Source organism: Thamnophis elegans, chromosome 3 (assembly GCF_009769535.1).
Source record: "Thamnophis elegans isolate rThaEle1 chromosome 3, rThaEle1.pri, whole genome shotgun sequence".
Lineage (NCBI taxonomy): Eukaryota > Metazoa > Chordata > Lepidosauria > Squamata > Colubridae > Thamnophis > Thamnophis elegans.
In genome coordinates, this window is record NC_045543.1 from 42,890,702 (window position 1) to 42,962,790 (window position 72,089).

The 72,089-nt window shown below is 39.3% G+C and overlaps 1 protein-coding gene across 1 annotated transcript; it reads left to right on the top strand.

The window, feature by feature from the left end:
- The first annotated feature begins 709 nt into the window (after nt 1-709).
- On the top strand, nt 710-41,696 carry KEL (Kell metallo-endopeptidase (Kell blood group)). The gene is made up of 18 exons (XM_032214560.1): nt 710-1,071; nt 9,359-9,491; nt 12,348-12,551; nt 15,002-15,126; nt 24,008-24,154; nt 25,119-25,184; nt 27,881-28,069; nt 29,129-29,274; nt 29,977-30,100; nt 31,507-31,617; nt 32,032-32,130; nt 32,667-32,744; nt 33,658-33,761; nt 34,564-34,674; nt 35,293-35,360; nt 37,074-37,240; nt 39,850-39,945; nt 40,648-41,696. The coding sequence occupies exons 1-18, from the start codon at nt 1,054-1,056 to the stop codon at nt 40,822-40,824; spliced, it is 2,163 nt and encodes a 720-aa protein (XP_032070451.1). The 5' UTR covers nt 710-1,053; the 3' UTR covers nt 40,825-41,696.
- The last annotated feature ends 30,393 nt before the right edge of the window (nt 41,697-72,089 follow it).

Consider the following 72,089-nt stretch of genomic DNA (forward strand, 5'->3'; position numbering starts at 1 on the left):
CTTCCTAAATACAGAATTATTGGGCACAGTCATTGAGGGCAGAAAATCTGACATAAGCAGGCTGAATTTGCCAGTTACACTGTAGCCATATGTAAAAGGAGTCTGATAGCATGTTCTCCTTTGCCATGTTCTCCAGAGAGATACATTTAGGAGCAGAGAATTAAGCATTCACTTTCTCTGCCACAAAACTTCTATCCAAGGATGTTTTCCTGTGAGAAGGAGCTTGCCAGACTAATGTTATAATGAAGTTTAAATTTGGTCGGCTGCATATTTCAAAAGAGGTTTATGAACATTCTATTCAAATGAAGAAAATATTGTGCTAATGTCTGTCACTGAAACATATTTATAATATCACTTCTTTTAGGAACTGGGGAAAAAAAGAAGAAGAATCAGTGGAAGTCAAAGCTTGTATTATTTGTACCTTCGTATTAATAGAAGCCTGAGGGACTAGCACGGCAAGTTGAAACAGGCAGTGTGAAGAAAATATCTCTGATCAAAGGAGGCATGCAAAATTATGGCAAAATGGGTAAAAGGCAGTAGCAGGACAATTGTGAGGGCAAACTATGGATTGAATGTCAAGTGTGGTTAAAGCAGTTGGATTCTAGTATTGGGTGTGTCTCCATGTGCATGTGAGGAAGAGATAATATCCGTGGCGGAGGGGGGGGAGGGATACAGCAACAAAGTGACAGTCAAAGGCTGCAGTCTCAAAACCATTGCAGGCAATGAAGTTACTGTGCAGTCACTGGGGGGGAAAGATACATGTTACATTCCAAGGAGTCGAAAGTGTGTTTGAACTGCACATTCCAGGAGGAAACCATGATACAAAGAAGAAGTGGGTGGGAAAGTTATCCGCTTCTTTTTCCTTCAGGGATGTTATTTTGACCAGTTTCCCTGCCACTCCTCCATCTCCTCCTCTGTCATGCTTCCAGCCAGAGTAGGAACAGAAAACTTGGTCTCTGCTCTGAAATGATATACTTTGCTAACCTCTAAGGAGAAGGTGGAGTAAAGGACCCAGAGAAAGAGAGAAGTTTTGCAAAGAATTCAAGTGAAATCATGAGGACATCTCCGCAGGTAGGATGGAGCCCACTTTTCTCTCTCTTTGCTCATCTCATTTTAGGCATTTATCTTCTCAGGCATTAGTTGCTTTAATTTGAGAACAAAAAGATGTGTTGCTAATTCGCTCCTGATATCCTGGTACCGCCACACAAATGTTTACCAGCTAAAATGGAACTTGTATTTCTGCTTTTGTGTCTCTAAGATAGAGAAATTATCAGTTCAGAAAGCAGAGAGTTTTTTCTTTTCTTTTTTTTTAGCTTGGATTCAAGATCATTTACAGCCAGACTCAGAATTAGGGAGACAAAATTACACATCAAAAACTTTCAGTGTATAGCAGCAATGTATCTATTTTTAGAAATTAAACATAGGGCATTTATACAATGGCTTCCTCTGCAGCAAAATTTGTATATATTTATTGATGAAAACAAATATTGGATACTGCTTCCATGTGGTGATACCCATTTCCCCATGCTCCACCAAGCAACAATTATGTCTTTCTAGGGAATTAAATTTTTAATTCTCTACTTAGTCCATTGCAGATGTGTAGTCATTTCCTAAATATTGAACAACAACATTCCAACAAGTGTTATCTACAGCTGCTTTTGAAATGTAATAATATATAAAGTAGTAAGTCATCTTTGGGGGTCTGGCTGCACTGATCTTGGCTTGTCAGATATTTTCATTTACAAGAATTGACCTCCACCTCACTCCCACCCCTCCTTGAATATGCTGTGCTGGATTTGTTTAAGCTAAACATACTTTAAAGTAAGATCAATTGCAAATGGTAGAGATTGTTCCTTAAGAAATATACAAATACATACAAACTCAATAAGATTTTTTTTGTGATTTTTACGTAGATAAGTCACACTTTGTATTAATAGCTCGATTTAATTTAATAACATGTTGCAATCAAAACTTTTTTGATGATAAAATACCTATATCCCACATACGTTGCAGTGAGACCCCTGTGTCCGTCTTAACCCATGGAAAAGCCTATTCTACCTAGTTCTCAGTTTTGAAGCCAAACTGGGAAAAATAGTTGTCTTCCTTCTGTCAGAAAAGCATAAACAATTTTTAAATCTTTTAAATCAGAACAGATTGGAATTTGAAGGAGCTAGAGCATAATAAAATGCTAAATACCATAGGATTCACAATAGGGAATCCACATTATAAGCCATACACTTCAGTATCTGTTTTCTTTTTAGCTAAAACAGAAGAAAAATTTAACATAGACCACATCACTATTAAGTATTATGCTTGCCAAATTTCCCAGAGCATTGTACTGTGACAGGCTTAGTTCCTGGTGATTATTTGGACAAATGCCTGTCAACTTGATTTGTGTTTAGTATTGATTCATAGGTCTTCTAAAAATATTCTTGGAGGTTCTTTATATGCCTCAATATTATGAGAATGTAATAGCACTGAGAATGAAACTAGATCATGTGATGGGAAATACATATGGCAAATCTCAGAACAACATTAATGGGTGTTTGGGCAAAGGAAAAGAGAAGTAACAAGGAATTAGAACTAGTACTTGCGACTAAAAAGCCGTGAAGAAGAGTACATGAGATTAATTTATTCCTAAAAGAAACCAAAAACATCTCAAACCCTCACAGCTTCAATTTTAAACTGCCTACCATGGACCTCACCCCATTCCTAAGAGGTCCGTAAAGGGAACATGCATAAGAGCACCAGCGTGCCTACCGTCCCTGTCCTACCGCCCCCCTTTATTTGTATTCATTCATGTTCATAATTATACCTATCTTGTACATGTTTGACAAACTAATAAATAAATAAAAAAACTTATCTTTAAAACTATCATATAAACAAATCTGACACAAAATATATTCTTCCCATCCCCCAACTTCTACTGGTGAGAGATGGGAGATAGTAAAGCAAATAAATAATTAAAATAACATTTATTTTTCAAATTCTCTGCTAGCGTCATTTCTGAGGCACAATCTTTGATATAACCAATGATAATCTGATTGTAAAGGACATTCCAGTTACAGAGAAAATCTGACATCATTGTATCCAGCATTCTCTCTACCCTTTTCCTACCAAGGTAATTTATTTGAGCAAGAACAACATTTGGCATGGGCAGAGTTCCTAACCTTCAGATCAAAAGTAGAATTTTATGGAGAATTTTGTATCAGGAAAAATTAACCTTGTCATTTTACAGAATACCAAAAATAGCACCAAGCTGCCTGATAACATGCAAAGTTCAGTTTCACGTAACGATACAGACTTCACAAAATGAGAAAACAGCTGATATTTACTTGTATGACATCCTTTTTTTCAATAAATTAAATGTTAGAAATGTTGCACAATATTTAATAAAGTGAAGAATATTTCTCTACTATGGATTTGCTTTGATGTATTGTTATTAACACCTAAGGCTACATATATACTAACGTTACTTTGACTTGGAAATTAGATATAATTATATTTTGTCTACACCTTAAAGATTTTTGTTAATTCTGCCATGTTTTCTTTAATGAGGCTGTTTTGTTTTGGCCTAGCTCCAAATAAGAAAATGTAAGATAGCTCCTTACTACTTTTGTCACTGTTTTAAAACTGTGTATGATAAAACAGGTTTTTTTCCCCTTAGAATATGCCCCAAATTTCCCAGTCCAATTCTAACAGTTAGAAGTACCAGATGTTTTCAGCCCCAACTCCTATGGAGATCACTAGATTTAACCAAGTACTATCGTATGCTGTTTGCATCTACTGATTTAACCTTGGTTACACCAAGAACCCTAGAAAATGGTTTTTCCAAATCTTTTCCCTGAATCTTTTATTCCAGGGATTTGGCACTCCTTGCTTTGTAGGCCTGCATACAGAAATAGCAAGAGTTGAGGATGACCTGGAAGTGATTATATGGCTGAAGGTGCTAGGTGGGTCTTGGGCTTTCTCTCTGCATAAAATAATTGTTTTCCTCCTTCCTCAGCTGCCACTCTCTCTACGATTATCTCACACATTTATATCTGCAGAAACACGATGTAACACAATGCTACATGCTGAATTCAGATTTCAGCTCTATAAAATTATAGAATTATGTAAAAATAATCATGATAGTTGGTTGACGAGCTGACAAATGTTCAGGAGATGGTTTGGTAAACAGACTGTTCCAAGTTTCTGCATTATTTATGAAAAGGTTCAGTTCTTTGCCACTTCATAGAAAAATTGTTAGAAAGAAAAGGACTAAGACTGCATTTTCTGCCCTAAAATATTCAGGCTGTTAATTTAGTTCCGTATGAAAAATATTGTTTTTATAAATAACTCAAGGCAATAAACATACATAATATTTCTTTCTGTTTAACCCACAACAATCCTGTGAGCTAAATTGAATTGAGAAGAGGGTGGTTGCCCAATGGTGGGATTCAATTTTTTTTTACTACTGGTTCTATGGGTGTGGCTTGGTGGACATGGCATGGCTTGGTGGGCATGGCAGGGGAAGGTTACTGCAAAGTCCCCATTTCCTCCCGATCAGCTGGGACTTGGGAGGCAGAGAATATGTGGGGGCTGGGCCAGTCAGAGGTGATATTTACCGATTCTTCAAACTACTTTAAATATCCGCTATTGGTTCTCCAGAACTGGTCAGAACCTGCTGAATACCATCTCTGTGACTATCCCAAAGACACCCAGAAGGCTTTCATGGCTAGGGAAGGACTACAACTCATGGTGTTCAGGTTTCTAAGCCAGCATCTTAAGCGCTACATCTAACTTGGCTCTCTTGCAGAAAATCATGCTGAAAATCGGGTATTCTATCCCTTTCAGTTCAAAATATTAATGAAAGTACTGTGAGTTTCTAATTTGGAAGAGTTGCCGTGGATTTGAGACAATTGCCAGAATGACAAAATGATTTAATTATTGCTTTCATTCTTTTAAAAAAGACAGGCATTATGTGTGGTAGGACAGACTGAAAAAGTGTCAAGCTTATAAGATTCAAATACTTCATTCTGACCTCTGTATTATACTAGTAGTGATTCATAGAGATGATTGTCAGGTATATTTGTTGTTGGCAAATTTGGGCCAGCATATCCTTTGCTGCACTTTCATCATTCTGTACATATTGGTTTTCCTTTACTTATGTTGTAAGCTGCTGCTTCTCAACCTCAGCAACTTCAGGACCTGTGGACTTCCACTCCCAGAATTCCCCAGCCAGCATGATGACTGGGGAACACCCACACATCTTGAAGTTGCTGATTTTGAAAAACACTGATGCATTTGCAGCAGCTTTTGCAAGTGCCTGTCTGCCATTTATTTTCTTTTCATGGCTAATCAAGACTTGGAAAAGTAAAGTCTCCACTAAGCTCAGCTCCCAGTGATTTCATGGAGACATCCATTTTGTTTTCTTGTTAGAACTATGGGAGTACTGTATGCATATGTCTTTATAGATATATACTGTAGTTTAGTTAATCAGACTATGCCAATAATACCCTTTCTAAAGGAGAGTGCAATATTTGGTAACTTCATAGACGTGTCTAGGTGATTTTTGTTTGGTTTGCCTTCTGGGATGATGATGATGATGATGACAATTTGGACTTCTCTGTAAGGCCTGTCCCAGCTTGGGCATTTAGGAATGAAAGACCGTCGACTCCATTTTCAGTGAAAGGTATATGTTTACTAAAGCCAAGTGGTTACAGTGTAAGTAAACCTAGATCTGAGAATTCCCATGTAAATTCTGTGATTTTCCCTTTCCCCAGGCTCCCCCACCCTTTATGAGTGTGAGTGTCCAATAAGGTTCAAATTTACCTTGTGAGTGTCAAATTAGCGGTTTTGGTAATAGTTCTAAAGTTTAGTGTCTCTTTGGTAGGTGTTCACATTCCGTTCCCATGCCTGTGTCCAATGTTCCCTCTAATTTTTTTTCAGTGTGAGTGGGAAAGTATAGTGTTTGAGCTGCACAGTTTCATGCCTGAGCACCTAAGAGAGCAACAGTTTGAACTGCTGTCACGTCTGCTGGACATTTGCGCAACATTCCAAGCGTCAAGCGCCGATTACGAGCGAGGTTTCAGCCTGATGAATGCCAGGCATGAAAATGTGCTACTCAAACACTATACTTTTCCGCTCACCCTGAAAAAAAAAAAAAGGCTCTCTGCTCAGCTTTTAGATTGTTAGACTGGCTAGAGAGAGACATAGCACCAACAGCCTGGGTCCTGGCATTTTGCAGGCAACCTGTCCTCTCACATTCTTTGGAATGCAACCCATCACATTTGAATTAGATTTTGCCAATTATCCTATTAAAAGATAATCCTATTATTCTAAAATACGACTAACTCAATATTAAAAACTGTAAATATTTAATGCTGATAAATAATAGCAGTAATTGTTATTTAGTATGAGTAAAATCAGTATTGATATATCAATATAATATCTATCAAAATTGACAATAAACACTAAAATAACAATACAAATATATAATGTGAAATATAAATGTAATAAATATAATATATAAATGCAACATAAATGTAATAAAATGATTTATCATGAAACTCTCCCCCTTTAAAGTAGTAAGATCAATTAAATAGTCTAGCAAGTTTGGACTATATGCTATATGTTATGTTACTTAACAATATATATACCTCAGAATCAGATACAACATCCACATCATTTCCAACTGAATTGATAAAACCATATGCCATGCCAAAACTATTTTAAATAAAGATATGAAATTAATCAAGTATTGCATTTATTTTTCAAAATGAAAGTACTATTTTTTTATTTAAGTTTGTACCCCATCTTTTCATCTCCAAGGCATTCAAAGCAGCTAAAAGATTTTTTTAAAAAAAATTGAAATCTACTTAAAAACTGGTGTTAACATCACCATAATCTAATTCAAAAAGCCTGGCTAAAAAGAGAATTATCCTTTTCTAAAATCAAAAAAGAAAGAACTGCTTGTATTCCGTAGTATTTAATCAATGCATAGCTTTAAAATGTAATCCAAATTATATATCTAGACAACATTATAAATCATTTAAATATCAGAAGATTCGAGCATTGTTTTTTCTGATCTCTTGGCAGAAAGGATGTGTACTGGCATTTTATGGAATTTAAAATGATTAAGTCCATGACACAAATTGCACAATAGGAAATCCAAGCCAGAATGCATTTAACTCATTGTATCACCAGGGACCAGAATTTAGCAGGCCCAGGAAAAAAAAAGTAGGTAAGGCCACTTTATAGCTAAATTTGATACCATTAAAAATTAAATAGGATTAAAATCTGTGGTTTATAATTTACCCAGTTGTGCAATGTCGCCTACCCCACTCCTTTCACCGGCAGTAGCCCGCTGCACCAAGGGGGCATGTAAGAGGGAGGGGAAAAACAGGAGGAGATACGAGTCGGGGGAGCAGGTCGAAAGCCGCCGCACAGAGGGGGTGGCGGTGGAAAGGCAGCCAACCAGCCTGCCACCGCCGGCCACTGCCAGCCCCGCCGCTCTTCCCGCTCCCTTCCCAGCCCCACAGTCCAGCAGTCGCAGCAGAAGCAGCCCCGGGTCTCCGCTGACGCTCCCCGCATTTTCTGGACGGGGTCTCGCAGGAAGGAATCCCCTCTCCAAGGGATCCCCCGAACATGGACTTGAAGAGCCGTGCTCTTCAAAACAAGTCTGGGGAGGTCCTTTGCAGGTGGCCAGTTGTAGCCGCCTGCAAAGGACTTCCCCATGTTTGCTTTACAGAAATCTCTGCGCGGCAGATAGAAACTGCTGCGCGGGGTTTTCTTGCGACGTGCGCGGCCGCGCAGCCGCACACCTTAGAGGGAACAGTGCCTGTGTCCTTGGATCATTCAGCTGTAGACTCTGGTTGGCCCTTCTCATTCCTTTCATCCCCCCCCCCTCACTGTATCCCTCCCCCTCCCCATACATTTCGACAGTGGTTCTCAACCTGGGGGTCAAACGGCCCTTTCACAGGGATCGCCTAAGACCATAGGAAAACACATATTTTCGATGGTCTTAGGAACTGAAACACCAATTTTATGGTTGGGGGTTACCACAACATGACGAACTGTATTAAAGGGTCATGGCATTGGGAAGGTTGAGAACCACTGCATTACGGCAAGCTGTCATCAAAGCAAATCCGTGCTAGCTGCTTCCCTGTCTAGCTTAAAGCCTTGGTATTCCCTGGAGGTCAGTTACTTAAGGATCAACCAAGTCTGTTTCTGCTTAATTTCTGAGCCCAGTCATAATTGTCCAGGTGTTAATATTTTCTATGGGTTGTATCTTAGAGATCAACTAATTGATTATGACATGTTTTTGTAATCTCCACTTTAATAAATGTAGGTTGTCACTTTTGTGGCAACAAATTTGACAGGGTTGCTTCTCTAAAAATGATCAATGAATGAAGACTCTCAGTAGTAGGTGCAAATTGATTTAAGGTGATGTTATGAAAGTTTAATTATGAAAATTGTTGTGCAAGTTCTATCTGGAGTATTTGATATGACAGGTGTGCATGTACTACCTGAAGCTGCTGACTATATCATGTGATGCCCAAGGTTGTATTAATTTTTAAGTGCACAAGTAAGAGCTTGTAGGGTACCCTGTCATCCAATTTTTAGAGACCAGGAAGAATATGAAAGAGTTAAAAAAAAGAAAGGAAAGGGATTTTAAAATCCTCAAATGTATTTCCCATGTATATCCATATCCACTTTAGTTCTGTTGACTTACTATTTTACATCATACCTAAACTGTTTCATTCTGGCAATTTGTTCACTTCCATTTCTGTTTCCACACATACTCCTATTTACCCAAAACATTTCATTTTATATTAAATAACCCCAGCTTTGAGTACCTTGGAATATATCCCATTTGTTGATAAATTTTGTATGTTTATTAGGAACATAAAAGGCCTCATTTAATTAAAAAGTGACATTCTAAGTCCTGAGTATTGATAATCATATAAGATTCACACAAATAATAAAGTGATTCTGCTTAGAAAATCTGAAGTATTCATGGAAAATACTAATTGTATGTTTCAGTGAAATATTAGTCATTTTTGTTAAGCTTGATATTCAAATATCAATGCAATATGAGTGTCTTTAAACAATTCGTTAATATGCTACAATAGAAAATAGTATCAATGAAGGAATTTTGTATAACTGCACTTATTATATTTTAGATTGAGTGTAGAGAATTCATGCTAAACTACCACTCTTAGTCTCCTCCATGAATTCATTATCTGTATTTTGATACTTCTTCCCTGAGTTTCACCTGACTTCAAACTTTTCCTGATTTTGGTTTCTGGATAAGAATTATTGCAGTCCTGTCTACCCAAGGAAATAACTGGTTGCTGTGTTTCTTTGATTCCAGAGTGATGAAAGCCCAAGAGGGACTGTGCAAAGATGTCGTCAAAGAAAATCCCTGTTCCTTTATGTTCTACTCTTCAGTGCTGTCGTCGGTCTTGTTTTAGTCATTGTCTTCTCCATCATTACACGTAATCTAGGTATTAGAGCTTTCCTTTTTTTAATGACTTATTCTGTGTTTGTGCATTTGAAGCAGTGGTGGGTTTCAAATATTTTTAGAATATTGTAGGTGTGGCCTGCTTGTGGGAGTGGCTTGCTGGCCATGCAACCGGGTGGGAGTGGCTTGCGAGCCCTGTGACAGAGTGGGATGGCTTGGCAGTCATGTGACTGGTGGGCAAGGCCAACTTGTAAAATGTGGTGAAACTTACTTAACAACACTCTTGCTTAGCAACCAAAATGTTGGCTCAGAAACTCTGGCATTTGAAGCACGCAAGTCTTAAAGCTGTCAAGTTATAAGACCTTTGCACCCGTAACCCTTTAGAAAAAAACCCCTCAGGGATGTTCAAACTTGACAGCTTTAAGACTTTAAGGTTTAGATAGGAGTCTTAGAGGTGGGCGGGGCGATTGGTGAGCCAGCCAATCAGTGAGCGGCGGGTGGAGCAAGCGTGGTGTGGACGGTCGGGGGGAGGGAGCTGAAACCGGTTCTAAACAGCACAGAAGATTTGTTGAACCTTGTCTATAGAAGAGGTTAGAACTGGCAGGAATCCACCCCTGATTTGAAGGCTCTCCCTTATCACTTAGTTCTCTCCAGGTTAAGCATAAAAATAAGTGACAAAACAATTTTGTCAGATTGATGGAACCAAGAATGCTTAATTAAATCTGAAGTTGCTTCAAAAAGTTGCTTTAGGATGGTTATAATGATTAAAAAGTATGGAAATTATAATCCCACACAATTCTGTTCAGAAGTTTGTTGGGATTCTAGAAGGGATCTGCTTTTAAAAGGGGATCAGTTGTTCCTGTGATGTATAGACGCTGTGTGGGTGTATCTTACCAAGCATATTTGGATGAAATGTTAGCAAAAAACTGAAATAAGCTCTCCTTTGGACTATATTCAGAGCAGTATGACAACATTAGAAGAAAAATGAGGGAATCACGTTTCAGAGCTTCAATGTTTACTTACCAGAATAATAATTTGCATTGATAAAGATCTTTACCAACTAAGATCACCACAGAGTTATGAGAAAAGTTGCACATATTTTCGAGAAGTGTCATTATTGTGTTATGGAAATCTCATCAACTTCCATACTCCCAGAAAACTCTTAGAAGACCTTTACATCTTAATGTTTAAACTGCTTCTTGAAAATCCCTAGATCCCCTCATTTATCATAGTTTCTCACTGAAGATAGCAGTAATATCAAATACATTTGTAGAAAGCACTTAATACACTATTAGTCATATTTTCCTGTCCCACATATTTTAAATATTCATGAAATATTCAGTCAAATATTCAGTTTGGTTACCACCTTTTAGAAGTTACCATTTCTCTGATGCTTCATTGACCAAACAACATTACTGAAACTTAAATATATATGGCAAAAAGACAAAAGAAAGACCTTGAGGAGGGAGTAGACAGATGATAACAAATTCTACCATAGATTGTGCTTAGTAATTTATATTGCCATTCATGATATAAAGTAAGATATATAGGTAGGTGATCTGTGGCCTAATTTATGTCATGTGACTTTCAAGGAATTATGGGAAGCACATGCCACGGTTACTTACATTTTTCTGAGCAATGTGGAACTTATTTTGAAAGAATGAAAAGATTCAAAGGAAAAATTACCGTGTTTTCCCCAAAATAAGACAGGGTCTTATTTTCTTTTGCCCCACAAAATATGGCCTTGGGCTTATTATAGGGGGAGGGCTTATTATTTTCTGAGGCAGGTGAGAGGGAGGCGTGCTTTTTACCTTTCCAATTTCCAATTTAGCCACTGGTAAAAAACCTCAAGAGTTCAACTCAACTTTTTTTTACAAGGGGCTTCAATGAACGAAAGGGTGAGGAATGCAGCGGAGCTGTCAATCTCTGGTAGCATTAGGACATGCGTCTCGCTTTCCCCCACCTGCCACCCCTTGCTAAAGGGATGGCGGGGAAGGGAACCAGGCAGGCTGCCTTTACCATTCGGGTGGGGTGTGTAGTGTTGGGCCATGAGGCACGCCTCTTACCTTTCCAGGTCCGTTTCATTCCTCGCCCTTTCATCCAGTGAAGCCCCTTGTATAAAAAACCTCGCAAGTTGAACTCATGAGGTTTTTTTACAAGGAGATTCACTGGATGAAAGGGCGAGGAATGCAACAGACCTAGAAAGGTAAGAGGCACGCCTTGCTTCTCCCCCCCACCTGCCACCCCTCGCTAAAGGGCGGCGCGGAAGGGAACCAGGCAGGCTGCCTTTACAATTGGGGTGGGGTGGGCGGTATTTTTTTTGCATGAGAAAGAACAGGCGGGAGGGGGTGATTGCATTGCTGGCCTGCCGCTCTTTTTGCGGCGGGCTCTTTTTGCATGGGAGGGAAGGGTGGGGGGGGGAGGAGGCACTTTGCTTCGCCTGTCACTGTTTTGGTGGTGGGCTCTTTTTGCGTGGGAGAGAAGGGTGGGAGGTGGAAACACTTTGCTTTGCCTGCCATTGTTTTTGCAGCGGGCTCTCTTTTTGCCCCACAAGCTGTACCGGTAGGTGGTACAATGGTAATGTCGGGGACCGGTTGGGGCGGGCTTATTTTTGTGGGAAGGCTTATTATGGCACATGCTCTGAAAAGCCCGATTGGGCTTATTAGCAGGGCATGTCTTATTTTCGGGGAAACATGGTAGATGGAAAACATCCATTAATCAAATTGCTCCTTATAGAAGTCCACAGTATTTTACACACTCACACACATACACACAAACACACCTCCAGAGATTGCATATGGTATGGGTTTTCCTGCAGTTATAGTATAAAACAATCTATACTTTTCAGTAAAGGCAAGATAATTTACAATTTCTCCTCCCTGTTCCTATGTTTTTCCAGAAAGCTGCAATACTGCGTCCTGCCTTGTGCTCCTGACTAGATTGCAGGAGGCTCAGAATGTCACCATTGATCCTTGTGAAGACTTCTTCAGTTATGCATGTGGCAACTGGCAGGCTAATAACACATGGGACAGTGATATACCTTCAGTGAATGTGTTTGATGTACTTTTGGAAGAAAATCATCTCATCATGAAGAAACTTTTAGGTAGCGGGACAATGCATATGATTACTTCTATGGTCAGAATCCTATGCAGATATCTAGGGTGAAGGTGGGTGGGGGTGGGGGGTGGGAAGACCAGGAACATATTCTAAATAGGACTGCTAGTAATTATACCATTAATGAACATATAGTGTGTAACAGACATAGATTCATTAAGTACTAAGATTCTTCATACCAACTCCCTGTTATCAGAAAATCTACATATACCCCCAATTGCAAGTATAACAACCTGCAACAGAACAAATTTAAAAACCAATTCAGATGGTAATTTTTTATTTGGCAAAAATATCACTAGATAACATTTCCTACTCTTTTGATATAAAGAGCATTTTGTTTCTAAATGTATCAAATTGGAGGGGTAAGGAGAGCTTTTAGCTAACCATTTCTTTATGCATTCCTTTTAAATCTGTTTATTCTTTTGAATCTATTATTTATTCTTATTCATATTCTACTGTGTACCCATAATTTTAGGGATTTCTTTTTGATTACATTATTTCATCAAGTGTTGTTGAGTTTGATGCATGAAGTATGATTCATTTATTCATCTCACTTGTAGTACAATTACCAAAATCTTTGCTGCTTGCAGTGCTATATTCTTTCTTCTGACTGTTAAAAAAATTGATTGGATTCTGTTAGAGATTCTTGGTAAAAAAAATATCACTCAAATTTTATCACTAGAGTTTGTCCTCTTGGGATTCTGGGATGGTGATTATGAAGATGATGATGATTTTAATGAATAGGTTCTGTGGCATGAACAGGTTTTAAACCTCTTGCATTCTACTGTCCTTCATTCTTAGCCATTTGTGATGACCCTAGTAACCCATAGTTACCATATAACATTTCTGCCAGTTATCTATATATAAGAAATATATATTCTCCTCTATTAGTTGCCTACTTTCTTCTTGACTTTATCAATTCTGCATATCAATCATCTCTACTGCTTCTGTTCCTCCTGCTCCTTTCTGCTAAAGAAAAATGATAGCCAAGTCACTTAAAATTAATAAAAAATTCAATACAATAAAAAACAAAACTTTCAAATGGAAAAAGACTTCCCATGAAACATAAGGAATTCCGAAGGTCAAATTCAAAAAAGTCCATTTGATACTCTTTTTGAATGCAGAGAGAACAGACCAATAAAGAAGAATATCTGTAGCTCAGGGTTGAAATCAAGGGTCCTTGATGCTCTCTGAGCTTGGTTGGTTTCTTGTAGGCGTTTCATTACCCAAACTAGGTAACATCTCATGCTGTTACCTTGTTATTTAGTTTGGATAATGAAACATCCACAAGAAAACAACCAAGCTCAGAGAGCACCAAGCACCCCTCAGAGAGAACAAGGACGATCACAACTCAAAATAGATCTCTCATGTGAGTTTTTAAATCCAGCCAAATAATATTTCTCCCAGAAGTACGCTACTTAATAAATCCCAGAGCAACTGCATTTCTCTATGGTATTATATCAACTTTCCAATTAATACAAACGTTTCATCTGTACAAACATAACATAATCAGATAACATTTTTGGAGGTCTTTTTGCTGAATTCAATATGTCACCTTTAGCCATATTCAAAAGAAAGATAATTATGTAAACACAATGTAACCAAATTAATTCGATGATCAAACATTGATTTCTGCAGCCATAATGTCTTCATGATGCTTCTTCACTTATGCATTCTTCTTTCTTCCATGGGTGGAGAAAGGGTCATCACCTCCATTCCCTGACCAATAAAAGGCAATGGGAATCTAACACATCTGAAGGAAGTGGTTGGGTAAAAATATTGCACATTATGTCCTAATGCAGTAAAGCAGACATATGAATGCAAAAGCATATGGGGATCTGTTCTCTGTTGAACTCATGGATATAACCTTAATATGATTTGATTTAATAATACGATTTAAACTAGGGGTGGGTTGCTACCGGCATTACTGCCGGTTCGGTGTGCAAAAAATTTCGCTCACATGCATGCCAAGCGTACACTCCGTGCATGTGTGCATTTGCAGCTAAAAGGGTCTGTGCATGCACAGAACATTAGAAAAGGAAAAAATAAATACATTTTTGCAATGAAGAACCAAAAAACAAGATGCTGCCATTGATAATAGAAACGGTTCGGGGGCATGGCAGGTTGAGTTACCTTTGACCGAACTGGTCTAAACTGGTAGGAACCCTGATTTAAACTTAGTATGATTTAAATTTAGGGTTATTTCTGCTAGCCTGCCAGACCAATGTATTGGCTTCACTCACATTCTTCTTTTCAAATTTCATATGCTGAAGAAGCACATATAGAAATAGAAAACACTTATTGGAATGAAAGAATTTTAGCTTTGTTTCACTATGCATTTTATAGCTTGTCATATTGAAAGGAATTTGGATTGTGTCACATTTTAAAAAAATAATCTCCCAATGATTTTTGTTGATTTTAACGCTTTCTCTTGTTCAGAGGAACGACAACTTGGGACTAGTGGCTCAGCAAAGGAGAAAGCTGTGCGGTTTTATACCTCTTGCATGAGCATGGATCAGATTGAAGCTCAAGGTGCTGAGCCTTTGAAGAAGCTCATAAATGAGGTGATCACTGTACATTAATGTGGATGTCTGATTTTGCCCAGGCATAGATGTATTCTAGTATAGGTTCTATCTTCTTCATATTAACATTGAACGTAACAGGCATTACCATTTACTTTCTGGCCCACAAACTCAAATAATTGATGGTTGGTTATGATGCTCCTATTTCTTATTGACATATATATCTATAAAATATAAAGATTCTATCCTGCTCAGCCTATATTTCTGCCCTTATCTTCAGTTGCTTCTTAAATTCTGTACCTACTTAGATTCATTTCTCATTGTCATTATTTCTCCCTTATTTGCTATTCTTAGGTTGATAGTTTCCTCGTTTTTTAAAATGTCAACTCACAGAACTTAATAGCTGGAATCCATCATTTTAAAAATGTACTCAATTTGAAAGATTTAAATTTAAAGATGTAGTGATATGTGGGAATAACCTTGAGAGACAGAGAGAAGAGCCACATCCGGAGAAATAGTTGGATATGAGGCAGATTAGCCCACAGCAGGAATGTGGGTATCTTAAAAGGAATCCTCCTAATTCCTCAGACTGAATGGCAATGGGGAAGAAATATATTTTCACACTGATAAGATTCTGTTAAGTGTAACCTTACAACGAAGTAGAATTAGTTCTTCTGGACTGCAGATGTCTTGTCTGGACTGCAAGGCTGACCAAAAGTGATAAGCCTATATTTCTACTTAAAGATAAACCCACATCTCCCTTGTCCCTGGGTTCAGAACATCAGACACCTTTTGAATTGCAAAGAAAGTAGTTGTAGGAAGAAGAGTTGAATGACAGCAGCTTCATATCTTGCCACTTTTCTGCTCAGGGAAGCTTGTTCTGTCAGCCAAAAGAAAATAAAAAGGCAGCATTGAAGCTCTTTTGCTCATATGTACACACTTGTATATTATGTATATACTTGTATATATTTGTATATTATGAAGAAGGCTTCAAATAATATTTGTGTGTGTGTGTTGAGACTTTGAACAAACCCACTTTAATCTGTTGACTCATAAAAATTGAGTATGAATAAAATAATACTTTCCATGGATGTGAAAAAAGTATCCCTCCTGAACATAGTAATCCAGTGATGATATTTTCTTGTGTGATGTGGACTTTTATGCTCATTATGTCACTTGTTATTTGTTTTCTTTTGTGGCTAGTTGTCAGATAGATTACTGTGATGATGTAGTCTTGGACATAAAGTTCTTTCCAGATCTATTTTTCTAAACCTTTCTTAAAGGTTTGTTTACTACTATTAATAGGCCAATCACAGCTCTAATACTATCGAATTTTCATAGTTCCTTAAAGCAGGGGTGGGTTTCAATTTTTTTTACTACCGGTTCTGTGGGGATGGCTTGTTTTGTGGGTGTGGCTGGGCAAATTTATGTTTCAGATTGGAGATAGGAAATAAAATATGCTGTAAAACTTTTTTTTAAAAAGGCCAAAGAAAGCAGCAACCCGAGCCTTGCCAGCTGAACGCAGGAGAGCTGGAGGGTTCGAAGAGTAGGTGGTTTTGTTCGCTGTCTGTGAGCTCCGGGGGGGGGGGGCAGCAACCGAGTGAGCAAGCCAGCAATATGCTGGCTGACGAGCACCCCGCTCATGAGTAAACTTGCTCATGAGTAAACTGCAGATTAGAAGCAGCTGACAGATCCTGGCATGCTCGCTTGGCTACTTGCCTCCCAACCTGGAGTTCGCAGACAGCAAATTAAACTGTCACCTCCTGTCTCTGTGCATCGAGGAGGTGGGGAGGCTCGATCCCACTTAGGAGGTGGTGTTTGTGAAGCCTTGGAGCTCCCTGAGCAGCCCATGCTGCTTACCTGTGTATAAGCACTAGGAGGCAGTTGTGTGGATGCACGTGACGAAGATGAGGCAGGGCGAGCGTCGGAGCAAGCCAGTTCATGGGCGTGGCCAGCCAGCCATCACTACCGGTTCGGTGACCCACGCCCAATTACCACTACCAGTTCTCCTGAACTGGTCTGAACCGGAAACAACCACCTTTGCCTTAAAGGCAATATTTTTTTCCAGAGAAGTCACCTTAACTTCCATATTCAGTTCCCATTCTTCAAATAAGGCAATCTCAGGCAGAGAAAAATGCATATATGAATCATCCCATAGGAACTTCTCCTTGGTTTTCATATTACTTTCTGGGTGCCAATATAGCTATAAGCATTGACTAGTGAACAGGGAGAACCAATAGGAGTTTACAGTGGAATTCATATGAATTAAGGATACATTTGACATCTGAGAAAGTAACAAATAGAAATAAATTATTTTTCTATTTATGGTAAAATGAAGGTGAATGGAGCTGACTTTGCTGCTGTGACTTGCAACAATCAGGAAATATGTTTGCAACTAGTGCAAGCAAATGTCACTAATGAAAGAAATACTGCAATTGTTTGTGCAGGGGACTACAACTGTTAAGAAGATAAGACAAAATGACTAGACTAAAAAGGCGCATTACAACACGAGTCAGGAGTGGAAGCAACTTTTCAAAGGAAAGGGAATCAAACAAAGAAGCAAATTGAAAGTGAGTGACAACAAGGACAAGAAAGACAGAAGGAATAATGCAGGATAGGAACTCAGAAATTGTTTTCTGATAACAACAAAGGAAATTGATTAAATATTCTAGGAAGGAAAACCAGGGTGGACTAAGGAAATGAGTGATTAAAGCGTTAAAGAGCAAATGCATGCAAGAGAATTTAGAGGAAAAAATTTAGTTTGGATTGTATGATTTTGAAAACAGAAATTAAGCAGGAGAATTACTTACCAGTTTCTGCCAATCCAGTGATTTCTTCATTGCTAATATATTATTCAAACAACCTATGCATGACACCTGTGTACATTGACAACACAAGATGGAGTACACAGAAATCAAATCAATGTTATAAGAAGGTACAAGAAGGTAGAAAACCTCAGCTGTAACAGCAAAAACATGAAACAGTTAATGTGCAAGTTACAAGTCAAAGTAAAGTAGAAGAACAAAGCCAATTTCTACTATATGAGCATATAGCCTTCATTTTCAATGAGAACATCAAGAATCACTTTGAGATCCTGAACCTCATTAATAGAGAAATGATGGAATGAAATCAAACAAAATGTTAAGTACAGATGAAAAGAAAATGTGCCAAAGACTAAAAAACAGAAGAAAACAAACTAGATGTCAGAACAAGGAAAATGGCAAAGAAGAGAAGAGAAGCTAAAGTCACGAAAGACAAATACCTCAGGAAGGATGTATTTTACAGATCTTCTAGAAGAGACAAGAAGCAATAATACAATATCTGTAATAATGTGGTATATGGAAACAATCATAGAAAAACAAGAACAGTTTTTCAAAAGATCTCTGAAGTCAGAAGTTTCCAATGTTGAAATGGTATGCAGGAGGACACCAAGTAACTGATACCTTAGAAATGATTTCCTGTTTATGAGAATCCTTAGTACTAGCAGATGAAGTTATAATGGCACTCCTGTGGTCACCAAGTTGGAAGAATATAAGAACTTATGGAATAACTATAGAAATATAACACACAACAGAAGAAGAATCAGTAAAAGTCCCAGTGAAACTACGTCATCAAATCTGGAGAACAATACATTGTGCAACAGATTGAAAGGAGTCTGTCTACATGTCAGAAACCAAAAGGAAAAAAAAGAGAGAAAAAAACAAGTTTTCCACATAATAGCAAAATAATGCTTATGATCATTCAACACAGATTTATTTCCTTACATGGAAATAATTATTTCCTTATATGGAAAAGGAGATGCCAGAAGTTCAAACTGGTTTTTAAAAAGGCCTAGAATCATGAGATTATTATTGCTGGAGCATAATGAATAGAAAAGAAAGCCAAAGATGGGGGGAAATCAGTATGTGCTTCATGTACTATAGAAAAACTTTCACCTTGCCAGCCACAAGAAGCTGTGGAATTTTCCACAACTGTGGAAGAGGGGAGGTGGGTCAACCTATTTTCCAAAGCACCATAAGGAAGAACAAGGAGCAATGTATGGAAACTAATCAAGGAGAGAATCAACCTAAAAATAAGGAGAAATCTCCTGACAGAACAATAAATCAGTGGACCAACTTTCTTCAGAAGTTGTGGGTGCTCCACCACTGGAGATTTTAAAGAAAATATTGGATCACCACTTGTCTGAAATGGTACTATAGGGTTTCCTGCTTGAGCAGGAGGCTGGACTAAAAAAACTCTTAGGTTCCTTCCAACTCTGTTATTCTGTTATTTTTGAATACAGATAGCTGAAAATGCAAATTATCTGTAAACTCTAATAATGAAAGTTAAGAAGCACAGTGAAAAAACATGAGACTATGATTAAATGTAAAGAAAATCAAACTAATATCAACATGTACTGCAAGGAGCTTTAAAACTGATTGTAAAGACATTGAAATAATGGGTAGCTTCTGTCTTTTAGAATTGAATATCAGAGTAAAGAAATAGCAATGAAGACATTTTTCAGGCTAGCATACAATATGGAGGCAGTAAAGATATTTAGATGCCATGATGTGTGTGAAATAGCTTTCCTTGTAACCCTCTGGGAAAGAAACAGGGTAGAAAGAGTATTGATGGCTTTGAACGTTGTTGCTAGAGAAGACCCTTGATAATACTAGAGACAGCTAAGAAAACAAACAAATGAATCACAGCAGAAATCAAACCAGACTTCTCACATGGAAGAAACAGAAGAGTTGCAAGCAGCAAAGTGGGAGGATTCAATTACAGTGGAAAATGAGTTCATCACTGAAAGCTTGAAGGGCCAGCTTGGGGACTGATCATCCTGGAGGAAGTTTATATATATGATTACTAAGATTCAACATTGACTTGGTAGAGCTTAATCAAACAAACAATTATTCAAGGTCTTTGGAATGCAGGTTCAGACTTTAAAACATCTACAAAGTACTTGGTAAAAGTATTTGAGATTTTAAAAATCCTGTTGTTTTGAGATTATTATGGGCAACATGCCAATTTATTTTTACTTATATAATATTTCCCTCAGTAATGTCCCAGTTGACATCGTGGCGGGATCAGACACACAGCACGTGTTTCCATGCTCCCATGCCAAGTTCCCTTCAATGGTGGGCTCTGAAAGGAGCCAAAGGCACCCTGTAGGGGTGGTGAAGCAAAGAGGGGTGCCCAGTGTGGTTGCGGAGAGTTGCAGCTCTCCTGTTTGAAATTATTTTTCCCTCTCAGCCACGGCGAGGAGAAGAGGTAGCCTAAAGATGGCTGCCAAGAAGCTGGGACAACCATGAAATAACTAAGACTGGTGCTGGATTGAAGTAGATGAACAGTGACTGGAACTGGGGGAGATGATTCCTTTTCACTTAAAATCTAACCCCAAGAAGTAATGTAGAACTATTTGCTCAGAACTATTTGTTAAAGCAGTGTTTAAGCATTCTGAAAAAAATATCAGACCAGAAGGAAAAGGCGTAAAGAGAGAAAAATAATAAAAAATTAAATATTCAGAAAATTGACTCCTAAATTGGGAAGATGGGATAATGGGAAGACATTTTAAAATGCTGAAATCATTTATTTGAAAAACTTATCCTGCTTCCATAATTGAACAACAACTAAAATGACGATTAAGTAGTGGCAACACTGACATTTAAGTGGAGAGCGCCACCTGCTGACGAAAGGAAAATATACAAGTCTGGGAATACTTATATGAAGGACTGGGCATGGCTTGATGAGCATGGCTTGGTGGTGGGGATTCATGTGGTAGGTGTGGCCAACTTTTTTTTTAATATTTAAAGCATTTTTTACCACCTATTCACCTGAACCGGTAGTAAAAATGCTTTAAGGAGTGGGAAAAAAGGTTCAGCTGAGCCGTGCGATCCTTGGAAGCTTTTATTTATCTTTTGCTTTTAAAGCATTTTTTTCCTGCCTATTTGCCCAAACTGACAGGGGAAAAATGCTTTAAAAAGTGGCGGTGGTGGGGAAAGCTTCCGAAGATTGCACAGCTCACAGCTGAGCCGCACGATCTTCAGAAGCTTTTTTTCACTACCGGATCATGGTCATTGGGCATTGTCATTGGGCATTTCAACCCTGCTAACTACCCCATGACTACTGGAGACTCAAATATGAAAACAAGAAAGCTATTTAATTAAAAGGGCCCCTGAATGTTATGCTACAAGATTGAAGCTATAAAGGGGACATAAACAGGCTTTTGAAAACTTCTGGAACTATTCAAACAGAGCTGATTGTTTATCTATGGGATATAAAGAACTGTGATTAGTGTACTTCTTGAAGGGCAACTTTAGGACGGAATAAATAGTTCTTGGACCACTGGACAAGAGTTGGATTTTAAAAACAAAATAAGATGCTTAATAAGGAAGAAATGAGTGGAACATTGAAGGAGATGGCGTTGCTTTTTCAAAACACAAAGAACACCATGGAGAAAGGATTTAAGGAGATTATGGAAAAAATGGAAAATACTATACAAGGGATGACGAGTAAAGACCAAGACACTCAGGAAAGGGTGGAGCTAACAAAAGAAATGAAGGAAAAGTTTGGACCGAAGAACCAGCAAACAATAGAAGAATACAAGGAAGAGATAATAATGAAAATAACAGTGATTGATGAATTAAACCAGGGGGGAAATATTTTAAGAGAGTTGAAAAGAAAATTGAAAATACAGGAAGATACTTTTGAAAGGAAGATAGGGGCTTGGACAGAAAATTTGGAAATTAGGCAGAGGAAGAGGATAAAAATGGGAGAAATACTTAGACTGAATAGCCAAGAAGTAGATGTAGACAGAGATAAAGATCTAAGAGAGGAATATAGGAGGCAAGTCAAAAAAAGCATAGCAACTAAAATACTGAAGAGGGCAAGAGACGATGGATAGATGATTTCTCTTTTTGTTGCTGTTCTGATTTTCTTTTCTTTTTCTCTTTCATTTCTTTTTTAGATAGGTGACATGATTAAAAGTTAGGTAGGATAGAAAGAAAATGTCTTTTAATAAAAGGATGACATGATTAAAAGTTTGAATAAGAGATAGAAATAAGAGAAAGGGGGAATATTAGTGTTAATATTAATACACCTTTGCATAATAAAATAAAAGCAATAACAAGAGAAGACATGGAATAATTAAATAATGACAGACTATAACTTAATATAAATGTGTATTATTATTAGAAATATAGTATGCAAGTTGGTTGAATGTAATAACTATGATTAATTCTACTAGTTTTATTTGAATTAGAATATATGACATCCAGGTGCCACACTGTTCACGCATTTATACATATACATATATAAATAAAAAACTTGAAAGAAAAAAAAGAAAACACTTTTAAAAATCATTGCCCAAGAGGGAAAAAAAAGTAATATCCCTCCATTAGAAAGTTTATTTGCAAACATTACTGAGGTAAATGAGTGAAGGATACATGGAATGCTGCAGTTTCTTATCAAGGCCATAATTCATTTTGATAATTTTTTTCATTTTCAGATGGGCAAAAAGTTGCTTCAGATAAGTCTTATTATCCTACTGACTTACCCCCTCCATAATATTAGGTGGTATCTAGATGTCACTTTACAATTCTATTTACTCACTGTTTCTTCTGTCAATATTGGGTTCTATATTAATACAAGAAATGTGTTAAAAAAGGAGGGAACAGGAAAATGTGCTATTGGGGTTCATCACCTGAGTCAGGGCTGTAAATCCATCAATAAGTTCAAATAATAATGGAGTGAAACAATAGTGCTCTGGCAGAAAAAAAATGAACTCTTTCTTCCCATAACACAATCTTGACAGAAATACTAATGCTCTTATTTTGAGGGTGGGAGGGGGAGAATCAGAATTTTGCCTTTGTATTAATGAAGACATGTGGACTGGGGAATACAACTAGATGAGCTAAATCTACTTTGGTGTAAGGCTACATTATTAGAATCTTGCAAGTCTGAAAGTACAAACTTCTTGCCTGCCATTTTTAACTGCTTGACCCATTAGGGAAGCTCCTTCCTATCTTTCTTTCTTTGACTGAAAAACAATTGTCGGCTCGTCTCTCTCTTATATGATGGCTTCCAAGGCAGCATTGCCTCTCTCTTTTCCTCTGGGTAATCCATGCATTCTGTTACAGGGATTACTATTTTAAGTTAAGGATAGTGCAGCAGGACATTTATCAGGATTGCAAATGTGGAAAGAAAAGAATGAAACCTGTCCTTACATATGGTAGGGATGGAGTTTATTACTATTATTATGGTTTCATTTTTTTGAAAAGGAGTCTTAGTTGAGTCCATTTCTGAAATTAAATTTGAGCTGAGCATTTTTCGACTCAGAACTTATGCATACTTCGCTATTTTATAACCCTTTTTTTTCTTGGTAATACTGGAAGAAAAAATCCAGTACAGTTCCAATCTGGAAAAAAGGTGTTGGAAATAAAATGGAGGTTGGTTGGAAAGAAGGACTGTGATTATTGATGAGCAGAAGCAACAATAGCATGCAGTTCTGGGACAGCTGACAAAATGCAGTTGGGATGAGTGGGCTTTTATACATTCTTTGGGGGTTTGTGTTTGAAATGCTCCAGGGGGTTGTGCAATGTAGTGAACTTTGTCTTTTTTGCTGTTCTAATAGGGGTGAGTTAATCCTATTATGTCCTAAATGTCCTGTCCTTTGTAATCCCATCAGCAGGAGCTTTGTTTGTGAATAGATTGGCCCAGTCTTTCTTAATTGACACAAAATATCCATCTCTAAAGACTTTAGGTATCTGCTGGAGGCTGTTTTACTATGCAGGAAGACTGGGGTTGCCTTTAAGAACCTGTTTTCTCCATTTCTTCTTTGGGGAAATATAATATTCTGCTTCTTTTTTTAATATTCCCCAAAATATTTCATTCTCTGAGGGAAGGGGCTTCCTACAGTAACAAAATTCAAATTTTCTTTGTTCAGATTGGTGGTTGGAATATCACCGGTTCCTGGAAACAAACAGATTTTAACCAAACTCTTCAGATACTCATGGAAAAATACAACACTTTTCCATTCTTCAAAGTATATGTGGGACCCAGTTCATCTGATCCAAACACCAATATTATCCAGGTAGGACTGCTAGAAGGCAACATTTAGGCAATGCAGTGAAAATGTTTGATTCAAGTACATGCATTTTCCTCTATGAAGTTACCTTATGCAGAGTCAGAACAATGGAATTAGCGCACAGAATACGGCCATGTGCAGCTATGAACATGCAGTGATCAAAACAAATATTATGATAAACCTCTTTCCTTTCCATGTTATATCAGGATTTGGGTGTGATGATTTTCCCCCCCATATAAAAGAAAGTTAATGGAAATTTGAGTATTTTTGTTTTTTTATATATTTTCATGTATTACTACATAGATATGTGAACATGCTTCTTTAGTGCAATTTTGTGGGGGGAGGTCAGGAAAGAGAGAGGGGGGTGGGTGGAGGGAGAGATAGAGACAGAGATCTAAGCTCTTCTGAAAAATGCATCTACCACTGTTCACAACATTCAGTAAATTTTCATGCTGACATTTAAAGTGTGGAGGATTACATAGCTTTTTTAAAATTAAGGAAAGATATTAGCTAGGTTTTACATCATACGGTACTTGCATTGGCATCATTGCTCTGTCTAGTGGAGTTAGAAATGCTTATTGGTTCCAAACAAAATCCATGATCAAATGGATGATTTATTATCAACAGCAACAACTCAGAATGTATTATTTTCCTCTTTGAAAATTGCTATATCAGCTTATATTTGATAGATAATCACATGCAAATTTAATGCAAATTTGTGCCATTGCCTATAACAACGACATTGTAAACTCTTGTGTTTACAATGCTCCCTCATCAGCAATTTTGCAGAAGTCAATATTCTCTCAACACTTTTTTCCTTCCTTCCTTCCTTCCTTCCTTCCTTCCTTCCTTCCTTCCTTCCTTCCTTCCCTCCTTCCCTTATTTCCTTTCTTTCCCTTACAATTACTTTTTGTTTATTGTTACCCTGTTTGTAATATAGCTGGTATCTATCCTTATTTTCTTTTTTCAGATTGACCATCCAGAATTTGAGTTGCCACTAGAATACTCTTTTGAAAGAAATGTGAATTATCCCCAGGTAAGCTATGTTAAATGATTCATTTACTGTTTCTGGTTTAGTCATTTCTCAAGTCAGTTTCTATGTCTTGTGCTTGTTGCGTGAAACTGAGAATATATGTAAGGTGGGTCATAAGGACTCATTCATCTATGATGTCTGTTACTGTATTGTACTGAGAAATTTAAATGGATGATATTGCTGTCTATGTTTTTAAAGTAGCATCAACTCATGGTGGGGATTTGAAGTCTCCATTGTAATCAATTTAATCACCAGGTAATTTGTCCAAATTGAAATATACTATGGTCTTTATGTGGCATTGAATCAGTGGGGCACTTTGAAGAAACTTGGTTTATAGCCTTCCTGTGTGAACTAGCTAAGATGATCTGAAGTGTGCTATTAAAGAACTCCAGGATAACGATCCTACAAAAGTTCAACAATTCAATTCATGCTGAAGCTGAGACTTTATGCTTTCCATGTTAACTGTGAATCATTCTAAAACTATAACTAGATAAAATCGTAATTATGACATTTAACTGTCTTAGTATAGGTAGGACATACTCTCACATTAATTCTGGCCTGGGATATGGGTAGAATGAATTTGATACTGGAGGAAAAGATAATAGTTATTCCAACATGATGCTCAGAGCTTCATTCCCCTCAAAAAAGTAAAAGGAATCATTAAGAGCATCCACCTTTGACAACTAATGGAATCTAATGGATTTTTGGCTGCTCTGGGTTTTTTGCAGAAGCCAGAGTTAATAATCTTGTTTTAATCTACTACCAGTATATGGGACAAAAGCATATTCAACTACTTTGAATCTTTTTGATCTATACTGTACAACAGGAAAACAAAAGATATTCAGACAATTGCTCTAAATTGTTTTATTCAGCATTGTAGATAAAAAAAAACTTCTCCCTAGTTCTCCTGAAATCTCTGACCATGGAGAAGGTGAGGAGACAACTGAAATATAAGCGGTATGATATTTACAATGGTGGTGCACACAGCCCTGCTTGTTGGGTGGCATAAAAAAGTTGTAAAGACTTCTTCACATCTTTAAATAGCTGCTCAGCAGATCTTTTCAAAGTGGGTTTATTATTGTTAAAGAATTTATTGTCATTGCCTCAGATAAATTGAATTTACAGCTTTCAATTACTTGCTTGAAAGATTTAGAAGGCACTGAGGACAAAATTGCTCATCTTCATGCTAATGTGAACACAGTTTTGATTTCAAATCTACTGAACTGTACATTGTACCTCCTGATGCCTGTAGCTATGATGAGATGTCTTGCTCACTTGACCATATTACCTTATCCAGTGAGCATCTCAGAAAATAGCAATTGCTGACTGTGCCTATGCTCTCTAAAAGTTGTGTTGTGAGATCTTGTAAATAGTATTTTATTCCCATCCCAAAGGCGCTTTTCAAAAGGCAACTAGACTGTTTTTTCTTGAAGACATTTCACTTCTTAACTTCTGACTGAATGGTGGAGAATGGAATATAAATCCTTCCATCTGCCACCATTGAGTCAGAAGAAGCTTCTTGGATGAGAAGCAAAATATCTTCAAGGAAAAGCAAGTCCAGTTGCCTTTTGAAAAAGCACCTTTGGGACAACCGTGACCTGGATGATTTAAAAATCTCCATAGACATTTTATTCCAATGCTATCTATCATTTATATGAAACTGTGACTGTCATAAATGTTGGCTTTGGTATTTTCAGTATGCAAATGACACTAACGCTTACTATTCCATAGAATCTGATTCCGAGAGTCTCTGTCTGGATGTAGTGGTAGGATGGCTGGATAACTTACATCGTTAGATGGAATCCTGGTAAAGTGAAGATGTTTTTGGCAGATGATTCCAAAAGGCATCATTGTCTTTGATAGCATGTGATTTCTGTTTAAGAAAACTTATTGTAAACTTTAGTTGATGTGCTTTCTTGAACAAGCACATCTAAATACAAGGTCATTTTTGAACTGGAAACCACATATTTAAACCTTTAGTATGGTCTATATAGGGTTGCTGCTGTGCTTGGTGTGGAAACTGCAGTTGGTACATAATCTGACAGCCAAGTTGCCACAAGGGACAGTTGCATATCCACATGTTATACCTCTGCCAAAGCATTTGCACTGGCTGTTAATTAGCTACCAATCCAGGTTCAGATTTTCATTTTTGACTTATAAGGTACTTAACAACTTGGGATCACACCAGCTGAAAATATACCTTCATCATTACAAGTCTGTCAGTTGCTAAGGTCATCTAGGGAGGTCCTGTTGCATGAGACAGGATTAACAGGGCATTGTCTTGTGGTTATTCCCAAATGGACCTTCTTTGCAGTGGTACCTATACTCTAGAATCTTCTCTTTTGAAATTCATGATGTGCCTACTCTTATGTCTTTTAAGTATCTGGAATAGAATAGAATGGAATAGAATAGAATAGAATAATAGAGTTGGAAGGGACTTTGGAGGTCTTCAAGTCCAACCCCCTGCTTAGGCAGGATACACTACACCATTTCAGACAAATGGTTATCCAATCTCTTCTTAAAAACTTCCAGCGTTGGAGCATTTACAACTTCTGGAAGCAAGTTGTTTCAATATGAGTAGTAGAAGAGTATGGTATGTGGATTTTTTTTATTATTATTTTAGATAGCTCATATCTGAGTAAATGGCTCAGAACAAGTTTAACTACTGACTCTGCTTGAAAGAAAGGTTTGTTTTGCAGGTCTTACGTTCATATTACTCATATTTGAAGAAGCTAGAAGAGTTGATGGGTGGACATACAGATTCTACTTCTACCTATGTTTCCTTGGCATTCTCCTTTATCTCAAATCTTCAGAAGATTGTTACTCCCCTGAAGAAACGACAGGAGAAGAGGATGCTATTTCACCACACTACCATCAAGAAGCTACAGGTTGTATACAGTTTTCCAGAAATGTGTATTTTGTATTTTTACAGTATATAATGCTGAGTCGATAAAAAAAACTCAGTGGTTAAGTGGTTAAGAGTAACGCTGCAACAGTACTGTGAAATCAAAATATCTAAACGTGGAAAATGTCCATAGTGTGTGTGTGTGTGTGTGTGTGTGTGTATAATAGCCACAAATCTTGTAACAGAAATAATAAGGGTAATAAAGCAAGGGATCACTTAAATTAATTTCTAGAAAGTATGACCACTATCAAACATTTTCTAGAAATTCTTAGTCTTAACAACTTCCAGAAGTTTAAAACAAAATCCAGGATATTCTGGATAATGAAATGAATTTTTAGTGCCAAGAGGACCTGAAATTCTTTTTGATTTAAATTGATTCATTATTTTTTATACTGTAGATGATCTAAAATTAATGCACAAAGGGAATTTGAAATACCAATGATTCACTGAATTTTGCTACTGTAATAGTAACATTCTGCACCCACTGAAGCCTCCAAATCATCTTTAACGTTGGCCCCCTGCAGAGTACATTGCAATGACGTAGTTGAAAGAATAGAAGGCTAAACTGTGGCAATAAGGAACCCGAAATAAGCAGATGATCCCAGGCAGCTATTTGCACTGAAAGAAGTAGAAATCTGAAGTCCATGAAGCTACTTCTTCAAAGAGAATACAGTACTTTCCAGTGTAGGCCATTCTCTCATTTACTAGGCTTGTAAATCACATGCCAGCAATGTGTCTATCTTGCCAGAATCTGTATTCTACTTTTATTCAGGGCACAATGCCATATGCACTGAAATGGAAACAATGAGATTTATGATGTGAAATCATGCATAAAATTAGGCTTGTAGTATAGCCCTGCTTTCTCCACCAATTCATAGCATTGTCTTTTTATTGATTTCTGAGGAATGTTTTGTGTGTGTGTCTTCTTTCCTCCTTTCTGCCCTCCCTTCACACTAGAATGCCTTCAATTTCCAAGCAGGTATTTTGTTGGGTCTCTTCTTGGTGAGATTTCATCTTTTCATCTGTCTAATTCTATTTTTAGGAAAAGGCTCCTGCTATTGATTGGCTGTCATGCCTTCAGGCAGCTTTCCATCCCGTGCAGCTGAACATGTCTCAACCAATTGCTGTGCATGACATGGATTATTTGAAAGGAATGTCACAACTTATTGCGCAGTGGCAAAACCGGAGGTAAGACACTGCTGGTTTGTGGAATGCTGTAATTTCACTTCTATAACTTAAGAAAGCAAGACCTGGAGAAGCTATTTTGACTGTACATATGGAAGTTGAAAAAGGAGGCCACATTGATTGCTTCATGTTCACAGTTACATTCTGCACTAAATGCATAGAGGAAATTTTCCTGTTTGGTATTCATAGAACTTTACATAATTCATGTGTGGCCCTTCTTGCATGTATACTCTAAAACACCTTTTTGCAGTCCTTAACCAGTACATACTTAAGAGTCATTTCACCTTTTTTCAATAATTTTTTTGTCTGATGTTTTCTTTTTCCATGAAGGGCTAGCAATAACACAACTATATATATATTTGCCTTAAATGTGATCCAAACAATTATTAAGGTACATAATCTATAATAGCTTTTACATAATGCATTTAAAATGCCAACATTGATTTGTTACTAAAAACCGTGTTTTTATAGCCAGAATTACAAATCTGACTATCCCCATTGTAATTTTAGGATTTTCATCTGCAAGTATTTTTTTTTTTACATACTCAAAAGTATAATAGTTTGGATTTTAATATAAGTAAGATAATTTTCTGCTAAGGACTCTTATCAAATTTACAATACAATAAAATCTGAATTGCCCTTTCAAGATCAATACCATTACAGGGACAAAAATCACATTTTGTTCTTTTCTTTTTCTTATTTTAGAGATGTATTGCAGACCTACATGATACTTTGCCTAATTGGAAATCTCTCCCCAGCCCTGGACAGCAAATTCCAGAAAGCTCGTCAAGAATTAGCAAACATACTGGATAGCAGGACAGGGAACATGGTAAGAGTGCTTTTCTTATACTCTCTTTTTCTATTGCATTAAGAATTAACACTTAATGTTACTCCAAGATCACTTTTTCATTGTAATTTGGGAGTGCTAGAATGCATGAAAGAAAAGAAATGTTTAACTCATCAGTAAGTTCCCTGGGCTTCTTTCTCTCTGAACATTAAATTGGGGACAAAGTGTATGGACATTTTTCTCTTTTTTAAAATAATATGGTCTGGTGGTGGATTTCCAGTCAAGTAGGACAAATGCTACTATTAACAACTACATTTTGGGATTGTTCCACAATTAGACAAAAATTTCCTGTTGATGGCCTAGTGCCATGGGTGGCAACCAGAGCCCTCTCTGCGGGCACACAAGCCATTGCCCCAGCCCAGCTGCCTTCTGCCAGCCTGCTGGTCTTTAGGTCTCTGCCACGCATGCACAGGGCGCATGCACGGGGGATGCATATGCAGGGGTGAGCGCTCACATTGCATTTTGGGCCTTATGTCCCCCCCAACCCCATTTTGGGCTTGGAAAGTCTCCTGCACCAAGTTGGAAGCCAAAATGGGACGCGGGGGCACCGTGCAAGGCCCCCTGGTGCCCTGTTTTGGCTCTGGAAAGCCTCCTGCTCCAACCTGGAAGCAAAAAATGAGGGGGGCACATGCATGGGGAAACACGGGGGTCACATGTACACATGCATAGGGTGGGGCACACACGGGGGTGGTCACGCACGCATTGCATTATAGGTGCAGGCACACTGTCGCGTGCGCTTTTGGCACACAACAACAAAAAGGTTAGCCATCACTGGCCTAGTGAACCCCTCTGTTTCTTGATACCGTTTCAGATTTGCATATGCTTCTTCCTGAGATAGACTCATGACTGCAATGATGGCCATTGCCACAGATGCAATATCATTACTTCTTCAGCAATATTGCCTCATCCATTGAAGCTGCAGAAAGAGACACAGTCTTCTGTTGTTGCAGCTTCTAGCAGTCACATTTTATTTTTACAAAAGGGAGGAAAACTGCCCCCATGGCTTGTCTTCATAAACCCCTTGCTCCTGATCTCCAAATTGAGATGCCGTTCTAGATTCATGCACTACAGAAGGATGGGTGATGTTGTTATGCCATATTGAAGGAGGCAGAAGAAGCACATTATCGTGTGTAGATCAAATATATTTTTGATTGAAGGAATCTCTCTTGGGGCAAGCAGGACTCCATGGATATGCCCATTTGGGTTGCATTGTCTTCTTCCATTATTTTTTTTTCCAACTTAAATCCTGGAATTTTTTTTGCGGGGGGGGGGGGGGGGGATTTTCATCCACAACCACATTTAGCTATATTCTGAAGCAAATGCCCCCATTTGTTCTGGATCATTTTTCATACTTGTTCAACGTTTAATTTTATTTTAATTATTCTCAGATAAGAACTGAGCGATGGAGGAAATGTTTGATTGACACTAGCACATTCTTTGGACCTGTTCTTGGGAAGATGGTTGTGCAGGAGATTTTCCCCCAGAAGGCCAAGGATCTCGTAGGTATTCAATTGTACCAGATACTGACTTATTAGCCCATATTTTCTTGTGCTTTTCAAACTAATATGCTTATGTGGTATGTTTCATGCCTATCCATAGCTAATCTTAGATTTCATTAGAAATGGCAGAAGATACTGTTATATTATAAGGGGGGGTGTCCTCCATCAGGAAGAAAACAAAGTAGTATCAGATAAAATATGTTCTTCAGCATTCTATAACCATACTCAATATTATCCACTATTCAAAACAAAACAGCAGATTTAGTTTCTTCTTAACCATTCCTTTCAAGAATGCTGCCATATCTACTATACAACTTCTTGTTTTTAAAGTTCAGTTTAGTCTTAGGGTTTATGGGCAAATAACAGGTGAAGTGCTTCCCTACTTCTGGGACTCTCTTTCTTTTCTCTGGCCAGGCAGAAGAGATTTTTTCTGAGATCCGGGATGCCATTAACAGCCATCTGGATCACGTTAATTGGATGGACTCCCGATCCTGTCAAGAAGCCAAGAAGAAAGTATGCTCATCTATTGTGATGCTTGTTTGGTTAGGTTATGGGAATGTATGCCTGTAATAGAATTTATATCTAGGGAGTGTATTCTCCACCTCAGAAACTTCAAAACTAGTGTCCATGTCTGGAATGGAGCTCTAGGTATATGATATTTCTGAAAAGTGAGTATTTATTCCAGCACTTACCAGTCAGAAATTTTATCTTTTTTTTTCTGTAACACTTGGTAATGTTGTCAATGCAACCTTTATTTTCAAGATTAAGGTTATATAGACATGAGATTCATCAGTCTAATTCCAGGCATAGATTAAAAAATTTCCCATTCAATCTTTAATGGCCTTTGACTATGGCCTGCTTTGTACAAAATATGGTTTATTTACATTAGTGAATGAATACAAGAGTTATAAGCAGGGGAAATCATACTGTAAGTAATGCTCAAGTCTTCTCTGAAGGATGCCCTTGTTTACATACCAATGCCAGTAGTACTTTTTTCATCATGTCATAGATTCAGAGTAAATAACTAATCTTTATTTTCATATTTTTAGATTTATAGCCTCCAAGTAGAGATTGGCTATCCAGAAACCTTGCTCCAAACAAACAAAATTGATGATGAGTACCAAGAGGTAAACATTAAGCACCATTTGTGATTTGGCTTCAAATATCTTTATTTCTTCCACTGAAGGATGGGTCTTAAGACACTGAAAAGTCTATTTGCTGCTCTCCTACAGTTTCAAATATTAGGAATTGAATCAAAGACACGGACACTATCTCATGGGCTCCACTTAGATCAGGGGACACTGCCAAGAGAGTCAACAATATCAAAACAGCAAGGACGGCCAAGTCCTTGCTCTTGTAGGCATCTAAAAAGGAGTGAAGGATCGAAAATCCTGCTCTATGCCTCCCATTTTGACACAGCTGATCTCCATTCAAGAATACTCCTATCTCAGATAGCTCTTGAAATAAAACTGCCCAGTTTTCAATTTTACAAATAAAGTTAGAAACTTTTAAATTATCAGCAATAAATTGAATAGTCATCCATAAATCAACTGCATGTTAAATGTGTTACACCTATGGGTTGTTGTTTGTTTTGTTTGTTTTGTCTTAACAATTAATAGTTACACTTGCTTGCTTGTGTTGGAAGGGCAGCATATGGGAAAGGAGGACATAGCAAATTTTTTGTCAAATTGCAGCTGCAAAGGAAAGGAGTAATCAATTTATTTCCTGCAGCTATTCCATGAAGGTTGACGGGGGAACGACAAATATTATTTAATAGGCAGGCAGTATATAGTGAAACTCTCACCTGCCAAATGATTGTGCCTTTGTAGAGCTACAGATTTATGACATGTTGATAGAAACTTAGAATTTCAGGGGAGAGTCGGAAGAATTAAATACCCAACATAATTTGTACTTAATTATTTAACAAAGTGAAACCTAGGTAGAATCCAGAGAACAAAATGAAAAATAATATTTATTGTCTTTGCCAAACATTGTCATTGAACTCCCATTCCTAACATTATTGTTTGCTACTTTGTTCAGCTGAAGATTGATGAGAATAATTTTTTCCACAATGTGGTTGCCTGCCTAAACTCTCTGAAGAAGAGGTTCTTGCTCAGACTTGTCAGTCCCCATCTGCACGAAAGGTATGTTTTTCTTACCAAATGAATAAACTAATATCTTGGCTTCCCACATCCTCTTCTGCTGCTGTTCTACAGGTTTGCTCTCCTTGGCTTCCAGTTTAATCTATAAGATTAAACATTTTAGAAAAGTTCCGAATTGCTAACTATTATTATTACTATTACTTGAATTCTTTTTTTCTTTATAAACTATTGATGTTACCTTGTACACAACGACAATTGAATGAAGACTTATTTTTGAAACTTGTCTTCATCTATGTATTCTCTCTGTCTGTCTGCCTGCCTGTCTCTCTCTCTGTACTAGGAATGGGGAGACTAAAGTTGTAGTCTTTTCTTGGGTACAGAAGCCAGCTGGGTGACTTTGGGACAACCACTTCATCATAGCAAATGTAGATGTGCCAATTTGCACTGGACCAGTGTGATTGATTACGTCCCGTAACTTCATTGAGCAGGCCTTCATTCTACAATGGATCGATTCAGCCAGAGGATGATAATAACGATAATAATATGTACCACCCACCAGCATAATATACTAATATACATAAGTAAATGATAAAGTTGAAAAAAAAGATTGAAAATGTAAGATGCTTCTGTCTGAAGACAAACCAGACTCAAGAAACACATTTGAATCAGCAGATTGCTAACACATTGGTGCCACTGTGCTGAAAAGGTCAAGTAATTTGGAAGCTTAAAACTGTGAAGAAGTTGGCATTGCTATAAATGTGAGAACATATACCAGCAAAAAATGAGAAAGTTCCAACAAAAGCAATTATTTCCTTCCTTTGCTGTGATTTTTCCCCCATTTCAGTTGGGAAGTGCCTCCTTGGTCTGTCCATTCCTACTATTCACTGCGGCGCCATGCTGTAGTATTTCCTGCTGGGATGTTTCGTAATCCTTTCTTCCATACTGAATTTCCCAGGTAAGGAAAATGTCAAAACAGCTATAAAAACCATTGATCACTGTCCCAAAGCCGGCTGGAGAACATGATCCTGAAGCCTCTGGGTGCCAAACCATGAAAGGCATTATAGGTTAAAACCAGCATTTTAATGTAGACCAGAAACCAACTTGCAAACAATGCAGACTTCATAAAATCAGTGTTATGTACTCTGTCTATCAAAATTATGTGGGCTGCTGTATTTTAAACCAACTGCAATTTCTGAATATTATTTAAGAGCAGCCACAAGAAGAGCACATTACAGTAGTCTGTTATGGATGGTCACAATTGGTACACCAATCAGAGTTGGGTAGGAACCCCCCTTGCTTTAGGGGTTAGGGTTGATCTAACATGAGTTGTGAGTCCATCAGGATTCCCAAGTCTTGAATCTGCCCCTGATGGGTAGTGTTAGCCCATCAAGGAGTAGCTCTGGTGGCCACAGAAGACCTTGCTATATCAGCCACAGCCCTGATTTACCAGGGTTCAGTTTGTTCTCTCCCCAGTCCAGATGCTGACAGTCTCTAGCCTATTTGGTATCTATATATCTATACAAACACACATATTCTATGGAAATTTAAAAGATCTCCCATGTCTTTTTTCCAGTGCTGTCAACTTTGGAGTCATGGGGTTTTTCATGGCACATGAACTACTGCACTCCTTGTACGATTATGGTATGTATTCTGCTAAATTATGGGTAATATATTGACTATCTTGCTAGCTGCATTTATAGGGCTTTATTTGGTAAGGCCAGAATTGAAAATCCAGGTGTTGTAAGCCTTTCACAACTGGCTTAGTGGGTGGGAGGTGTGATTTTTTTTTAATGGCAAATGTTTTGTTGGCCACTGTTTTATCATTCTGTCCCCTTTTCATCTGATACTCACTCATCCCATCCGTCTTTTCTTTGCAGAATTACAGAACTGTATTTTTTTTTAAGTATATGGTTTTGGGATCGGATTTTGGAGTTGGGTGAAAGAGGGCTTTTCTTCCGTTTCTTTCCTTTGACACTTTCAAGGTTGCTTTGCTAAGAAGAAACAGGGCCTGAATACATGAGACAGATGTGACATGAGTAATTTCAGTTTAAAGGAGTATAGAATTACAACCATTTGTTTAGTAATCCTTTCAACTTACAACAACACTGGAAAAAATCCTTATGACAGCTATTCACACTTATGACCACTGCAGCATTGTCACAGTCACAGGATTGAAATTTGGATGCTTGACAACTGGCATGTATTCATGATGGTTGCAGTGTCCTGGGGTCATGTGATCACCTGCTGCAATTTCTTGACAAGCAAAATAAATGGGTAAACAAATCCCTTTAGCACCTGTGTTACTAACTTAACAACTGTAGTGATTCACTTAACCACTGTGGCAAGAAAGGTCTTAAAATGGAGCAAAATTCACTTAACAACTATCTTGCTTAGCAACAGAAATTTTAAGCTAAGTTATGGTCATACGTCAAGGACTACTTGTAGCACACCAATTGTTAAGCATACAACGACATGGTTAGTACAATATTGAAACCTCCATCGAAATATCTAGTTCTTTTGGGGCTCCTGTGTTTTTCTTTAATACTATATATCCATTCTTCAAGGAGGAACACATCTTGGGCTCAGCTTGTGTTTCATCTTTTCCCCATATGCATTGTTAACTCAGACAGAAAAAGTACCTTTATTCATAACATGCAAACCATTTTAATTAAATGGAGCAAAGGGGCCCAAATTCATATTGGATTGAGCTACTACTCTAGAGATGTAAATTAATTCTGCTACAATTTTGTTATGAATGCTTTGGGCATTTTGCTTTCTCTTGAATTTCAATTGAATTCTAACATGAAGTCCTGTAGAGTTTTGCCTTTTTCCATTCAAAGGCAAATCACCCCCTTTTTAAAAAAAAAAACAACAACCATGAAATGCCCTGAAAATAAATTACATTTTAAAAAAGTACTTACATCATAGAAAAATTCCATGAAGCCAATATCACAAAATGTCTTGGAGCTAAAGGTATTTTCCCCCTTATGTTGAAGGAAAATCTGTGAGCAATTTATATTAATGCTGATTTAATTTAGGGAGAAATGGATGCAAGGCTCAGCATAGGGCATGGCAATGAAAATATAAATGTTATGAAGTATTCTATAATTGTTTTAGACTGCTAAAAAGTAGATTAAATAACCATTTTACTAACTCCATAACCTAGAAGAAATTCTAGACAGCTGTATAAATTTTCATAAGAATCAAGTTCTACCAACTGAAGCAATATTTAATCATTACAGCTTCAAGGAGGGCTTTGAGGAGGGAAATTTTGTTTAATGGAACTATATAGAGAGTTACAGTGGCTGATAAGACCTGGCTTTCTTTCTGGAGTTTCTTTCCTTTTGTTTACAGTGTTGCCTGAGAACTGTTCTACTTGTGTCATGAATATACCAGCAGAAGATAAAGATTGTCTGGTGAAACAATATGGGAACTATTCCCTGAAGGGCCATAGCGTCAATGGCTCCTTCACACTCCTGGAGAATTTAGCTGACACTGGAGGGATTGCCATTGCTTACCAGGTATCTGAATAAAATCATATAGAGAAATTGACTAGGACTTCCCTTTCAAACAAATTGACTTCATTTCACTTGACAAATTAGAACCGATCCTAGCATAATGAACTGAACTTTATACAGATAGTCCTTATAACCATTTGCAGTGTCCTGCAGTCAGATGATCACATTTTATGATGTGATACAAAAACTGGCCCATAGCAAACATTTGGTTTGCCTAATGATGGTCCATTTTTTTGACCATCTTGACTTACGATCATAATGGGCATGCTCAATTACAATTGTAAGTTGAGGACAGTGGTGGGCATAAAATTTTTTTAGAACCTTTTCTGTAGGTGTGGCCTGCTTTGTGGGAGTGGCTTGCCAGCCATGTGACCAGATGGGAGTGGCTTGCCGGCCATGTGACCAGATGGAAGTGCCTTGCCAGCCATGTGACTGGATGGGCATGGCCAACTTGTAAAATGTGATGAAACTCACTTAACAATGCTCTTGCTTAGCAACCAAAATGTTGGCTCAGAAACCCTGGCATTTGAAGCACGCAAGGGTCACGTTACAAGACCCTTGCACCCTTTAGAAAAAAACCCCAGGAGTGTTCAAACTTGACAGCTTTAAGAGTTGTGGACTTCAACTCCCAGAATTCCTCCTCTTGCTTTTCATCTTGATGATGTGCAGACAGGTGGGGGGAGGGAGCTTGAACAGGTTCTAAACGGCACTGTAGATTTGTGGAACCCCTTCTATAGAAGAGGTTACAACTGGCAGGAACCCACCCCTGGTTGAGGAGTACCTGTACTGTTTAAAACTTTGCAGGTGGCTTTTGGCTCTTACAAAAGCCTTGAAAATCTGTGTTTGAAGTCCATAGGACCTCGATACAAAATTCATGTGAATGCATGTGAAGGAATAATGCCAGGATCCCCCCCCTTTTTTTTAAAAGAGCAAATAGCTAGGGACAGCATCTCTGAGCTGTTAATTGAAATTAATTATGGAAAGGCAAACTGCAATAACTATAGAAAACACGTTGCACAAAGCAATGTGTAGTAATTACATTTTTAAAAAATTGATTTGACAGCAGATTGATTAGGTTTATATACATTTAAATGAGCAATAGAATTTATTTCACACATCATGTGCAAAAAACCCATGTGATTTTGCTGCTAGATGTGCACTTGGTTAAGAGCTGCAACTGACCCTATAACCCTGATAACTGCATATTTTTGCAAAAATCCCAGCAAAGTTTTCCTTTTTTGCTTAGCGATGTTGCTTCCCTCAAGATTCAATGAAGAACAAAGTATCAAGATAAGAAAGATATGTAGAGGCCTCTTGGCCAAAGTGACAACCACTTTGTACAAGCTGTTCTCTTCCCAGATCCATAGGAACCATGTTGCTAATTTTAATATGAGATAAAAGGCTTTGCTCACTCAGCCATTGGATTACTTAAGGAGGGGGAGAAATCATAACAGATATTTTTGCAATATGCAAAGATCTCTAGAATGATTACCTATTTGTTATCAAAGGATCAGCTAAGAACTAGATCGTGAAACAAGCAATATGCCTGAGTCATATTAGCAGAAGCAACAAGAACAACGTGGAACAACTATTGTTTAACCTCTCCCTACATGATTAACCTAACCATTAGGGATACAATATATTGCAATATTTCATTAGAGCCTCCAAATTTCATTTGGTAACCTTAGATGTTAACCAAGATCATGCCCCTGAAACGCAATAATAAAATATTAAATAACAGGAGTATTACTTCCATTTAGGGCAAGAAATCTAATAAAATAGAAACATAAAGGCACAAGTATTTTAATGTATTTATTCACATGTTATGTATTCATTTGTTTCTCATACTTACATGCCCCTTTTGTCATAAATAACCTCTAAGCAGTTTACCCACCAGCCCAGTAACAAAATGTAAAATGTAGGTATAAAATACAAATACACACACACACACATATATATACACACACAAATACACACACAAATACACACACAAATTATATATAATTATATATATTATAATTATTTTTCTATATAAAGAAAAATCATGCCAAAATAAAATCAGTCTTACAGTGGAGTAAGAACTCAACTCTTGGTATTCAGGTGCCATCCTAACTAGAAACAAGGCAGGGATGTTCCCAAACCAATTGGTTTCTGAGCTCAAAGGAAGCCACTTCAACCAGCTGAGATTAAGCTTGAGTTTGTTCTTTCCAATCCAGAGCCTTATAGCTTCCAAACACTTAAATAACACCTTCACCGCATCTCCTGTTCAGGCCAGGCTTGAGACACACACCTGAGTGCCATCAGGATATTACCGACACCATGTGGATGAATGACCTTCCCCAGCAAATAGGAGGGGAGAGAGAATTGAGCCTTGGTATGCTTCATAACAGAGACCCTGATATCAGATTGAAAACTGTTCTGGAAAAAGGAGGAGAACCAGTGCAAAACAGTGTCCTCTCACTTCCAAATGTGAAGATGGTCAGAGGGATTCTTCTCCTAACTATGGTTCTTTTTTTTTTAAGCAGGATCCTAGGCTCCTGAATTATTGTTTTCTCATTGAGCATCATATCCCAAAGTATAAAATGCATTTATTTTCTTTCTTTTCCTCACAGGCTTATGAAAACTGGTTTGCAAAGCACAGAGGGGTAACAAATTTACCTAAGCTTGGACTCTCACACCATCAACTCTTCTTTGTCAGCTTTGCCCATGTAATTCATTCTTCTTTTTTCTCCTGGTGGTCTTAGTTTGCTACTCAGCTCTTTATATTTTTACAACCTTACCAACTGCTTTTACATTTTCTTGGAATATTGTATAGCTCTTTTTCCCCTTAAGTCATATCAGGAACATCTATAGCTCAATAACTGTACCATGAGAATATGATGCTAGTTGCTACAGAAGGAAAAATACCAGTGCTCTTCCTCTTCGCTTTCAAAAGATCTTCTGTTTGAACCACACAGATCAACAAGTTACAAATTTGGCTTCAGAAAGATCTAATAGCATGATGTACACAAACTGGGCCAAATTGTGGGTTCATGTATCCATGTTATTTAATCAAAGGGTTAAGTACCCAAGAAATATGTATTAGTGAGCTCCTGATTGATGCTACTGAAGGTCATAACGTTTATAAGTAATAATGCCATCCACTTTGCGGCCATAAATATTATGAAGGAGTATATGCCATTTTTTTCTCTGCATACCTTTTCTCTATTCTCAAAAGTTCTCCAACCTGAGTGACTTTTTCTCTCAATATTTGTACTCGGATGCAATTATTTTGTTTGCTGCTTCTCTATGCTAACTTTCTTCTCCAACCTGGAACTGAATGTTTGGAAACAGAGATGTAAGAGACTATGTGGAAAAATGACTTGTTTTAATTTGGCTATTCAATACTTACACCTGCATGTTTTCCACAGGCAATGTGTGGGCGCCAGAGCCTGGAGAGTCTGAAAGCCTTCTTACACAGGGATCCTCACAGCCCCCCTCCTCTTCGAGTGCTTGGTTCTTTAAGCAACAGCCAGGATTTCTCTAGACATTTCCAATGTCCAAGCGAGTCGCCAATGAATCCAGCTCTTAAGTGCCACTTCTGGTGAGATGATCTCAAGGGCACATGGGACAGTTAATGCAGAAGACACAGAGATTGGGGCTTTAAAGTCAGGACTCAATATGTTGATTGTGCTTGCAGCAAGTGTTTGGAGGCTATATTCCATTCCTTCATGACACAGTGCTTCTTCCCCTACTCTCCAGTTGTCAATGTGAAAGAAGGTTCCATCCATTTATCAAGATGGAAAAGAAGAGAATATCCTGCACTGTGGAACTTCCCTACCAACTTTTTAAAAGCATTTTGCAAAAAAAAACATTTTGTAATCAGACAAAAGAAAGACTCCATCTGAGAACTGGAAAAGCGAAACCTGAAGCTCTGAGATTAGAAACCTGAATATTCAATATCTGCCAAAGCACACATATCACTTAAAATTCAATCTGTGATCAATGTGAGAAATTTGTGTTTGGGTTAAACCAATTCAGAATGGCTGACCTGCCATGCAAAACTAAAAAAACATAATTGTGCAAGAAAAAGTTATTCTCTTTCCTTTACATGATAATTTCCTATTAATTCAAGATTTTTTTGTATAGAGAATATAGCTATCAAAGTCATAATTTGGTATTCTAAATATCCCCCGAATAACCATAAGTAAAAATCGTATTGTTTTTCTTCATGATGTAGCCCCTGAAGACAAAGCAATAAACACAGCTATGTTTTTGTTTATAAAACATATCACAATATAGTTTGTACACTTCCTAGATTGCAAAAACCACTTCCAATTATGATTTTAGATTACAATTTCTAATTCTGATTCCCAGCTATAAAACCATAGTTTATTAATCAGTTGATGCTTCAGTTCATGCTGTAAGTTATGCTTTTTTTAACATGAATTAATCTTAAATAAATGTACATATTACCAGTTATTTTACTTTACTATTTATATTACATGATATAATCTTGATATTTGCTTTATCTGCCTGCAGCGACACAAAATATTGTTTTCCTCATCATTCTTTCACTGGGGGGAGGAGGCAAACACTGAGATAACTAAGTAATAGTTTGATGATTTAGGCTAAACACTCTGATGTAAATATACTTGGCCCATTGAAGATCTACTAATTTTGCATCACTTAAAAAGATCATACATATTTCATACTAATACTGTTGATTGCTACCTCAGACTTTTCTGAGAAAAGGAATATGACAACTGCTAATGTGTTTTTTCATGGCCATCTTTTAAGATTTTTTTGCTCATTCTTCCAAGTGAAATCCTATTTAAGAAGCTAACTTAAGTTAACTTAACACTTACAGATGTGGACATACTATTATGAAGATCATCCTTTTAGGCTAGAAATTACAAAATCAGTGTAGATGCATAGCAGAGCCAACAACATGTGAAAATAGCAAAGGGATATGTTATGTCTGCAGCAACAGAAGTAGAACCTGACAGACACAGAATGGAACAGAGAGCCGAAAATGAAATGTTTCTTTGGCTTTTTACACTAAGGTGGTACTATTTTCCAGAACAGGCTATGTAAATTAGCCCTGATGTGCCATTCTTCAGATGAGTGCAGTCCTACAGGTGTGTCAAACTGGCGGCCCATGGGCTGGATGCATCATCTGCAGGCCATGCCCACCACAGGCCCACGAAGGGAAAAACGGCAACATGATGCTGTGGGTGTGACACCCGTGCCCTAAAAGCATAGACATTTGACCATTTCTGATTTAAATGGATATCCAGTAGCACATGTGGAATGGGTTGCTCTATTATAGCAGAATATATTAGAACACATCCTTTGCTCTAGCACAGTATTTCTCAACCTTGGCAACTTGAAGATGTCCGGACTTCAACTCCCAGAATTCCCCAGACAGCGAAACACTGCTCTAGCATAACTGCTTAAATGTCACAGCTGATCCTATTGTTACCTGGCTCTCTTTACTGATTTTCTATTAATAAGCTTTTTTTTTTTTAAAAAAAGAACTTTATATCAAGATGGTTCTTGAAAGCTTAATAATTAGAAGCGCAATGCACTTCTCTTTACAATTCAGTAGTATTACTCCCCAGAAAGAAGCATGATCAATATTGATTCATGGGCCAGAAAGCCCATTACGACACATGTGACTTCCACTGAATAATTATTAAAATTCTAGGTGATTGGAGCACTCCCCACCCAATCACAGACAACGTGAATGTTTCTCCTAGGTGTCAAAAGCACATTTCAATCCCCTGGGAAGTTAGCCTGCACAATTGCCACTCAACAAAACAGGAACATTTTTAACACCTGGATCCGTTTCAGTCGGGTTTCAGGCCTGGATACAGCACGGAGACGGCATTAGTCGCATTGGTCGATGATCTCTGGCGGGCCGGGGACAGGGGCTGCTCCTCTGTCCTGGTCCTGTTAGACCTCTCGTTGGCTTTCGATACCATCGACCATGGTATCCTACTGCAACGACCTGGGGGGTTGGGAGTGGGGGGCACCATTTTACCGTGGTTCTCCTCCTACCTGTTGGATCGGTTGCAGTTTGTGTTGACTGGAGGGCAGGGATTGACCCCGAGGCGCGTCACTCATGGGGTGCCCCAGGGGTCGGTTCTCTCACCCCTCCTGTTCAACATATATATGAAACCGCTGGGTGAGATCATCTGTGGTTTTGGGATACGGTATCATCAATATGCTGATGATACCCAACTTTTCAGCTCTACCCCAAATCACCCAAACGATGCCCTCGACGTGATGTCCTAATGCCTGGAGGGCTGTGTGGATCTGGATGGGGAGGAACAGGCTCAAGCTCAATTCCCCCAAGACTGAGTGGCTGTGGTTTCCGTCATCCTGATTTGTGCATCTTGTTCCATCTTTGATGATAGGGGGAGAAACGTTAGCCCCCTCAGAGAGGCCCCGCAATCTGGGAGTCCTCCTGGATATGCGGCTTAGTTTAGAAGAACACTTGATGGCCGTGACCAGGGGGGCCTTTTACCAGGTTTGCCTGGTATGTCAGTTGCTCCCCTTCCTGGATCGGGATGCTCTGTGCACAGTCACTCATGCCCTCATCCTTTCTCGCCTGGACTACTGTAACACTCTCTACATGGGGCTGCCCTTGAAGAGCACCTGGAGGCTTCAAGTGGTCCAGAATGCGGCTGCACAGGTTATCATGGGGGTACCTACATGCTCCTATGTTACGCCCCTTTTAGGCGGCCTGCACTGGTTGCCGGTTGTCTTCCGGGTGCGATTCAAGGTACTAATTATGACATTTAAAGTGCTCCATGGCTTAGGCCCAGGATATCTGCGAGACCACCTACTGCCACCGGTAGCCTCCCACTGTCCAGTGCGATCCCACAGAGTTGGCCTTCTCAGGGTGCCATCGGCCAGACAGTGTCACCTAGCGACCCCCAGGGGGAGAGCCTTCTCTGTGGTAGCGCCTTCCCTCTGAAATGAGCTGCCCCCGGAGCTTCGTATAATCCCCGACCTCCAGTCCTTCCGACGCGCCCTAAAAAGTTGGCTTTTCCAGCAAGCCGGCCTGGCCGGAACAAAATTTAAAAAATGATTGATTATTGTTAATTTTAATCAAATTTTTAAATGTTATTGTTAATCTTAATTGGGTTTGTTTTTTGGATACTCTATCTATTTTTTTTTAACTTTTGTAATATGTGGTTTTTTTTTAATGTTGTACACCGCCCCGAGTCCTTTGGGAGAAGGGCGGCATATAAATCCAATAAACAAAACAAAACAAACACACTTCCTGATTATTTCAATAGATTAATGCAGAACTTCACAACTAAGTGCCTCCTTATTAAATCTGACTGTTCAAACAAAAGCACTGAAAAGTTTTCTTCCAGTTTAACTGATCAATATGTACTTTTAAAAGCACAACACTGAATCACAATTAAATTGATATAATCTGTACATTGTTTATAATGACACAATATCTCTTTCTCTTTATTGAAGTCCAAGAGCATTACAGCACAATATAAAAAAATAGTGTTGCCAATCTGTACAACAGGCACTATGTTTTTCAGAGAAAATAGAGAAATAACTAAAGCAGCAGAACAGCAAACATTGGGAGACCATTTGCATTTAAAGCTAAGGAAGTTCAAAATTTTACATGTATTCACCACATCATAACAAGGTAAAAAAACAGCTCTGGGTCCTGTCCCCCAATGATGCCACAAAGCATAACAAGAATCAGAGCCCCCTGTGGGAGAGATCACAATTTCTCTAAGGTTCATTTGGTGCTCATGTGGATTAAGATGAGAACAAGCATAAGAAGTGGCAACAACCTGTAAAAAATATTGCCTCTCTGGTATATTAAAAATGCTTGCTCAAGGATACATTAAATATGCAGTTGCAGTTCACATGTGTCTATCTCCTAACACGCCCTTTAAACAGAATTTAGAGGTCTCATTGCAGTGCAGGCAGAGAGGATCAGGTTTTTTTCTCCATAGCATAGTGCCAGTGAAACCTACCTCTCTAATGCTGCTCATCTTCTCCATACAGCAGACTGACCTTAAATGGTCAGAATTCAGACAGGGGACTGCTGGCTGTTTAAAAATCTTACAAAGGGAGGAACTATGTGCCTGCTGGTAGGCTAATAGATAATCAGCTGGGAGGTGAAGCCTAAGAGAAGATTGAACACCTGTAACCATGCTGGGTCATTTAAAGACAAACCTACCCCATTTTCCTCAACTGGTAGGAAGGAATCCCCATAATTCTAATAAGAAAACCAAGTTATTTTTCAGTTGTGGAAAAACAAAGGCTCTTATGTCTTTTGTAGAGGAAATCTTAACACAGTGTAACCATGCACCATTTCAGATTAAAGAAGGAATGACTGAGATCCTCTTCTCAAAATGAATTATCCATAGAAAACTAAGATGTTGAGGAAATGTCCAGATTGATTTGGTTTTACTCTCTGGCACAGAGTTTTCTATTCACAGTTGATTAGATGGTCCTGGGGACCAGAAATAAAAATTACAGAGGGATTATCTGTTTACATAAAAAGCTCTTAAAGCCCAAAAAAGAGCTAAAGGGACACACATCTAAGAATGGGCAAAACCATGAGGATCAGAATTCATATTTCTGGCTTAGAACACATCCTACAAGCTTTGGTTAGAAGGTTTATTGCTCCTCTCAGGGGCCATGGTGTGGAGACATGCTTAGTTGGTACTGAGGTCCCTGGGTCCGAGTGATGGTCACAGCTTAGTAGGCAATCATGAAGCAGAAGTAGATGTTCAGGTTGTCTTCATCCATTATCATTGCTAAGACTTCTGGCTCTATGTCACGCATAAAAAAAAGAGCATGACACTGGCAGTATTCAGAGAGATGATTAAGTCCAGCAAGATGTCCTTCACTGCTGCATTCCCAAGCTGTTGGGAGTCCTCACTCTCAGCCATGTTGATCACCTCCATGCCTTCCCCTGTTGATGAAGCCACAAATGTTTCTTCCATCTTTCCCTCACCTTAAACACAAATCAGGAATCAACCGTCTCTTTTCTGTGACTTTCATTCTTTCATTCATCCTAGCTGCCCTTTTGTTTCTCCCAAGTCAACCATTCTGTGGTGGTTTTTAACCTGGCTACCTTCTCACAGAGCTCTACTGAATGTTTGTATGAGATGGTTGAAATAAGTGGAAATGTTTGAAGAAAATAAGAAGCATAGGACTTAATTCCTATGAGTTTACTGATTTTTAGACAACTTATATTGTAGCCAATTATCATCTTAATCTTACCACATTACTTTAAATGCCCAAATGGGAGTAACTTGACATAAGCATCTGTTTAGTGACCATTCGAAGTTACAGTACTGAAAAAGGTGACTTATGACTGTTTTTCACATTTTTGACCATTGCAGCATCCCACGGTCACACAATCAAAATTCAGATGCTTGGAACGGCCATGTAATTACAATGGTTGCACGGCCTTTAGGTTACGTGATGACCTTTTGTGACCTTCTAACAAGCAAAATCAACGTGGAAGCCAGATTCACTTAACAGCCGTGTCACTAACTTAACAACTGCAGTGGTTCACTTAACAACTTTGGCAAGAAAGGTTCTAAAATGGGGCAAAACTCAACAACTGTTTTGCCTTGCAACAGAAAGTTTGGGCACAATTGTGGTCCTAAATTGAGGACTACCTCTATAATAAACTAGAAAATAGCATTTATGCCAGCAGGTCTTGCTGTTTTCCCACCAGCCTTTGGGAAGAAAGATACTGATATGAGCCTTTAACCAATATTAAATTAATTTGATATCCATATCTCATTGAGCTGATACAAAACAATGCCAGCATAAGATCAGGTATTCCTATTGTCAATCTTTATCCTGCCTTTGTTGTATCAAAGTAATTGCCAATTGATGTTACCCTAACTGGCAAGTATCCTACTTTTTTTAAGCAAAGTGATTGGGTTTCTCCTCTGGCTTTGTTCACCTCTGGTGATGTCTCCTCTGGTGACGTGCTGAAGGAAAACTTCAGCATATCACCAGCCAGCAGGGAAATCTTCCAATGTTCAGGGCCCTATGGCAGAAATAGGTTGGGTCTTCAGAACTTCGCCTGTCTTTTCCTGCTTCTCCTCATTTGGACATTTCAAGTAATAGGAAATAATGAAGCAGGTTGGAAGTCACAGCCCTGGAGAAGACAGTCAGATGCTGCCATAACTGTGTATCCAGCTAGAGCAACCTCTCTTCCATTGTATTGCATTGTGGAGAGGAGAACTGATGGATAGAAACTGATCAAATTTACCAAAAATGTCACACACTTCACAGTAGCCTGATTTAATGTCTTTCATTATATTTTCAGGACACTGCAATGAAGAAAAGCAGCTAAAGATCCCAGTTTAATCACATTATGGAAACACAATTGTACAGATAACTCCTTCTCTTTCCCCATCTAAAATAACACAGATCTGCTAATACTGTAGTGCTAATTTGTAACCAAAATATCACCTCTTCTTTTAAGGAAGGATTGTGTTGTACAATCAAGGAATAAGATTACAGTTGTTAAGGCATGATGGTGATACAAGAAGCTACAAGTTGCTTTCTGCATAGAGTTTCTGCACAACCTATTTGTAGTCATGCGCAATTATGTGTATCTAATTGGGGCAAGATTGGCTGCATTTGAAAACAAGCAGTTGAATGGATGCCCCATTAATAGCAAAGCAGTATATACAAGTGATCCCCTAAAAAGAGAGCCATACTAAGATTATGCTTCTTTTCTTCCTGTCTAACTTTCTTGTCAATAATTTAAATTTTGGGATTGGGGGGGAAAAGGGACCTTATTTTTCCTCTTTAGGTGTATATAAGTAGGTTGCAGACTTCCCATTAACAAAGAATGCTTCCTCATTGCTCTGTGTGATAAGAGGAAATGCCAACCTGTCTTCTAGTAGTCCTTGCATTGTGCTGCAAAATATGCTCCCTTCCCTGGCAGTGCCAGCATATCTACTCCTGTTCTAGCACAAATGGTCCAATTAGCCATTTATCTTTTAAACATCATTTTGAAATCTTTACCATGATCCATTGTAAGATAGCTGCAGCTATTGACTGTCCAGGCAGAGATCATGAATCACAACACAATCCTTAAAAGACCCCTCTTGGTGATGCATATAAGGTACATATGGGATGTCTGTAATGTGGTAAATCAGCTGTGCTCTTTAACAAGAGGACACATCAAGCAGAGCATTGGAAAGGTAGCAAATGCAGACTTGATTTCAATTTGCATCCATCTTGATCCACTGCCTGAAATGATTGCTTGTTAATAGCAGCAGGGACAAACCTGAGAAAGGCTATCATTTAGCATTGTTCATGAGAATACATCACCAACTGAGCTTTCAGTTAAGGAATAAGGGGGTATTTTTTTTGCTGAATTTAGGAACAATAATGCAACTATATATATCATAAATATATTGCAACCATCTTTTGGAATAATAAATAAAGTTAATCTTCTGGAAATCCTAATTACTAGATCTATTTCTTTTTAAGTCTTTTATATTCCTACAGTCAGGAGATTCTATCAAGCCGATTTTTGCGCCTGACTCTTCCCCTAGTCATTATGCTGCGCTTGTTTGCTTGGGGAACATCTACCTTCCCACAATTTTCAGCCACATCATTTGTTAACATGTACAGAGCCTAGCATTTTCCTGCTTAGCTACTTCTGTTGATGCAAATTACATGTACAGTTGCAAACTAAATCCCAGATGTTTGTCAGTTGTATTAAATAACATGGTGAGGATCTACAGATTTCATTCCCATAGGAATAGGAAACCCCTCTTTTAAGTTCCCTATCACTTAAACTTAAAGCAGTGTTTTCTATTCCAATGGGAATGAAAAGGAGGAAGTGGGAAAATGAATGCTTTGCCTATAAATCATCCTCAATTACCTTCTAAGACGCTGAAACTCTACTTTCTGATACTTTCTGTCCCTGGAACTTCTCCAATTCTATTTTATTCCTAGGCTAGGAGATGAAGCTTTTTACTTGTAATTCATGTGGGCTTGTCTTTAAATAATAATAAAAATAACCATTAATTAAGCAGTTCCCAGGCTGGCCCAAGGCATTTTGCTCCTGCAGAAGCAGCACTGTATTCTCTTCCCCTGTGCTCCTGATACTATTACTACTGGCATAGCAGTTAAATCTTACTGGTGAAGAGATAGAGCCTGCAATCCTATGTGGGAGTCACCTGTGATTAGATAAAAGGCAGCTGAACCATCAGAAGGACCGGGGACATGGCAAACATCTCAGAAGAGACCATTCTTAGGTCCTTGGACTGTAAAGGACAGGGGAAAGAGATGTACTTTCAGACTTGCAAGATTCTGTTAAAGTAACCTTGCAATAAAGCCAGAGGTAATATACCTGAATGAGCTTCTTATCTACCTTACAAGGCTGACAGATTCTTGGTCAAAATTGATTGTAGCAGCTAGTTTAATGGGGGAAACCTTGTGGGAAACACGGCAGAAAATAGCTGAGCCACTTGAGAGAAATAGTTGAAGAAGTGGTGCTATCTATATACTAATCTTTTTTCATCCAATAATTGCTTTTTAATTGAGGGTCATCACACATTCACTGATGACCCATAAGACAGAATTCCCCAACCTTTCTGGCTTTGTGAACTTGTGTGTGTGTGTGTGTGGGAATTGTTCGGCATGAGTGGTGGGCAAATGAGTGTGCAGCTCCATTTGTGCGAGCAGCAGGTACAGACACCCGCCATTCGTGCAAATGGAGGCCGTGCATGCACACGTGCTCGTCTCCTGCTTGCAGAAATGGGGATGTGCGTGTATGTGCTTGCCCACCAACAGCTCAAGGCCTGTTAGTGGGCTATGACCCAGGAGTTGGGAACCCCCTGCCATGAGACAATATTGAAAACAAAGGAATGGGCAAGAGGTATTAGAGTTCTCCCTGTTCAAAGGCACCCATCAGCTGTTGCTTGGGAAGGAGTTGTTGCTATTTGTCTGGTGAATTTAACCCTTTCTCTAGTACCAAGCCCTGCTGAAATTATACTTTTATTTTCCCCCCTGTGAAAATGGTTTGGTGTAAGACAAAACGGGTTGGCATATATATGGGTAAATCTCATTTTACAAGCGATTGATTTTAATCATCATTTGGTTGTTAATCTGCTTACTTTCTGGGCTCTGCCTGTTTGGATTCTGGCAGATATATACATATATGACCACATATTCTGGAAGATATACAGAATGTGGCAGATATATACATATATGGCCCAGGTAGGCATCTACTGGTGAGAAGAAAAAATTTAGGGGCCATTTTGGCTGGAATGGTAAACCCTGGATTGGCACATTCCTGATGTGCATGAAGGGACTACATCTTTTTATCTCTTTATAATTTTTCCTGCCTAATCTTTCTTTTAGAGAGGGGTCATCTTGAATCCAGGACTGACTCTTTTCTAAATAAAATTAGGAGATTATGTGCTTTAAATATTAATCTGAAAATGAATTTCAGACCTTTTCCAAACACTCCACCTCACTGCTATTTTTAAAGATCATTTTTAAGACTGTTTTGCAATCCTGAAAATTGTTCCAGCAGTAAATGCCATAACTTTAGGCTGATTTGTTAAAGCAGTGACACCTTTCCCCAAGGTCATGCTGTTGCATGTCAAATTATATGTTGAGTTGGAACTGCCTCTGAATAATTTTTGAAGCACTTGTAACTCTGATACCTCTGTACTCGACTGCTTTAAAACTCATTGAATGTGTTACTCAATGCATTTTGATGCGAACATTTTGTATTCATTGTTTTTCATTCATTGGTATTCATTGCCTTTGAACAATGGTGCTGGAGAAGATTCCTGAGAGTCCCTTGGACTGCAAGGTGATCAAACCAGTCAGTCCTAGAGGAGATCATCCCTGACTGCTCTTTAGAAGGCCAGATCCTGAAGATGAAACTGACATACTTGACCACCTAATGAGAAAGAAAGACACACTGGAAAAGAGCCTAATGCTGAGGAAGATTGAGGGCAAAAGAAGAAGGAGATGACAGAGAATGGGGTGGCTGGCTGGAGTTACCAAAGCAGTAGGCATGAGCTTAAATGGACTCCAGACAGAGGTAGGTTTCTACCGGATTGGACCAGTTCAGCTGAGTAAGTAGTAACTTGGCTGGCCATGCCCCTAAACTGGTTCTATCGGCAATGTTGTAGGCACCACCATCTTTTTTTTTGCTTCTGCGCATGTGCAGAAGCATATCAAGAAAGCACACACACAAAGTGCATCCCTGAGTGAACCGGCAGTAACAGAAGCCGGAATCCATACCTGACTCCAGAGGATGGTAGAGGACAGGAAGGCCTGGAGGAACATTGGGGTCCATGGGGTCGCAATGGGTCAGACACAACTTCACAATAACAACATAACAATTCGTTGTTTGGTTTTCGATGTGCAAGCTAGAACTTGTTGGTGTGGGGTTCCTCATGACTCGCTACCATTTCCAGTCAAAACAAAGAGTCACTTGTTAAGTCATGTGGTTTGTTTGGTAGTTGTCATTTTTAGTACTCATCACACCTCCTGGAACCAATTAACGACATGTATCGAGGTACCACTGTAATAGTTAGCCTCTGCTACGAGAGATAGCTGCCTCTAGCCTCTAGCTGCCTAACAGTAGGTATAACTTCTTTAATCACCCTTTGGATGATTGGATGTCTAATGCTTTTCTTCTTTCTATCTCAGGATTCAATTCCCAAAACTCTTAGCATATCACTTACTTTTTTCCTGCCATTTGTTAGTGGTTACTTGAAAGGCAGCTCTGAAGCCATCAGAGTAAACAAGGAGATGTGTTGTAAAGAGCGCAGCCAACAGGCAGATGGTACACCCCAGGGACACCATTGGGATTAGATCACCCCTTCTCCACCTCTACCATTTGATAGGAGCCTCTGCTCCTCATGACTCCCTTGAGTGAATGAAGGACTGAATCAGGTCTCTCACTTCTGAAGTGGGCCTGTGACATCACCAGGCTTTTATGACCTCATATTAGTTCATACTCTCTTCTGCATCTCATCAGACAGTAGGATCCTGAAGAAAAAGAGGGAAGAATAATAATAAGGAAGTTGTCTTTGAATGGCAAAATTAAGATGGACTTGTCAGCAGGGATGGAATTCAATTTTTGGGGGGCATGGCTTGGTGAGCATGGCTTGGTGGGTGTGGCATGGCTTGGTGGGCATGGCAGGGGACAGATACCTAAAATCTCCATTCCAACTTCACTCCAGGGGAAAGTTACTGCAAAATCCCAATTCCCTCCTGATCAGCTGGGATTGGGAGGCAGAGAATAGACAGGGGAAGGGCCAGTCAGAGGTGGTATTTACCATCCTCTGAACTATTCAAAATTCCCACTACCAGTTCTCCAGAACTGGTCAGAACCTGCTGAATTCCACCTCTGCTTGTCAGGTACCAAGAATCAAGACCATCCATTAGATTGCACCATAGAATATTTATTCAAGCCTATACAGAAGAATATGGTCAAGTAAAGATCAACACCAAATTGATTCCAGATAAGGGTCCATGCAATTCAGGAAGGATTGAATGTGGTCCCTTATCTGGCATCAATTTGGTGCAACGGGAATGGGAATGAATGGGAATGCAATGTTGTTTAAGTGCACTGCCTGCACTTTTCCTACAGGACTAGAACTTGAGCCAAAAAGACATATGGCTAATTTTATGATTTATTTGAAGTGAATTGGTGCTGTGAAAGTCTTCTACCACAAATTTCTCTGGAAGTTGATTTCAGAGCAGAAGTGATGTATAGCCTCCCAAGAAATCTACAGAAGACGTCCTGTATGTTAGCCAAAAAAAAAAAAGAAAAAAAGAGCCAGCTAATTGACTAGGCTGAATTTTGTATCAGTTCTCTGAGTGATCTTTCAGGTGTGTGGTTATTAAAATGTTTAATCTTAAAAAATCAGGTTTTCCTACTTTTCTTCACCACTACTTCTTGAATTGACATTGTAAAATTGCATGATGGTATGGTTAGTAAGTTCCCATATGATCTGGAAATATAACTAAGTAAATACAGGCAGCTCTCAACTTACAACATGTTCATTTAGTGACTGTTCAAAATTGCAACGGCACTGAAAAATGTGACGTATGACTGTTTTTCAGAGTTGTGACCTTTGTAGCATTCCCATGATCATGTGATGAAAATTCAAATGCTTGGCAACTGGTTCATATTTATGACTATTGCTGTGTCCTATGGTCATTTATCACCTTTTGCAACCTTCTGTCAAGCAAAGTCAACGAGGAAGCCAGATTCACTTAACGACTGGGTTGCTTTCTTATCAACTGCAGTGATTCATTTAAAAACTGTGGCAAGAAAAATCGTAAAAGTGGTGTAAAACTCACTTAACAAATGCCTTACTTAGCAAAAGAAATATTGGACTCAGTTGTGGTCATAAGTTGATGACTACTTGTATAACTAAATAAAAGTATGCATTCTCCTAACTTAGAATGTGTTCTGTTTAGTCATAAAGAATCTAAACATAATCATTCTGCTTTTCATGTTAACTGAACTAGAAATTCCAGCTTGCAGTGTGAACTAGGTAGCAATAAATGTCTCATTTCAACAGGATTTGTAAAAGGAATTAATTTACCAGTGCTCAATGTTTTTATTTAAAAAAAATAGCATTTATTCTCCCACATAGCCACCAGATGGTGATATGGCACAATGATCACAGTTTGGAAAGTATGCTAGATCCAATGAATTATAAATTATAAATTATAATTCTGCTCTGTACGCCTGCTGTAGAAGCTTTAGTGGGGTACCCTTGACAAAAATTTCATCTTCCAATAGTTCTAAGTTTAAAAACTCATAAACATGATCAGAATTCAAAACAATTCTTCTATGCAGATGTATAACATTTCTATGCTTGTAATGTGCATTTTAATATTCAGAATCATAAACTCCTTGTGTTTGTGAGACTCAGTAGCCCCATAAAACATATTCATAACTTATTCAAGGATCTTAGGAAAGTACTGGGAGAGTACTACTGAATACCAATTGTTGGTGAATTGTTCTGGTGGGTTGGGATTAGGGTTAGGGAAGGAAGATTCTCTTGATTAAAATGATTCTGAAGTTTCATGCAGGATTCTGATATTTCAGCTGCAAAAAAAAAGGGGGGGGACACATTTTTTCTGCCATTTAGTGTTCATCTGGATTTTAGCAGCCCAATTGTGGTACCCTGGTTCAAGGATCCCCAATCCCCAGTCCCTGGCCCATGCTAGGCCTCAGCCCATTCAGAACTGGGTCGCCGAACTGGTGGATGAGTGTGTGCATGCATGCATGCACCAAGCTGCATTTGTGAAAATGGGGCATGTACACATGAGCAAAACCATCCTTCCCCCCACCATCCCCATCATGCCACCTCCACCAGTCAGCCAAGCTGGAAGGGTTGGAAACCACAGCCCTACTTCATTGACAAATAGTAGCTTGAAGAAACATTTCTGGTAGGAAAAAATGAAGGAGGAAAGGATCTATATATCACTCAGCATTTTGACCTTCAATCAAGCTAGATACAATATTGATGCTATTAATATCCCCAGAGTAGGGGATATTAATAGCATCAGTGCGGCGTTGTCGCCACACTGGTGGGCTGCTCATGTGTCCTTGCCTAATCAAAAGGAAAACACCAGACGAAATTCCTTGGGATGAGCAAAAGCTTCAAATGATCGTCGAAGGGCTCTTTTATTAGAAAAAGTTAGTTACAGCGTCATCAAAAAGGAGCGTATCAAAAGGCATATATAATCAATAATAGCAGTAGACTTATATACCGCTTCATAGGCCTTTCAGGCCTCTCTAAGCAGTTTACAGAGAGTCAGCATATTGCCCCCAACAATCTGGGTCCTCATTTTACCCACCTCGGAAGGATGGAAGGCTGAGTCAACCCTGAGCCGGTGAGATTTGAACCGCTGACCTGCTGATCTAGCAGTAGCCTGCAGTGCTGCATTTAACCACTGCGCCACCTTGGCTCTTGGCACAAGTAAACTAATGAAAAGTTCACAGCATTCTACAAATAAACCAATAGAAAATCACATCATGGCAAAGGGTGGGCAAAGGGGGAACAGAAGATTACAAGCTGCATGGCATTGGGAGGGGGAGAGAGGGAATAGAAAGTTATAGCACAGCATAGGGGGGAGAAAAGGCATGTGTGGGAGTAGCTGGCTCACATAGTTCTTGTTACATGAGGCTGCATAGTGAGTTATGACTGTTAGGCCAGAAAGATGTCTGCACGCAAACACCCGGAATGAATTCCAACATCTCCTATATTTTTGTTTTTAAAAGGCAGCATCTCCCTCTTCATCGCTGGGCATGCGGAAGGGATCTTTCCCCATGAAAGGGGTTGACTGTTCATGTAACTTCATGTGGTTGACAATGTGAATTTTCTTCTGTGGAGCCAAGCTAGAGGGTATATTCTTGCACATAGTTAATAAAGAGGGTACACATTGAATACAGCAGCACAACAGTATCAGCAAAGCAACAAGGGTTATAATGGTCTTGTCAGTATTTCCCAACCAGCTAAAATTAGGTAGCCAAGAGGTCAGCCAATCCCACAAGGAGTCCGAGGCCTTATATGTCTGTCTAACTGTTTGAACAATATCATGTAATTTTTCCACACTGGTTTCAATTTCTCTGGACTGGTTCAAATAATGACAACAAGTAGCATTCAACCAAACACATAGGCCTCCTTCCTTGCTTAACAAGTAATCCAGAGCTAATCTATGTTGAGTTAAAATTCCAGATAAAGAGTCAACTTCGGCCTGCAGGGCTTGTAGCCCAAATATCGTGGTGTTAGCTAGGGTTTCCATTTGAGCAGATAAAATACGCAGTTGTTTAATGTTCCATGCAACACTCAAGAGTGGTAGGGTAGAGGGTGCTCTGCCCTGTTCTCCAGGTCAGAGACAGAGACAGGCTCAAGCTGTGGTTCCTGCTGGTTGGTCATGGTCAGGCGGCTTCTGTGTTTGTGTAGGTGGTTGTGTAGGTGGTTTGGGCAAATATGGTCTTACGTGCCGTCCTGGGATCCAAAGAACCTTGTCTTTTAGTTGGATTGCAGCGTAGCCCCTTCCCCAGGTAATCAGGTCAGCAGGTCCTCGCCACGTCAGGTCAGGCAAGCAGCGATAGTAGACGGTGGTCGAAGAGTGTCAGCAGAAGATGGAGCTGCGAAATGATGAGTTGCTGCTGAGGAAGGTGGCTGACTGGTGAGATTTAAAAAGTTTAATGTATAGAGACAAAGATTAAGAATGTTTTGCAAAGCTGGGAAGCTAGGGGGCGCTTTCCCCTGTGTTTCAATGTAGCGATCAAGGGCATGCTTAAGAGTCTGATTAGCACGCTCAACCATTGCCTGTCCTTGGCTGTTATATGGAATGCCGAATTTGTGCACAATGTCCCATTGGTTACAAAAAGCAGCAAAGGCTGCACTGATGTAAGCGGGCCCATTGTCTGTTTTTATCTCTTTTGGGCGTCCCAGCGATGCGAAGGTTTGAATGCAGTGGTTGATAACATGTTTTGTGGCTTCCCTCCTTTGTGGGGTAGCAAACAAGAAGCCAGAGAATGTATCTATGATTACATGTAGATACTTCCAAGGAGCAAAGGATGGATATTGAGTCACATCCATTTGCCAAATTTGGCAACATTCTGTCCCTCTGGGATTAACTCCCATAGGGAGGGAATGAGCTTGCCGACTGCAATTGGGGCATTGTTGAATGATTGCTGATGCCCCCGCCGACGTAAGGCCAAATTGTTTTATGAGCGCTTTTTTATTCTGATGAAAGTAAGAGTGGCTATCCCAAGGTGTGATAGCAGAACAAACATTGACATGGGGTGGGGGGTGGGGGCTGATGCCGCAGCGTCAGCAACATCGTTGCCCTCCTGGAGAGGCCCAGGGAAGGGCTGATGGCTTCGAATGTGGGAAACATGGAAAAAATGGGTGCGAGCAGAAATTAACTTTTGCAAATATAAAAAGAGCGAGAGTAATTGTGGTTCCAATGAGGGAGAAAGATAGGCCTCATAGATTGATTTCACAATCTGAGTTACACAGAGGCTATCCAAAATCAAGTTAAAGGGTTTATTTGGAAAAGTAGAAAAAGCCAAAATAGAGGCAGCAAGCTCCGCACGCTGAGTGGAAGTCTGCCGGGGGGGTGGGTGGGTAATTTTTGTGCACCACCGACCATTCTCCTGCCAGGCACAAGCACCATAGGTTTTGCTTCCGTCAGCAAAAATAGTCATGGCCTGAGGAAGAGGGAGAGGGGAATATGGAGTGTGCCATTGCAGGGGAACAGTTTTCAAAAGAGCCAATCTAGGGTCGGGGGGTGCATGGCAAGAAATCTCACCTGGCCAGTCAGCAAGTGCGAATTGAAGGTTTTCCGAGTCAGCAAGGAAAGTCTCCCAAGTTGATAAAGAACAAGGGACAAAAATCGTGGAAAGTTCAATTCTGGCCAACAACTTTGTTCTGACACGGGCTTTTGTAATTAGAGCTGCAAAAAGTGCAGGTTTCTGAGAAATAGTGGACTTTGGGGTGTGAGACAAGTGTACCCATTCAATAATTAATAATTTTGAAGTTTTTTGCACCACGGCTCCTGTTGGGAGCCCAAGAGTGTTACATATAATGAAAGTTGAGGGGGTGTTATCCTGAAGACGATCCACCCAAATTTGAGCAAGTGCCTCATTTATCTCTTTTAAAACTTGCTGATGTGTTTCATCTAATTTAATAACATCTGCAGGGTTTTTGCCCATTGTTAATGCAGAAAACAACGAAGCCAGTTGAGGGGTTGTGAGCCCCATATATGGGCGTGCCCAGTTAATGGAGCCCAAATATTGCTGTAACTGTACTAATGTGGGAGTGTGTGGCAAGTCCAATTTTGGCATTGCAGGTGCAGCATGAGAAGCCAAAAGCTTATGACCCAGCTACGAAAAAGGTTGTGCTGTTTGAACCTTTTCTGGAGCTATGTGCAGGCCATTTTTATGGAGAAGATTAGTCAAAAAAGGTAATGTTGCTAAAACCGTACCTGGGGGCCCACATGCTGCTACTAAGATATCATCCATATAGTGGTAAATTAAAAAGTGAGGGTGTGCCGTCCGATACGGCTGCAAAGTTTTATCTACAAAATATTGACACATGGTGGGGCTGTTGAGCATTCCCTGAGGCAGGACTGTCCATTGAAAGCGAGAAGCAGGTTTGGAATTGTTAAATTCCGGGACAGTAACTTTCTCATGGAGTGGGATAGAAAAAAAGGCATCTTTTAAATCAATGACCATGAGATCACATTCTTGGGGAATCAAATTTGGATTGGGGAGGCCGCACTGCAGCGCTCCCATGGGCTGGAGAATTTTATTAACAGCCCGCAAATCATGCAAAAAAAACGCCATTTACCAGATTTCTTTTTTATAACAAACACTGGGGTATTGTAAGGGCTGTGGGATATCTCTTTCCTCTTCCTCTCTTCTCTCTCTGTCTCTCTCATCCTCTATCTCTTTGTCTCTGTTCACTTTCTCTTTCCCTCTTTTCTATTCTTCTGTCCTTCTCCCCTCTCTCTCTTCTTTGTCTCTTTCTGTCTCTTTCACTCTTTTTCTTTCTTCCTCTCTCCCACTCTTTTATCACTTACTCTTTACTCTCTACTGCCCAACCTGTCCCCATAATTTACCTACTTTCCTAGTTTCCTTACTGGAGCCCTCGCTCCCTCAAACACACACACATGCACGTACGCATGCACGCACGCATGCACAAAACCATTTTTCTCCATTCCAATTCAGATCCTATGAATCAATTCCTCTGTGAAACATCTGTGAAAAAGATTCAGGTGCTCAGGCATGAAAATGTCATCAAAGCAACAGAAAAGAAATCAGAAGAGTCAGTAAGAAAGGGAGTAGCAAGAACTCCTTGAGACATGAAATCACGATGAGGAAAGACTAAGAGAGGCATCGTAGGGGGTAATGGAATAGAGGTAGCCGGGATGACCAGAAGAAAGTAAGAAGAGCCAGGCATTGGAGCATCTATAGATTCACTTGCCAAGAGATTGAAATAAGAAGGAAGATAAGAAGCAGTCTTTTGTGTGGGGCTGGCTGAATGCCCCAGGATTAGTCTCCCAACTGTGAGTCAGGTTGGAAAGCAGGCAGAAGCGTCCTCTAAAGGGATGTAATGCTGAGGAGCTTCAGAGGCTGAGGGTCACAGAGGCATGGATACAAGGGAAGAGGAAGCCTTGGATTCAGAGTGTGAATTTAGTGAAGAGGTTTCCAAATATGGCGGGGGGTGTCTGGTCCCCCCATCATGGCTTTTTCATGAACTTTTAAACATTCCATGACGATCCGCCAAGTGGAAAGTATTTTCGCTGGTGCCCTTGGAGGGTCATGGAAATACTTCCCTAATTTTTCCCAAGTGGCTGTTCGAATTGAGCCCTTCTCGGGATATGTGGGACAATTTTGATAAATGTACCTGAGAAGGTTAGTAAGATCTTTTTTCGAAGGGATGGGGAGAAAGTTCCCATTGTTTTTTAAGATTAATATTGAGGATTTGGCCAATTCTCTAAGTTTGAAAAGGTGTGCAACCTGGGGCTTAGAGAATTCTGCCCCCATACTCACAATTCTGGGAGGATGCTCCGTCTGTGACGGCCGGTCCTGGTATGCAAGGGGCGTTCCTTCGCCGGTAAGCAATAGGGGTGCCAAATGAGACGTATGAGGTGACGTGCTTGATCAGCAAGATCACGTCGGGGTCACCAGTTGCGGCGTTGTCGCCACACTGGTGGGCTGCTCATGTGTCCTTGCCTAATCAAAAGGAAAACACCAGACGAAATTCCTTGGGATGAGCAAAAGCTTCAAATGATCGTCGAAGGGCTCTTTTATTAGAAAAAGTTAGTTACAGCGTCATCAAAAAGGAGCGTATCAAAAGGCATATATAATCACACATGGCACAAGTAAACTAATGAAAAGTTCACAGCATTCTACAAATAAACCAATAGAAAATCACATCATGGCAAAGGGTGGGCAAAGGGGGAACAGAAGGTTACAAGCTGCATGGCATTGGGAGGGGGAGAGGGGGAATAGAAAGTTACAGCACAGCATAGGGGGGAGAAAAGGCATGTGTGGGAGTAGCTGGCTCACATAGTTCTTGTTACATGAGGCTGCATAGTGAGTTATGACTGTTAGGCCAGAAAGATGTTTCTGATGCGATGTTTTGGCATCCCTGTGTATGTGTGTTTCAGACAGCAGAAGCTGCCCTGCACGCAAACGCCCGGAATGAATTCCAACACATCAGTGGCTCAGTGGCTAAGATGCTGAGCTTGTCAATGGCAACCACTACCCTGAATCAATTATCTCCTTAAGAGTAGAAAGGCAACTGGTGGGGAACACATGCAATGTTGTTTGGAAAGGAAAGTTTGATTGATGATAAATTCGAAAGGATTATATCAGTTTTTCCACTTTCTACAGGTTTCTGAAAATACTTTTGGATTTTTTTTAAAAAAGGGTGGGAGACAGTTTTACATTTTAAAAAAGTCTGGAACACACTTTTAAATGAGGAGAGTTTGGTGACACCTGTTTTGACCACCAATTTTATTCAGAGTTTTTAGGTTTCACCACCAATTTTATGCAGTCTTTAGATTTCACTGGGTGAATCTGAAGAAGTGAGCTACAGTTCAAGAAAGCCCATCCCTTGAATACAATTGGTTAGTCACAAAAGGTGCTAATGTATGCTTCCTGATTCTTTGTCAGCATAGATTAATACACCTCTATCCTCTTACCTTTTCCATAAATGGTTTCAATATTTGTTGTGGATGGTCCTGTCTCTGTGTTACTATTATGATTGCTGTTTTAACCACTTAATTTTAATTCTCAACTGCTTTGAGAATCTCTTTATGAAGGAGCACAGCATAATTACCAGTAAAACACAAAAATTATGTCTGATTGTGACTTGGTTAATGCTAAAAACCACAGATAATGTAAAATATTATGTTACATGTTTCTGAAACTACAGAGAGTAACTTTCTGTGGTGGATAAACAATCTGCTTTTATTTTGGACATTAACTAGCATTACCCACTTATTCCAGGTCATGCAGTGCTCCCTAACCATGGTGATGTATGTGTTCCTAGGAAGGATGAACAAACAATATTAGGGGCTGTATGCAGTGGTGAAATTTATTTTACTACCGGTTCTGTGGGCGTGGCTTGGTGGGTGTGGCAGGGGAAGGATACTGCAAAATCCCCATTCCCGATGTCAGCTTCTGCCTTGCTACTGCTTCAGCTGTCATGAAACAGGGAGGGAGGGTTTGGTATTTGGGAGGGGTTATTCGATGTGCTGGAGGAATGTTCTAGTATTTACTGGATGGTTGGATTACGCATGCGTGGGTGCTTCCCGCCTGGACCAACGGCCCCGACATTCCATCTTCGTGATGCCTTTTGAAGTTATCTCACACCTGACACTTGAAGGACTTATGATTGGCCTGAGGCTATGATCCCAAGGGGTGGGGAATGGACTATTCTATATATCAATTGCTTTCGTGCCTAATTAAACAGACTTCGCTTTGCAACTGCTCGCTAACCATTTGTAATTAGTAAAAGTACTTTTGATTTCCAACACATGGAATCTCTTGGTCTTTCTTTCCTAATTATATAATGGAGGGATGCTGACAAGAAGCGAAGTCTCTCAAAACCCTTTCCAGGAGACCAACGTCTACCGTGAAGGGAGTAAATGTCTTCGCCGGTCAGAGAAGACGAGGAGGCCGCTTGTGATGTGGATCCCAGCGAGGCCGCCCCCCCCCGAACTTTCGCTTCACGAGGCCGGACCTCCCGACCTCTCGCTTCATGAAGATTTGTTTCAACTGCAGATATCAAGCCAGCCTGACCCACCCCCCACACGATGGTCCACTTCGGTAGGACAAAGAGAGGAGGGGGCAAGCTGGGATGCAGGGGTTACCCGAAGGCAACCCCGACAACGACCGCTGGAGATGGGAGCCGTAAGAAAACCCCAGAGGAGAGATTTGCCTGATTACGGGGGACAAAGGTACTTTGGGGAAAGAGGTGGGGAAGATGAGGAAGACTGGAGGGGCTGGGAGCGAGAGTACCCACGCGCTGCTTCACCCCCTCCTCAGACTGCTTCGGAAGTTTTATGCTGCATACCCTGACAAGCCTTAACTTTCTCTCACCCCCTCCCTTCTTCTTTTTCTGTTTTGTTGTTTGTCTGTTCGTTTGTTTTTTTTTCTAGGCCTGACAGCCTTTTTCCGGGGGACGGCCGGATGTCAGCTTCTGCCTTGCTACTGCTTCAGCTGTCATGAAATGGGGAGGGAGGGTTTGGTATTTGGGAGGGGTTATTCGATGTGCTGGAGGAATGTTCTAGTATTTACTGGATGGTTGGACTACGCATGCGTGGGTGCTTCCCACCTGGACCAACGGCCCCGACATTCCATCTTCGTGATGCCTTTTGAAGTTATCTCACACCTGACACTTGAAGGACTTATGATTGGCCTGAGGCTATGATCCCAAGGGGTGGGGAATGGACTATTCTATATATCAATTGCTTTTGCGCCTAATTAAACAGACTTCGCTTTGCAACTGCTCGCTAACCATTTGTAATTAGTAAAAGTACTTTTGATTTCCAACACATGGAATCTCTTGGTCTTTCTTTCCTAATTATATAATGGAGGGATGCTGAAAAGAAGCGAAGTCTCTCAAAACCCTTTCCAGGAGACCAACGTCTACCGTGAAGGGAGTAAATGTCTTCGCCGGTCAGAGAAGACGAGGAGGCCGCTTGTGATGTGGATCCCAGCGAGGCCGCCCCCCCCCCGAACTTTCGCTTCACGAGGCCGGACCTCCCGACCTCTCGCTTCATGAAGATTTGTTTCAACTGCAGATATCAAGCCAGCCTGACCCACCCCCCACACGATGGTCCACTTCGGTAGGACAAAGAGAGGAGGGGGCAAGCTGGGATGCAGGGGTTACCCGAAGGCAACCCCGACAACGACCGCTGGAGATGGGAGCCGTAAGAAAACCCCAGAGGAGAGATTTGCCTGATTACGGGGGACAAAGGTACTTTGGGGAAAGAGGTGGGGAAGATGAGGAAGACTGGAGGGGCTGGGAGCGAGAGTACCCACGCGCTGCTTCACCCCCTCCTCAGACTGCTTCGGAAGTTTTATGCTGCATACCCTGACAAGCCTTAACTTTCTCTCACCCCCTCCCTTCTTCTTTTTCTGTTTTGTTGTTTGTCTGTTCGTTTGTTTTTTTTTCTAGGCCTGACAGCCTTTTTCCGGGGGACGGCCGGATGTCAGCTTCTGCCTTGCTACTGCTTCAGCTGTCATGAAACGGGGAGGGAGGGTTTGGTATTTGGGAGGGGTTATTCGATGTGCTGGAGGAATGTTCTAGTATTTACTGGATGGTTGGACTACGCATGCGTGGGTGCTTCCCACCTGGACCAACGGCCCCGACATTCCATCTTCATGATGCCTTTTGAAGTTATCTCACACCTGACACTTGAAGGACTTATGATTGGCCTGAGGCTATGATCCCAAGGGGTGGGGAATGGACTATTCTATATATCAATTGCTTTCGCGCCTAATTAAACAGACTTCGCTTTGCAACTGCTCGCTAACCATTTGTAATTAGTAAAAGTACTTTTGATTTCCAACACATGGAATCTCTTGGTCTTTCTTTCCTAATTATATAATGGAGGGATGCTGACACCCACCCCACTCTGGGGCCAGCCAGATGTGGTATTTTCCGGTTCTCCGAACTACTCAAAATTTCCGCTACTGGTTCTCCAGAACCTGTTCAGAACCTGCTGAATTTCACCCCCGGGTGTATGTCATGACTCTCAGCAGGGTCATTCAAGTTGTGAAAGTCTTCCCAGTTGTCTAGCTAAAGCAAATAGGCAACTATATTGAACAGCAGCAATATAGGAAGATGCTGGAAACAAATGATCACTTTAGGACAATGGCAAAAACATCATTGATAAACCACTACTGTATTTTTATCAAGAAAACCACGTGGCTAGAAAATAGATTGATGTTAGAGTGCTGAATGATGGTGCTCATCAGGTCAAATGGCACTCCCCAAGGAAGTGCCATTTGACCTGGGGAAGAGCTGGGGATCCCTTGAGTACTAATGTTATTTATGATATAGCTAGATTAAATCTTTTGGCATGTCTAGTTGCTAATGTTGCCATACTGGAAAAGAAATCAGAACCTGGAAAGACAGAATTACGGAGTGAACATGCAACATAAGATGTGTGAACATGGAAAAGCTCAGCAGAGTAAAAATATGAAATGAAACAACTACAAATTGACAGCTTAGGCACTAACAAATTGAGATGGACTGGGATTGGACAATTTCAATTGCAAAATCACACCATTTCTTATTCAGGATATATAAAACAAAGATAGAATGGAGTTGTTTTTATAGTTAGGAAAGATATAGAAAGAATGTAACACTCTGAGTGTGGTGAATGCTGGGTTGTACTTGGATATTTATTATTTCTCTGGGGCTAAAATAGTCTTTGGTTGTGGTTTGTGGTTTTTGTTAGTTTGTTTTTACTATTGTTAGTTTCTTCTTTTACTATTTTACTATTTTAATCTTTTTACTGAAAGGAAATGCAAGCTGCTCAGAATCCCTCTTAATTGGAGAGTCTCCTGAAGTTCTCCAGCTGGACAAATGTGGGGGATGTGAGCTCTGAAGAGCCTCACATGAACCCTGTCTGACAAACTATCTCCGAGATCCGTTTTTGGATCAGAACCACCCGGAGGAGTGTGTGTGTGAAGAAGGGGCAATGTCTCACCAGATCCAGAGGGAGTGCAACAGGTCCCTCGTAGGTCAGAGATTTGCCCTCTGAATCGTAGCTGGGGCAGCAGCATGGCAACATGGCTGAACAAGAGCTGGCTCCAGGCCAAAGCAGCTGAACAGGAGCATGCAGAGCCGAGATGATAGCCTGCTAAGATCTATTAACCTGCAGTTATAAATCAGAATTTAGAAAATGCAAAGAATCTTGAGAGCATAAATAATAATGATGGACAGATAGGGATTTTTGTGAAAAGAAAGAAGGGGAAAAATGGAGGGTTGAATCACTAGCCACAAAGAGGGCCATTTGCTTGAAACAATTTGGACAGAAAAGAGAAAGAAGAGACGTGACAAACCCACTTAAACACAACTCTAAATTTGGTTTTGGACTTCAAAAGATTGTGTTTTTAAAAGAGTCTAGGAGCGTGAAGATTTGCTTCATCCAAGTGTTTTTTAACTAACCTATTTTAAGCAACTCCAATTAATGAGAACTGGAATGCAACAAGGGAGAAAGATCAAGAAAAAAGCACCATCTCCTTACTGACAACTGATAACCAATCTTGCCTGTGTGGGAAACTTTAATTAACCAATTGCCATAAATCAGAACTTGTAAAAGCAGGAGGGAAGAGAAACCTACCCAAATTTGTCTGTATGCAAGTTGTTCCAATTAATATATTTTGAGCAATTATAATCAACAAGAAGCTGAAAGTATCAAGGAAAAATAATAACAAAATCAAGAACTGGGGAAATGCGAAGTCTTTTTTTCTTTTTTGTCTGCAAAAGATCAAGATGGGGAGAGAGGAGAAGGAGAGAGGAATGGGAAGTAGAGAAGAGAAGGGTGACAGAGGGAAGAAAGGAGATAGGGAGGGGGAGGAGAGAGGGAGAAGAAAGTGATGGATAAGTTACAAATTTGGTGTATGGAGAGCAGAACGGCCAATAATTGTTTTTGGGAGTTGATGGTAACATGAATTGATGTAAACATTTAATAGTACAATACGATGTTGGCTGTGTAATAGTATACATGTTATGAAAATGAAAAAAATAAAGAAAACTTTATATATAAAAGAATTCCTCTTCATTGGTTATATGTCCTATGTAAGTCCCAGCAAGGAAGTGAATGAACAAATACATAAAACGTTATTTTCTCAACATCTTTTGCATGGGATTTGAAGATGTTGCTGGGTGATATGGCAGAAAAGTCTGATGGTGTTAAGAACTAGCTGACCTCTGACTTTCCAAATCATCTTTACCTATTTGGTTCTGTCATCTTTGGAATGAAACAGCAGCAAAACAATTTTCAGACTCCCGGAGCCAGATTTTCAGGAAAGTGAACTCGGCAGACAACCTCATCGAAGGATTATTGTGAAGTACCAGTATTACATTTCTCATAAGGGTCAGTCAGGTTAAATAGAGGGCAATGGCTGCAAAGGGGACAAAGGTCAATGGCCTTATTACACAACAGAGTTTGAAATATTGCTGAACTTCATAAACACAGTGATTTGACTTTCATTCAGATATAAACTTTTATAAGAAGCCATTTTCTTTAAAGATACCATAAAGTTGAAACAATTATAATTTCTTTTTATATTCTCAGCTGCTTTAGTCAACAGAACAGAATGGGATTATCTATGGTTCTGTTTGAACTCACCTGTTGGCAGTTTCTCTTGAAGTCAAGTGGGTTCCATGCCTGCTAAGTGAGGCCCCCAAAAGCCAATCCTATAATATTTAGGTATTTGGCTTGACAAATACCTTTCTACCCCAAAAGGCCTTCTGAAGGGCTGCAGTGGCTGTATTTCATGCCTTTCCATAAGCATAAGCCATATTAGGGTCATAGGGAAGAGCTATTTTTATGTCTGAATATGGCATGCCTACTTATTCAGAAAGTGAATAGACTTATATACTGCTTTACAGTGCTTCACAGCCCTCTCTAAGCAGTTTACAGAGTCAGCCTATTGCCCCCAACCATCTTGGTTCTCATTTTACCGACCTTGAAATAATGGAAGGCTGAGTCAGCCTTGAGCCAGTGAGAATCTTGTGTGTGTCCAGCTTTGTTAGGTTTTCTTTTATCTGAGTACCTTCTCTTAAACTTAATGGGGAGAAAGAAGAAGAGGACTCAATCAAACTTGGGACATAAAAGTCCAAGAAAATCCTCAAATCAGCTAAGAATTGATGAGCTGATCCATGAACTTGACTACATGCCAAAAAGTGTTACAGCTTTATTTACTGTAAGTAATCACTTCAGTTCTTTGACTGACCCATGATTGGAGACAATTTCAGAGGCAGGGGCAGATGTTGTGAGAAACCAGGACATGTCAGCATACTACTTACTATACTACTTTCTACAGGAATCTCCCTTGTCAAAACAGCAAACAGCAGGACTAAAAAATAACAATAGCAATATCTCCTGTGACAATGGGCACCTCTCAGAGCGTGTTAATGGCAAATCAATGTTTAATTATTGTAGATCAGTTCATAATTAAATAACAGTGAAAAATGGGACTCCCCAACATGGATTTAAAATATTAGAGAAAAAATATTTCTCAAGAGTTTCACTACCAGACCAAAGAACCTGTCTTAGGATGGATGTTGAAGCAACCTCAAAAACTTTACAATATATTATACAATCAACTCAACTGATGCTTACCATGTATAATACCATGAATACTTTCAAGAAAATAGCACTCTCCTTGATTTTGCTGATACATATCCTGATTTCCCAGGAGTCAATGGAATATCTTTCCAAGTGATAGGGATGCCAGTAGGATCTTCTTAATTTAACACTTGCCTAATTCTATCAGTGCTGATTAAAATGAGGAATACTTGGCTACCTTTCAGATCTCTCCTAACCAGGTTTTCAACGATATGACAATTAGGCCTCTGCTGCTGCCTTTTGAATCTGGGCCCTTTGCCAAGCATATCTTTGCTGGTAAAGATACTGATAAGAAGCTGGCTTTTGTCTCAGAGTGGCTGACCTTGGGAAGGCAAAGCCACTTCTTCAAGCTTGGATGAATTAATTCCTCCATGCTGTCCTACCAGGGAGTAGAAGCAGGTTAGAAACTCTTTTGCAGGGCTACCTAGGAATGAATGAGACCTTGTTTTTCAGAAATTAAAGGGCTTACAGGTAGAACTTGCCAATCTACTCTCCAAGGAGTGAACAGCTTCTGTGACAGCAGATTCGAGTTTACCTTCAGACAAACATGCATTGTTATGATAATTTCACTACTTCTTTTAATAACCTATTAAACACAACATACCTCCTCCATAGTAAGCATATATAGTATCTAATTCACATTACATATCTAAGAAAAAGGTCAGAATATGCAGAACAACTATTATCAATACCCTCAGTTTCCACTACAGTGGACTAATCTGTGAATGGTGCAGACTCATGCTACCTACTGTTACAAGACAAAGCTTACTCCTTGCTCCTCTCAAAACACACCCCAAATACAAGAAAAGTATAAGGACAAAGCAGTTACTCGCATTCCAGTCTCCTACCTTATCAGACTCCATCCAAATCTCCAGCTTCAACACCTGCCAATACATCTGGTTTTGCCACCTGGACTGTTTCCTCTAATAGGCCATTGTCTTCTTCTTCTACCATAAAACCCAGGTTCTGGAACATCATGAAATGCTGTCCTGAATGAGAAAATCCAGAATTTACAGAATATTTAAACAATTTGAAATGTTAATTTTACAAGAAACCTAATACAAAATTGCTTTACATTTAAATAGTTACACCTCTGATTCCCTTTTGGCCCGATCTCACAAGAAGGATGGCCATCCATTGAGGGAGTTGGCATTCTTATTTCCAATAAACTGAATGCCTAGACTTTACCTGTTTTCTATTGAGAACAAACTTGCTACAGGTATGTTCTTGACAGTTGGTTAAACCAATCTGCTTATGATAAGTGTGTATTTCTTACCTTATACCCATATTTCTCAAATTAATAGTAGATGGGACTATTTTGAATCATGGCTGGTGAATTTAAGTTCACAATTTCCAAGTACTATAATAATAATGGTGGTTTCAAGGCCAAATTTGGAAATAATTATAAGGCTATCTTGCAGTAACACAATGAAACCACATTCTTCCTCAATTGAGGAGACTTCCTGGAAATGTAAGGATTCCAGTTTTAACACACTAGAAACTTTTTATTGGCAATTACATTTGATTTAAGGATTCTTAATGGATATATGCCATGGAAGCCAGAGGGTGAATTCATCTTTTGGGGCCCAAGCTCTGGACTACATGCTAGTTACTGGATGTTTGCATTCCATTGCAAAGACTTTACTGTTTCACTCAGAGAATGATGACCTACCAATAGACTCAACCAGTCCTAGTTGCTCATTACTACCTTATGATTTACCGTCTACTGGCAGATCCCTTAGAGGTAGCCAGCAGTAACAACGTATCTTATTTAATTTTGAATAAATAAGCCATTATATACTTTCCTTTTTTAACCATCTTAATCTTCAAATATTTTTGTAGATGGTTCGTTTCTTCTTTGTCCCCTTGCACAAACTTCTTCAAGGCTGTAACATGGATGTAACACTTTGTAAATCCAGAAGGAAAAAAATATCTAGGTCACTCACTTGGTTTCTCATTTGTATTTCATTTTTAAATTTTATAATCTCAGCCATTTTCTTTTGTAGAGCCATTGAAACATCTTTTTCTCAATCATTCTCTTGGTCTATCAATTGTCAATCCACCTTCAATGTCATCTTGTCAGATAAATTTTGTTTTATGTCTGACATTTTTTCAATAGCATCCTTTGGATATAACAAATCCATGAAAGCAGACATCTGTACTGACATTGTTGATATTGTGGTTACTATTCTCTGATTCCATTTTTCGAAAGCCTCCTTCAGTATTTTTATTGACTTAAAACTTTTTGCACAATCTCACTTTTCCCTAAGTAAAATCTTTAGTCCTCTCTGGTGTTCAGTTTTGGAAATCATTAAATTACTCATCTATGTTGTATTTTGTGAAAACCAAAACAGGGCCTATTTCCCATAAGAAACTATACATTACAATTAATTTCAAAATCTTATTCTTGTTGCTTCAAATATGTTTTATTTTCATTTTTTCATTTTCATTTCATACAGTCACATATATACTGTGCATGACTGGGGCCATATAACATTGAGCAATAAACACAGCCATCCTTGTCAACAATACTCCCCAAAATACAAACCCAATATACCACTTCAACCCTTCATACACCCTTTCTTTCACCCCCCTCCAACTTTCCTTTCTCCCCTCCAACATTCCCCTCTCCTACTTCCCCTCCCCCTCTATCACTCCTTTCTCCCAATACACTCCCTCCCTTCCATCTCACCCTCCTTCCGATCCTCTCTCCCACCCTCTCTACCCCTCCCTCTTCTTTCCCACTGCTCCTCCCTTCGGTGTATTTCTACTATCTATCAATATATTCAGCTTCTTATTTTTACACTAAAATTAAAAAAGGCAACAGTATACAAGTGCAATCATGTTACTTTAAAATCTGGCACTATATTTCCCCCCTCCCCCCTATGACCCCACCTCCCTTCCCCCTCCCAACTTCCCAGAGCCTGTACACGGTATAGCTTTTTATCAAACACAGTCTAAGATATATTAAAAACAAGAGAATTAAAAAAAAATAAAGAAAAAAAAGGGAAAAGAAAAAAGAAAGAGAAGAAAAAAGTCAGTAAAATCTCTGTGTTGAATTCAGCTTCTTGCCACTACACAAACTTTAAACAGTTTACATTGTTCCTAATCTTAATTGTTTGATTACCTGCAGGATTTCCCCAGAAGTTATTTGTTGATTCAACTTTTGCCTGTACTCTTCTCTAACTAGGGGCCTTATCTCTTTATCTAAGTATCTGTCTATATCTAAACCCTTAATTTTGTCCCCTTTGTACCTCCTTCCTCTATAACACAATTTGGATACATTTCAAATTCCTCTTCCAATTCTTTTCATTTTTGCCCTTGTTTATGTCTATGTATTTTGTTTATATTCATCAGTACTCCTCTCATATATGCTTTACTTACGTCCCCTACAAATTCCATGAATATACCCTTATTCATGTTCAGAACAAAGTATTCAGATAGCAATTTTTTACAATCATTAAAATACTGTTCATATCATCATAAACTCCCATTCGACCTCCAAGACCTTCTTGCCTGCACTATCCTTCCCTATTCCGTCCAGACTGGGTTATGATCCAAGAGGACCCTCGCCGCAATCTTTGTCTTCTTCACCCTAGAAGATAAATCATTAGTGATTTGTATAAAATTCGAAGTTGTCCATCAAGTCTTTTTCCCTTCTAGAATTAAGTCTAATGCGATATATCTTCCAAAGGGATCTGCTTCAATTCACACAGCCTTAATGTCTTTTCTTAAGTATACAACTATACCATTTTTCTTTTTCGTAGCAGAGGTCACAAAATATTGACCAAGTTCGGGGTTGAACAGATATTTTTGATCAGTTAATTTGATATAAATTTCTTGCAGACAAATTATATCATTCTTGAACTGTTTGAGATAGTGAAATATTTTCTTTCTCTTCTGTAAAGAGTTCAGACATAACTCCTTGATCAATGGCTGATGATTATTGATGTTGTTGCAATCTGCCTTGTTTTCCCATTCGTCTGGTAATCGTACGGCTAGATCTTTGTTCTCTGGTCCCTTGCCCTTCCGGAAGGAGGAAATGGTGCTTTTTGTTTGGTAGTTGTGCGGTTTGCTGTTTATCTTGTCCTTCTCGTAGTCTTTCTCCAGATCCAGATGATTCAGGATGTCCCACCTTCAGGGTCTTGTGATAGAAATCTCGAGCTTCCCATACAGAGTTGAGACGATATTTTTGCTTATCAAATGTAATTATAATACCAAATGGCACATCCCATCTATACTGTATCTGACGGTTTCTGAGTTCTTCCACTAGAAAAGCATAATCTCTCCTGGCTCTTAGCATTTGGGGTGGTATTTCTTTCAAGACAATCAAGTCCTGTCCGCCAATTTGTAGCCTGGTATTATAAGACTCTTGTAGTATCATGTTTCTAGACTCTTTTGTAGTAAAATATATAATTACATCTCGAGGAAGTTGTCTCTGTTTTGC

Bases quoted from the DNA above. Each gene is read 5' to 3' on its own strand.
- KEL (XM_032214560.1), top strand. The intron at 15,127-24,007 runs GTGATCACTGTA...TTCTTTGTTCAG, and splicing joins TGAAGAAGCTCATAAATGAG to ATTGGTGGTTGGAATATCAC. The intron at 29,275-29,976 runs GTAAGACACTGC...TTCTTATTTTAG, and splicing joins GCGCAGTGGCAAAACCGGAG to AGATGTATTGCAGACCTACA.